The 72,089-nt window shown below is 38.7% G+C and overlaps 2 protein-coding genes across 3 annotated transcripts in view; both read left to right on the forward strand.

Annotated features, from left to right (window-relative positions):
• The first annotated feature begins 301 nt into the window (after positions 1 to 301).
• Positions 302 to 32,141, forward strand: cldn19 (claudin 19). 2 transcript variants are annotated; one of them, XM_028807713.2, is made up of 5 exons: positions 302 to 1,095; positions 22,739 to 22,903; positions 25,740 to 25,824; positions 26,100 to 26,246; positions 31,970 to 32,141. In XM_028807713.2, exons 1-5 carry the CDS (start codon positions 873 to 875, stop codon positions 32,016 to 32,018), a joined length of 669 nt encoding a protein of 222 aa, XP_028663546.1. In that variant the 5' UTR covers positions 302 to 872; the 3' UTR covers positions 32,019 to 32,141. The 2 variants fall into 2 exon arrangements, with proteins under 2 accessions (XP_028663546.1, XP_028663547.1); XM_028807714.2 differs by having other exon boundaries at positions 307 to 1,095; positions 31,167 to 32,141.
• Positions 32,142 to 44,145: 12,004 nt separating this feature from the next.
• Positions 44,146 to 72,089, forward strand: part of LOC114656640 (claudin-16-like) — a 30,017-nt gene continuing 2,073 nt past the window's right edge. The window contains exons 1-5 of the mRNA XM_028808272.2: positions 44,146 to 44,412; positions 50,427 to 50,556; positions 51,253 to 51,355; positions 67,022 to 67,186; positions 71,274 to 71,465. Of these exons, the coding sequence (XP_028664105.2) occupies positions 44,387 to 44,412; positions 50,427 to 50,556; positions 51,253 to 51,355; positions 67,022 to 67,186; positions 71,274 to 71,465 (616 nt within the window). The 5' untranslated portion in view covers positions 44,146 to 44,386. The remainder of the gene's footprint in view (positions 44,413 to 50,426; positions 50,557 to 51,252; positions 51,356 to 67,021; positions 67,187 to 71,273; positions 71,466 to 72,089) is intronic.

Genomic DNA, 72,089 nt, shown 5'->3' on the forward strand with positions numbered 1-72,089 from the left:
GAAAGAAAGAAAGAAAGAAAGAAAGAAAGAAAGAAAGAAAGAAAGAAAGAAAGAAAGTCCACCTTTCACTTCTGAGCACATCGGCTCCCTCCCACTCCATAACAGTGTCTGCGGCCGTTGTATGGCTCCCAGTTGATTTAATAATTTTGCTGCCTGGAATTTGTAATTCTCTCTGTGGGCACTGCTTATCAGCTTAGGCAGCCAATCAGAAAGCTGCCCTTCAGCCCTCTTACACGGTGCAGCTGGGGAGCATGTCAAGGCTTTTTTTGTTTCCAGTCACTTTTTTTTTTTATTACTGTTCAACCCCACTCCTTCCCACCTCCCCCTGCTGCTTGCCCGGCAGGCTCAGTGAAGTGTAACTGGGAAGCTATGCAGTCACTACGCTGCCTCCAGCCAGGCCAGCACTGCTATACACATTAGCCATCAAGAGAAGCTAGCAGCGAGCAGGTACTGGGCTTCTTAAAGGGACACAGCAGCAACTTTCCAGTGGCTTGGATCTCAATGCCGACAGCAAGTCTTTTCTGTGAACTTTTGAGTCGTCTCACCAGATGACACGCTGGAGTATGCCGAGTTCTATCAGAAAGGGACTGGTCGTTTCTGTGGACTATAAGCATCACCTCTTGTAATATATACATATTTTATTCTTTCTTATCCCGTTGTAGCAAAAGTGAGTTAAGACCTGTTACTCTCATTAAACTGTACGTGAAGAAACAGAGATACAGAGAGAGAGAAAGACAGTCAAGGGCTGTGGAACTGTAACACTGGTCACCCTCAAGGTGGACCTGCCCTTGCAACCACTTGCTTTTCATTAGTGAGTGTACCTTTCTTAGCTGTCTTGTGCAACCAAGTGACGAATCAAGGAAAACACGAAAATGGCCAATTCTGGGTTTCAGCTGCTGGGTTACTTTTTGGCACTGGGTGGCTGGATTGGCATCATCTCAACCACAGCGCTGCCCCAGTGGAAACAGTCCTCTTATGCCGGAGAAGCCATCATCACAGCAGTGGGACTGTACGAGGGGCTTTGGATGTCCTGCGCCTCACAGAGCACGGGACAAGTACAGTGCAAGGTCTTTGATTCTCTGCTCTCTTTGGATGGTAAGTCATTTGAAGAGCTATGTTTGGAAGGATAGTGCTTAAAATGTACTTTAGCTACATAGGAGGCAGCTGAGTGTTACCTCTGGAGTTGCTGACTAACTTGTTTTAGTGGCATCTAAGAACAGAGTAGGGGAAGGTCTCATGCTAGTGGTTAGAAATGTGATGTCCACACCAGTGTCTTCTGCCTCCTCACTTTCCAGAGCAGGTTTACTTATTCACCCCCCCTCCCTCTCACACATGGATACAGTGCATGTATCAAGCTCCTGCTTCTTCCACTCCTCCTGATTAATAATTCCTGGGAATTCATCCATCCATTCAGCCAGAAATCTCTTTGAAACTTTCCCGTGAGACTCACTAAAGCAACACAAATCACAGCAGATCTGAGTAAGCTTTAAAACACCGTAGAGTATAAGCTGTGAATTCTCCATATCTAGTTGTGACAGACTGGCTGAATGGTTTTCAAAAGTCAGTCCGGAGAAACCTAAGAAACACCATCAAAGAATTCCGTACGTAATATAAGTAACTGTCTCTTAGCTGTTCCATTTGTGTAGACCAAAATATAAAGAAAACAGAATATACTTTGAGTAACGTGTCAAAGCGCTTTCGTTGTAGAGCCATGACTTATAATTCATTACGAGGAACTCAGGTGGGTGATGGGACTTTCTCAGAGTCATGCAGGGTCAATCTCTAAGCGGTGTCTGAAACTATTACAGTTAGGGGAGGAGACTCGTTTTTATTTTAAACTCCAGTAGATCTTTTTTACTACCCACAGGAATATTTAAAGCTGTGTTGTTACGTACTGTGTAAGCTATGGAGTGACTCATCTGACAGCAGCTTCCTTACTGAGCAGCGCATTCAGTGCTGTCTTGTTTTATAGCACCCCATTGACCAAACACTGGGGAAGCTTGTGAGAATCTTTTGAAGCCTTTACAACTTTTCTTTTTTTTTTTTTGTTTCAAAGGCTCAGCCCATTGGCATTCAAGTCATCATTTGGCTTCTGTGTAAATTATTTGGTGAGACACCTGCCAGCCTCACCAAAGCAGTTTCCAGAGTGATAACGGTAACTTCTCGTAACTCTGCCTTTATTTTAATTCAGCTGCCACACAAAAGAAGTGAAACTGCTTTCTTGGAAGCTCTTCTAAACAATTTGATATGTACATAACCACAAGAAGTTAGGCCATAACAGAAAAAAGTGTGCATAAAGTGAATATTGAGGAAGAGAGATACTATAGGAGGCAAATGCTTGAGCAGCTTAGACCAATCTGTCTGATAAAGATGAGAGGCCAATTAATGAATGTTGTACCTAGTGCATGTTCACCCCATAAAATGAAAAGCACACTATGGAGCTTGATTTATAGGGCAACAGAGAGGCTACACTTCTCAGGGTTTTCCCCCGTGGGTGTGGAGTCTTTAAGGTCTTGGCGTTAGTGTGGAGTATGCTGTACCAGTGTAGAACATTCTAAATGTCTGACTCGATGGGTGATTACTGTATGTCAGATTAATGAACGTACTGTAAGAATAAAAAGGAAAGCCTTTCTAGTACAGTATATAAGTAGCTACACTAGATAAGTAGAAGGAGTGCTCTATGTACAGTAAATGAAAATAAATATGTTGTAAGTAATACAAGTAAATTAATTTTGTCTATCCCTAACAAGAACACAAAAAAGACATCGAAGCATATATATGTTAAGTGGAGATTATGCACTGCCTGCATGTAGTGTCTCTGCAGATAAGCAGGGGCTTCATCACTGAGCGCTTGTCAGCTGAGTAATAATCAGCCATTTTCTAACCCACTTATTCCTGAACAGGGTCACAGTGGGGCACTGGAGCAGTTAGCACTGGGGGTAAGGCAGGAACAAATCCTAGACAGGGCGCCAGTCCATCGCAGAACAAATACACACATACACTAGGGCCAGTTTAGTAACGTCAATCAACTTAACCTACATGACTGTGCCGGAGCACCAGGAGGAAAACCACACAGACACAGGGAGAACATGCAGACTCCAAGGAAGAATGAATCGGGACACAAACCCCAGTCTCCTTACTACCACTGCGCCACCATGCCACCCAGATGAGTCCACATAATAAAAGAATTGAAAACTGGGATACCAGGCTTTAGTGACATCCCTTCTACCGTGCTTCTGAGATCAGAGAAAATCAAGAAAATCATCCTGAGATTTAAATGAAAAAATAAACCCCTAAGGTTAATTTTTACATTTTTGCACTAGCTGGAATCAAATAACTTTTATTTATTTTTTTGCTGGTAATGCAATATGGATGAAGGAAATTGCGTCTTTATGGAGAAGACAAGAGTTTAGTTGTACAAAGGGTTAATGTGTTATTCACACAAACCCACCGCTGTGTCATTGACGGCTGGTCAAACAAAATGTATTCACATATCTTGGCCAAGCCTTTCAAAGCTGATGGGTTTCATTTTTGATATTGTCAGTTCTAGAAGTGTCTGGCTTAGTTCTGTGGTACAGAAAAGTCAACAAAGCAACTTAACTTTATATTAACATCATAAAAACAAAAATAAAAAAATAAAATCCTGATTTTAATTTTTCAGGCCAAATGGATTAAACAAATATTTAGCTGATAATTCAGTTTTCTCCCAAATTTTTTTTCGTATTAGTAAATAGGAGGTGCTTCTTTATTATTAAGAATATGTGCCATATTCACTAAATTAATCTTCAAATTAGTGTTACTCTAATAAAGAATTGTGGTGGGGCTATCAAAGATGTGTTGAGGACAAAGTGGGAACTGCCCCATGATGGAGTGTCAGTCAGCCCTTCAAAGAGACCCACTCCGTCCCCCAATTTAGGGAAACCTGCATGTGAACCTTTGATGCAAAGAATTTTTGAATCACAATTAAATGGGCCCTAATATGGATCCTCTATGTATTTTTGGTTACTAGATAGACAGATAAAGAGTATTTCATGCTTATTTAGTGGACAACAGTATACATTTGCTCTGGACTCAGTAAAAAGTGCTATTTGAAAAATAAGTTGTATTGTATTGTATTGACTGATTTAATGCTTACTCTAAGCCCCATTAAGTCAAGTTTGTTGTCATGTATACTCAATACAAAGAAATTCTTAACTTGCACATCTCCTCAGAAGAGTTGACAAAGATACAAAACCAAAAACAAACACAATAATAATTAATTAAATAAAAGGTACATAATTGAATGCAACATTACTGGAATTCAATACATATCTGCAAGCATAAATATAAATATATATAAATGATGGCACAACTGATGTTGTGTCTTTTACCTTCCTTTCTACACACATATCTAAAACCATTGTTTGCTATGTTAAAATATTTGAATGCTTTTGATTGACTGATCAGCAAGCATCAAGAAATGTGAGTAAACATCGTTCCTGAATCTACTGGTGAGAGTGCCAGTGGCACCGTGCCATCTGCCAGAAGTTAGAAATGAGAAAAGAGGCTGGGCAGTATGGCTGAGGTCTTTAATTATCCTGTTTGCCTTTCCAAGGCAGGGAGTGTTGTATGTGTACTGAATAGCAGGCAGCTGGGTGCCAGTCATTTTAACAAAAGTCAGTTAAAGCAAAAGCAAAGAATAAAAGCTTTTCATTTGTGTGCCTGGAGTGACCGAATGTTCACTGCAGAAATATACTCAAGCCCTTAAGGCCTGAACACACTTTACACAATACTTGGGAATACACAAGCTGCTGCAAATTAAATGAGATACAGTAACTCTGATTAAAATGAGCCAGCACATTAGTGAATCATGGAACGCTGTTTGGGTCATAACTACCCCCAGCACACATGTGTAAATGTGTTGTATACATGCATTAAAAATACATTCTTACTTATCATGTGATAGATAGATAGATAGATAGATAGATAGATAGATAGATAGATAGATAGATAGATAGATAGATAGATAGATAGATAGATAGATAGATAGATAGATAGAACTTTATTTGTCAGAAAATTAAGGAGACTCATCCATCCATTATCCAACCCGCTATATCCTAACTACAGGGTCACGGGGGTCTGCTGGAGCCAATCCCAGTCAACACAGGGCACAAGGCAGGAAACAAACTCCTGGAAGGGCGCCAGCCCACCACAGGTCGCACACACACACCAAGCACACACTAGGGACAATTTAGAATCACCAATGCACCTAACCTGCATGTCTTTGGACTGTGGGAGGAAACCAGAGTACCCGAAGGAAATCCACGCAGACACAGGGAGAACATGCAAACTCCTCACAGGGAGGACCCAGGAAGCGAACTCGGGTCTCCTAACTGCAAGGCAGCAGTGCTACCCACTGTGCCACCGTGTCGATTAAGGAGAATCACAGCAAATAAATTATTCAGTCATCAGCTAACAAACTTCAGCATCACAAGAATGACATGTGATTCCAGAGGTGACTGGCAGACCTGCTTATGTGTGAACTTATTAAGTAAATGGAATGTAATTTGGTTCAAAACATTTCTGGGCACAGACATTAAAATACGTGTTTAATGCATCATGTTACATTCATTACATATTTTTTTTCTACTCATACATTGTCACATATGGTAATGTGAGTAAAACAAACAAATCCATACTGATGTGGTATCTATACTACTGAGAGAGCACAGTTTAACTTCACGCCAGTAGGTGGGGCCAGACGTCATACTGATTGACCCGATACAAATAAATAAGCTGATGTGAAATTCAAGAACAGCAGATATAAACATAATAATAATAATAACAATAATAATAATAATAATAACTAACCCCCTGCTCGTTTCACTCACCAACCCTCCGACATGTGCTAAGCGCCAGGCACTTTGTGTCTGTGCCACTCGCGTATGTGCATTTCACTTTCACCAAACAACAAATCTTTTAATTCTCTCAGATAGGCCTCTTCATTGGGAAGAAACACTACTTTTACCTGATGGAAACACGAATTAGACGATCTACAAGTCTCTGACTTAAAGTTTAAAGCCAAACAATATCTACATACTTCTGTCATATCACCTATGTCCATATAGTTGATCTCTTTTTGCTGTTCTGTTAATAATTTCCGCTTGTTAGCACTGATGCGATCTTTACTATCAGTTTTTTGAGAATCTCTAATCTGCTCTGCATGTGTATCGCACCAATGTTTCTGAACCTCTTTACAACGTTCTACTTTGTCTTCTACTCTTTGTCTTTAATTTCCGCCCCCTCTTGGAGCTAAGAGCGCAGGAACTGTGTCTGACAATAGCATTCCTACAAGTGTGAAGTGATTGGACTGTGGACGTGGTTGTAAATGTTTGAGAGGAAGGCGGGACTTGTCAAAATCTCTTGGCAAAGTCTCATCTCACAGGAACTGAAATGATCTCTCGCAGGAGTTGAAATTATCTCAGAGAAAGTCTCATCCCAGGATTTCCTTTTATAATATAGATATAATAATAAAATAACCATAAAGCAATATTAAATACATTATGTAAGAACTATATTAGCTAACTGTGTCATGGATGCAAAATGGGCCTTATCTTTCCAGCTAAGGTTATACTTTTGGAAATTTTGGATGGAAATGAAAAGTCTGAAATTTAAGTTATAGAATATTTTACAGAAGGTGAACAGTTAGAAATTAGCAAATTTCTTTTAATGGTCCTAATTGTCAGGGGTAGGAATGGCTAATGCAAATGTTTAGATCATTAGCTGCCTGGCTCTAGATACTAATATTTGGTTATACAAAATGATGCCTAGTCAAGGACAGAATACCCAACCACTTATTTCCTGATCTGCCTATTTCAATTCAAGGTCGCAGGAGGCTGCATTATCTGCTAATCTGTGCAGGCTTTTATTCCAACCTTAGCCTAACTGGTGACTCTCAGATGGCCCAGTATGAGTAAATGTGGGCGTGTGTCCTGTGATCAGTTCATGTTCACTTTAGGAGAAAGGCTTCGACTCCAGCTGCTCTGATTTGGTGTAAAAACTGATACATGGATGAGCTCAAGAATGAATAGAAAATATATCAGACTCTTAAATTTTCTTTAAAATTAAAAATTTTCTTCAAAACACAGCTTGACACACATAGCCTATAATATATTAACTCAGATGTTAATAACACCTTTGGAAAGGAAAAATACAAACCACTAGCATCATTCAAAAGACCAATATAACGTTAGGAATGCAGACTAGCAAATCTGAAATTTACATACTGTGCAATAGAGAGCACAGAAATGGATCAGCATCTTTTCCAAGGCAGATTCCTTCCTTGTGCCCAGCATTGCTGGGATAGGCTAGAGCCCCAATGACAATGGGCTTGAGAATGTTATGTTAATTGAAGGGCACAAGCTCAGCTACAATATGCAAGCAATGACTTGCATGACATATAGTTGGCTGTTTTTAGTCTTCTGTTTGTACTGCAGATAAGCTGAAAAAACCTCAAAACTTCTTCTTCTTCTTTCGGCTGTTCCCATTAGTGGTCGCCACAGCGGATTATCTTCTTCCATATCTTCCTGTCCTCTACATCTTGCTCTGTCACACCCACCACCTGAATGTCCTCTCTCACCACATCCATAAACCTTCTCTTAGGCCTTCCTCTTTTCCTCTTTCCTAGCAGCTTTAACTTTAACATCCTTTTCTCAAATTTCCCCAGCATCTCTCCTCTACACATGTCCAAACCAAAGCAATCTCGCCTCTCTGACTTTGTCTCCCAACCGTCCAACCTGAGCTGACCCTCTAATGTACTCATTTCTAATCCTGTCCATCCTCGTCACACCCAATGCAAATCTTAGCATCTTTAACTCTACTACCTCCAGCTCTGTCTTCTGCTTTCTGGTCAGTGCCACCGTCTCCAGCCCATATAACATAGCTGGTCTCACTACCGTCCTGTAGACCTTCCCTTTCACTCTTACTGATAACCGTCTGTCACAAATTACTCCTGACACTCTTCTCCACCTATTCCACCCTGCCTGCACTCTCTTTTTCACCTCTCTTCCACAATCCCCGTTACTCTGTACTGTTGATCCCAAGTATTTAAACTCATCCACCTTCGCCAGCTCTACTCCTTGCATCCTCACCATTCCACTGACCTCCCTCTCATTTACACACATGTATTCTGTCTTGTTCCTACTGACATTCATTCCTCTTCTCTCTAGAGCATAACTGCACCTCTTCAGGATCTCCTCAACCTGCTCTCTACTCTTGCTACAGATCACAATGTCATCAGCAAACATCATAGTCCACGGGGCCTCCTGTCTAATCCCGTCTGTCAACCTATATAACTCTTATGTACTTCTCTGCCACTCCCGACTTCCTCATACAACACCAGAACTCCTCTTGAGGCACCCTGTCATATGCTTTCTCCAGATCCACAAAGACGCAATGTAACTCCTTCTGGCCTTCCCTATACTTCTCCATCAACACCCTCAAAGCAAAACATTGCATATGTGGTGCTCTTTCTTGGAATGAAACCATACTGACGGTCACTAATTATCACCTCCCATCTTACCCTACCTTCCACTACTCTTTCCCATAACTTTATGCTATGGCTCATCAATTTTATCGGCACCAATACACTTCTTCTCCACTCCTCAGGCATCCTCTCACTTTCCAAGATTCCATTAAACAATCTGGTTAAAAACTCCACTGCCATCTCTCCTAAACACCTCCATGCTTCCACAGGTATGTCATCTGGACCAACGGCACTTCCATTCTTCATTCTCTTCATAGCTGTCCTTACTTCCTCCTTGCTAATCCTTTGCACTTCCTGATTCACTATTTCCACATCATCCAACCTTCTCTCTCTCTCATTCTCTTCATTCACCAGCCTCTCAAAGTACTCTTTCCATCTTCTCAACACACCCTCCTCGCTTGTGAGTATGTTTCCATCTTTATCCTTTATCACCCTAACCTGCTGTACCTAAACCTAACCTAAACCTCAAAACTGAAGGAACTTTTTCTGCCCTAACTCTTACAAAACTAACAGATAAGATGGCAGTTGATTAAATGTCAGCCCATTGTGTGTTCTCAGTTCTCTGAGACATGCTTTACACTTTGACATTCCCAGTGAACTCAAACATCACAGCTTGATCTCTTCTGATTATTAAACAAAGCTGTCAGCTTAGGGGAGTTTGACTTCAGCCAGGTGATGTCATGCCATCTTGTCTTTTGATTCTGAATCACAGTGACGACAGGATCACACTAACACCTAACATCTTCATATTGAGAATTCTGATTGGCACACATCTTTATATGTAATAATAATCATTACAGACCTAATGGGTTTGCCTTGATGCACATTGCAAAATCAACTTTGCATTAATATAGTAATTTTACTATGAGATGTGTATGTCATAAACACTACTCTACAGTGAAATGGCACTTCATTACATTGCTTATGGATCTCCATAAATTTTATGAATTCGTTTTAAAGAACTGTTAGACAAGAAAGCCTGAGACGATAGAAAGGATTGTTTATATTTTTACAAGCCGAGACTATGCGTAGCATTGCGATGATTTGTACCCAGTGGGGAATACGTCATTTTTTACATGAAAGATCATTTTGTTAACAAATTAGCAAGAAATGTACAGAATGAATGAAAAACAATGTTTATCTGTTATTTGTTACACAAATGGCATCCCACAGCCGAAGAGCAGGACAAATGACTTGTTTATTGTTGCTGTGAGCAAAAAGTGCTGGTTTCAATTTGAGTGTCTCTGCAAAAGAAATTCTGATGCATTCAGAGTGTGAGGATTAAAAGAAGGTTACATCAATAAGCCTAAAATGAACAAAAACCCCTAATGTTAAAGTCATTGTACACAAGGATTTTACCAACCTCACTTTTTCTAGTGCAGGGTGATGGGGCACTGGAGACGATCAAGTTAAGGTGCGTGCAACACATGAAGCAGCCCAGGTCGGAGTGGCCGATCACCACAGCACACACTCATACACTAATGAGGCCATGTTAGAGGTACCAATAAAATAAACAACACTTGTTTGTATTATAAGAGAAGAAAAAGAGCCCTGTTTCATATAAAACTAAAGATGGCTACCCTACCAGTCTAAGCTTGCTCACTTCTGTCATCAACAGGAATAAGTTTATGCTGCGGGAATCTACAACCAAACAGCATCTGTACTCCAGAAGCGGTGTTTCCATGCTTTCATTGCCACTATTTATGATGGCGTGCCTGCGTCTGCTTATCTACAATGCTGAGCCCCAACATAAACACTAACTAACCAAAATGCAGTAAAGGAAGCGTGTAGTTTTGTTTCTACAGAGCGTCTACAGAGCTAAAAATGAGGGGATCCCTAAGAGACGCATGCCTGTGGGAGAAAGAGGACAAAATTGACACAGATAGTGACAGGGCCAGGATTGGAACCAATTCTCTTGCAGCTATCCACAGTACTAGGGTGTTGTACCATGTTAGCCATTATGGATACAACAAGAATTCAAGAGAAATGACACCTTTTATTGGCTAACTAAAAAGATTATAATATGCAAGCTTTCGAGGCAACTCAGGCCCCTTGTTCAAGTAACATGTAATCCAAAGAAAAACACACACACATACAAATACAATTACTACAAAGTGACCTGAAAATAAAAACCACAGCATTACAACACCTTCAGCTCCTACATTATTCTGACCTGTCTACTGGGAGGAAATGAACCCCTTCAATCATTGATCAAGCGTGATGCCATCAACTTGAAACAGTTACTTATTACATTAGGATGTGGGAAGCCATAATGTGTGGAAGCATAATTTGGCCAGATACTGTTTAATTCATAGGCAGGTGCTTTGTTAAATTTAATGTAACAGGGAGACTAAATGCCACAGAAACAAGAGGCAAAGTGAAACAAACACACACACACATACATACATATTGCTTTCTGCCCTCCCTGCTACAAAGATGACCAACTCACTTCCCTAAAAACAGTTTCACTGAAACCTTACACTCCGAAAAACACCTGCCTGTTAGAACCTCTCAGTCATCGATCAAGAATGAGTCTGAGAGCTGACTGGAATTCTGTGAGAGATACGCAGGTATAAGGGAAGCTGTGAGAAATATGAGGGGTGATCAAAATGAGAAACACTAGTAAACCAAGTAAGTTTTGGATTTTAACATAAATTCCTGTGTACTCAAATATAGTTCATACACCCCATAGGAAAATTTTATTGCTTAAATGTTGATCTTTGATAGGTCATCAGACTTAATAGAGATTCTCATTTATGTTTCATTTAAGAATCAACTTTGTCAGAGATGTTTCTCCTAAAATTCCTTTGGGCAAAAATGAGACATGAGATACAGTAAAACTGAGGTAAAAGGAGTCAAAATTGAGAATTTGGTTCAAAAAGCAGGGTTGTTGAACTCTGGGCCTGGAGGGCTGCAGTGGTTGCAGGTTTTCATTCTAACCCTTTTCCTAATCAGCGAGCAGTTTTCACTGCTAATTAACTCCTTTTCCCTTCATTTTAATAGCCCTGATTTTAAGGATTCAGTCCACTGAATTGATTCGTTTTTTCATTAAATGGCAGCCAAACCGAAATGAGACATGAAACGAGTCAACAGATGACCAGCTAAACTGGGATTTCAAACCAATTTCATACGAGAAGCCAAATCTTGCTGTTACTTAAACCGGTTATTTAATTCCATGGCTTGTTGCTTCTCTCATTCCGCCACAGCAGACATTTCCAAAACTTCTTCTAAGAACACTGTCAAGATGTTTTAGTGACCTGAAAGATTAGCCTTACCGAGACCTTCATCCTTCTTTAGTTTCAGATATTGCTTGATGGGCACAGGTGAGCTGGTCATGTGGTGGCTTGTTTTGTGTCTCATTATTGTTTGGCTTCTAATTAAGAAAAAAGAAACATCAAAGGCACCTGAGTCAAGTTAATTAAAACTAAGGCAAAACTAGTTAATTAGCAGCAAAGACAGGTCACTAATGAAGAAGATGGTTAGAATGAAAACCTGCAGCCACTGCAGCCCTCCAGGACTGGAATTCGACACCCGTGGTATATTTTGTGAGATCTCTTTCTAGTCTTGTTTTAATCTCATTCAGTGATTCACATTTTCTACTTATTATTGGACAGATCATCTTTATCCATGGTGACTTACAACTTTTGAGATACAGTGGTGACATTTCTTTTGATTTTGCCAGTTGGGTCACAGGCAGGTGAAGTGACTTGCTCAGGGTCTCACAGCATTAGTAGCAGGATTTGAACCCACAACCTCAGGGTTTGAAGTCCAAAATCTTTGCCACACTTCTTTTCTAGAATGTGTGATCTAATTGCAGTACATCAATATAAATTAGATCAACTAATAGTATTATTCAGAAGCAAAGTTTTGTAATCATAATAAAGTGTTTTATCACCACAAACAACTAACCATACATTTCACAATACAGTATATAACTGAGCACACAATGCAAATAGATTCCAATTGCAAAAGAAAAAAATGTCAAGACACTATTTAGAAAATCTGAGCCCATTGTGTAACTTTGAGATCTCTTCTGAAACCCAAGAGGAGACACTTTTGAGAAAACCAGTGTATGTTTTCTCAGGAGAAAAATATGAAAAGCGGAAGACAAACGAAAACGTCTTCATTTTATGTCGTTCTGATTTCATTGCTGTCTAGGAGAAACCACAAAGATAATAAGGGGATCTCTTCTTTGGTTTTTAATTTCTATGGGACAGTTCCCAAAGGTTTCTGTGCCAATCAAAGGATTGTGTCTGGTTTAAACCACCACTGTTTTGAAGCTGGTATAACGTATCTCATAGAGTCAGCCCTTCATAGTGTGGAGCACGGAGTGGTCTCATGGGGCCAGGACTGCAGAACAGATTGGCTCTGACATATGTTTGAATCCAGAGACTTTGGTGAGCAACTCATGCAGTTTGAGGTTTAAGAGGGATGGTCCACAACTTTTGACATAAAGTAAGGAGCAAACAAAATGTGGGTCAGTAACTGGACAACTGGGAGGTGATCAGCTTTATGACAGTGATGAGAAGGTGTGGGAGCATAAGATTATGGTGACAATGAAAATGAACATCTGAGCCATAGTGGTGAGCAGACATGCATGGTCCACAGCAAATAAAGGATTTTGAGGTGATGTGATAGTAAACCTTGAGTTTGTAGGTTCAGGTCTTGCTACTGTCACTGTGTCAGAAAAAAAACAAAAGAAATGCAGCCAATTGTATATTAAATGTCGCAAGTCACCTTAAATGATGGCGTCAGCAAAATAAGTAAATAAAATAAACAAACAAACAAATAAATAAAACAACCTAAAGCAGTAAATATCATTAACTCTGAGAACACTGACCATTTTGACTGTTAGGTGGTTTCGTCTCTCCATTGAACCCAGGTGCCTGGAGAGGTGAGGCCGCCAGTAGCTTCTTTGTAAAACCAAACTTTTCTCATATAGCACCTTTTTGTAGTGACTTCCTTCTTAGTCTTTTGTGAGGATCCAATCAATAACCCTGACATTCTTTAACCCGTAGGCCTCTATGAATTGTACTAAATCGTCCAGAAGTAGATGGTGCAGAATTTTGTTATTTTGTCTTTTTTTTTTGTCTGATATTTTGCTCTCTTTCAGTATGATTTCATGCTAATAATATCTGCAAGAAGTTTTTTTCCTTTGAATGTATGGTGGGAGTTGTGCCAGGGTGCTGTGAGTTGTATATATAAAGTAATAGACTTATGAACTGGTATGAAATTAGGGCAAAATGAAAAAATGATTAAGTAAATATAGAAAATAACAGCAATCCACGTTCTACTTCAGGAACTCCAACTGATGAGTGCGACTTTTCCAAAGCTCCCCACATGACCTGGCTCAGACGGGATTAGACTCAGCTGCAGATAGAATAGAACCTCCCTCACATTCCCAGTTGCTGCTTGCGATTTTGTCAAGCATTTTTGTACAAGTCTGAGCGAGGAGCGCTGTAAAGGAAATGCAGGGATCTAGAGGTCAAGACTTTCCTCCCATATGCTTTTGTTATTTTTGTCCAAAATAAATAACTGTCCGTGGAAATTTTCTCCAAGAGTTTTCTCTGAGTAAGCCCAAAGACGTGCAGTTCAGATTAACCGGTGATTTTAAATGGACCCCAGTTTCAGCAAAAGTTGGCGTGCATGTGCATTTGCACTGTATTGGTATCCAGGACTGGTTACTGCCAAGGGCAAAATAATAAAAGGACAAATGTCTGTGTGTGCTGTAAATGTATGGCAATTCAGATTCTATGTCTCTGTCATATTCAATTGTAAAAGTAGTGCTAATGTTTGTGATGTCTGTTGGAATAAAAAATGCAGTGCCTTTTATTATACAAATGTTTGTGATGCACCATCTGTTCAATATTACTATATCCATTACATTATACATCTCTCTATTATAAAAGGAAATCCTCTGACGAGACTTTCTCTGAGATAATTTCAACTCCCATGAGAAATAATTTCAGGTCCCACAAGACATGACTTTTTGCCAAGAGATTTTGACAAGTCCCGCTCTCCTCTTAAACATTTACAACCAGACCCACAGTCCAATCACTTCTCGATCATATGAATGCTATTGTCAGACACAGTTCCTGCACTCTCAGCTCCAAGCGAGGTCAGAAATAAAAGACAAAGAGTAGAAGACAAAGTAGAATGTTGTAAAGAGGTTCAAAAACGTTGGCGTGATACACATGCAGAGCAGGTTAGAGATTATTGAAAGTACTAAAATTCGAAAGTCTCAAAAAAATGATAGTAAAGATCACATTAGCACTAACAAATGAAAATTATTACTTGGTGAAATAATGGAACAGCGAAAAGAGTTTGAATATATGGACATAGGTGATATGACAGAAGTATGTAGATATTGTTCAGCTCAAACTTTAAGTCAGAGACTTGTAGATCGTCTAATTCATGTTGCCATCAGGGAAAGGTAGTGTTTCTTCCCAATGAAGAGACATATCCGCGAGAATTAAAAGATTTGTTGTTTGGTAAATAAGTGAAATCCACATACGCGAGCGGCTGGTGCATAGCACAGGTCGGGGGTTTGGTGAGCGAGCGAAGTGAGCAGGGGGCAAAATCCCCCTAGTTCCATAGATGGTGAACTGCTAATGTTAATAGTGAATATGCTGAGGTCTACGGTGATTACTTAGACTTTATCTCATGTTACACGGATAGCACAGTTAGTACCTAATAGGTGAAGCATGGCAGAATGGCACTTCAAGTGGCTCACAGCTTCTGATAGTTAGAGTCCCACAGTCCAAAAATATGAAGGTTAAACTAAAGGATGACTGTAAATTGGCCTGGAATGAGCACATCCAGTGATTAACAGCCATTCTGTTTGGGTGTTTTGTTTGAGTGAATGAACAAAGAGAGGTGGAGACTCCAGGGAATCATCTAAATAAAACTGATTGCCTCTTCTTGATTGACTGCACTACTGCTACCAGGTAGTTGTTAGTAGATATCTGTCCTCCATATCTCATTATTGTACTTCTGTGTACTTCATTTAAAAGACAGAACCAGCAGAATGTACTTTGCATGGCACCCAAGGAAACAGTGCAGTTTTTAGTGGCTTTACACTATTAAAGATAGCCTTTTAGAAAACCAACTGATACTAACCATTCTTAAGACAACGAAAATGAGCAGACTAAAACAGGGACGTCAAACTTCGGTCCTGCCACTTCCCCTATTAGTAACCAGTTACTAATGCTAACAGAACACACAAGTTGCCATGATTGTAAATGGTTTGCAATTTAATACTTTCATTTTTTTCTATAATGAGAAAAGCAAGCCAACAGATGACCAGACTAACTTGGATATATTTTCATTCAGTATCTGTCAGAATCAAATATTTGAAAAGTAACAAGTGAGGGTCGGAGAAATGCTTGTCTACTTTGGTTTGAAAAGAAATCAGTTTTGAAATGACTGGTGTGGCAGAATGAGAATACTAAAAAGTCAGAATTAAATAACAAGTTTCATTTTCAGCTGAATAGAACAATGAAAATGTGTCCCTCCGAGTTAACCGGTCATCCAATGGCTTGCTTTGCATCTCTTTATTGGTTGGCTGCCAGTTAAGGAAAAAATAATTAAGCAAGTCAATTAAAATTAAGGCAAAAGAGGTAAATAAAATTAGCAGCAATTAAGAAAGTGGATGGAATGAAAACTTGGAGCCACTGCGGCTCTCTGGGATCTTAGTTGGACACCTCTGGTCTAAAATATAGATTGAAACTATATGAAATAAGAATCACTTTAACATGAATATAACTGAGTCAAAGTCATATTACTAAAGTTGCACAAAACAAATCAACAAAAAGCCAAAACAAACCCTACGTTAAATGCACCAGAGCTCTAAATACTCCTCTAAATGTGGGAGTCATGACACAGCAGATAAAACTTCTTGGCAAAGCAAAGAGAGAGTGAGATAAGTGCTGGGCTGTACCTGTCATATGCTCTTATATTGCCAGCTTTTCCCCCCAGTGACATCACACATGTTCTTTTGGATATAACACAAGTTGACAATGAAAAGATTTAGATTTTACATCTTACCAGTTAGGGTGGCGCAGTGGATTGTGCTTCTGATTTACAGCTTCGCACACTCTTAAAAATACGGGTTTTTATTGGCACTCTATGGTTCTTCACTGGGTTATGTGGTTCCTCATAGAACTATTGCTTGAGAAAGCACCATTTCATTCTGGGAAGGGTTCCTTACAAATGAAGTTGGTTCTTTCTGCTTTGTGCAAACTTCCTAATATGTAGTTAAAAAAAATAATGTTTGAAAGGCTACCTTGCAGGATACTAATAAATTAAAGAAACCTGGAGGTAGTCTGTGTTACTGTAATCATCAAGGGTCCTTCAAAATCATTGATGGGACCCATTGGTATTTCACTAATCTGTTACCATCGATTCATAGTTATTAACTGTATGGAGCAGGTTATGGATCTAAATAAATAAAGTTTTTTTCCTGAACCTTCATATGGATGGATCTTTTGGCAACCAAATATGGTTCTCCTATGGCATTGGTCTGAAGAGCCGCTCTGGCACCTTTATATTTAAGAGTGAGCTTGAATCTCAGTTCAGGCAGTTCTGCCCTGTGTGAGTGCAGGCTTTCAGATGAGTGCACATTTTTTTCTTACATTTTCTGATAAGATGTGTGTTAACTTAATTGATAACTCTTTCTTTCTTAGTTTGCTCTAATATGGGCCTGTGCCATTGCTGTAGGATTATTCACAATCTCTCAGTGACCCTGAATTCAATTAGTCAGTTAAAAAATGGATGGATCTTATTGTTTTTTTTGCAATGACCCCAAGCTGAACATATTGTCTTAACATTTAGGAGATAAGAAAAATTTTCTCACCGCTTATGTATAACTAACAAAGCATTTTTAATTCTGCTTAATCCAATTCAAGACTACAATGGGGCCAGAGCACATCCATTGGATGCAAGGCAAGAACCAACTCTACACAAGTCAAGACTCCATCACAGCTTATGTACAACTAACCTCAGAAAATAAGCTAATGGAAATGTGTGTTTTAATAACTTTTTCAACTCTACATCACATTTGATCTGAAAAACGAGATATTTCATATTTCTAACATAAATTCATACCTACAAAAACTGGTTGATCCTGGTCTGGTGGTGGACTTAGGAGGAATGGGGCCCACCTAAGCTAGAGTTAAGGAACCACACAAAAACTAGTATGTAATTTCGTAGCTTAAGAGTCACCTACACTTGAATAGCCAATGCACAATCACGACAAACAGAGCAAAAGTATGCAAGAGGTGAATGGACAGTTACAAGAATCACAGGACATACATATATACAGTAGACACCAGTATCGGTGCACTGCACAGTAACGTGCAGTGAATCCTATTGACCTGAGCATTCCTAGTTTTCAGACTCTGTACGTTTACCATTCGTTTGCTCAGAGGTTGATGCGCTTTCTGCTTCCTGAGCAGATCTTCTTTTCTCCACCTTAGCGGCCCACTTCTTCTCTTCTTGCGTTGGCATCTTTTCGCGTTAGAACTGATTAAGTCAGTGTTTGTATTGCAATTACTTAGTACGTTTTCCTTAATTTTTCACTTAAGCTGGCACTTAAGTCTTCAATCTGCCTCAAGAATGATTAAAGATATGAAGAGGTAGGGGAAGTGACGACGAAGGTGGTAGGGATGAGAACGGCGCCCCTACGCATGCACCGCACGGCCGTCCTGCCGAGAGTTGATTCTACAAAAAAATAAAATAAAAATAAAAAGAATTATAATTCCAAAACTCTTCACTTTTAATATGAAGCTGTAGTGCAGAGTTTCAGCGTAGTATATGTGTACCAAATTTCAGGATACAGGTTATTCGATTTTTGACCTTGTCTTTCCTTGGTTGACCTTTGACCTTGGAGGTCAATCATCACCCCGAAAGCAGATAGCAGATGTCACGTAGTATATGTGTGCCGAATTTCATGTCAATAGGTCAAATGGTTTGCGAGGTGCAGGTGATTTAAAATCCTGGACAGACAAACGGACAGCCATGGTAGCGTATTATATAATAAGATAGAGAGACAGAGACAGAGACAGAGTGAGCATGCAATGCAAAGCTTACAATAATAATTAATAACTGTCACAGCACAACACAAGGACGGCAACTGACCCTTCAGCAGAGACAGTATGCCATGTCAAATGTTAAGAACAGAGCAAGTGGGTCTTCACCTAATCTACTTTGAGAAAAAGGAAAGGAAAGAGAAGGAGAAAGTGAGAGAAAAGTTTATAAAAACATTATTGTGCCACAAAATTATTGTCACAATGTCTGGTGCTTTTAAGTGTGAAGGTGATCAAAAATGAAAATAAAAATACATTTAAATACTTTATTAGGCTTACTTGTTCACAAATTTGCAGATTCTCAGCACTTGCGTCACACTACTAATAAACCTCATACGTTTTCAGTAGAGATACGGCCAGCTCAGGAGTTATTGTTTCATTGTCCAAATCACTTCTCCAGAGCACAACTTCTTAACAACATTCTCTTTAGGCTTGTAAACTCTACTGTGCCACAAAGATTTCTTATTACTGTGCAAAATTATCAATGAACTTGTTGTCAGTCAAATGCAAACATCTGAGAAGTAAGCTAATACATTTTCCTACTTGTGATCTGCCCACCATAAGACATTTCAAATAAAGGATTTGTTGTTTGAATTTCAGGCTTTGATTTTCAAGTAGTGTAAAGAAGACCAGCAGCTTGTTCTTGTGTAGACTGCTGAATCAATTCCTGTGCACGTCTATTGGGCTCTGTCACTGTAACATCCAACATGTCATCACTCATGAACAGATTAAAATACTATAAGGTATCATCTCTATGGAATGCCTGTGATTTACGCTCTGGAGATCCAGTGAACAGTAATTTTGAAAGTTGCCAAATGTCATATCACAAACATCCAGAAGCAGTCTGGCAAAATCATCACCTCTGTATACTTCACTATCACTGGAACATGAAGCTATCATGCTGTCAATGGCTACTTCTAAAGAATGATCACTTTTACTACATGACAAATTGCTTTCTCCTTGATGAGATACAGCCACCCCCCCCCCCCCCCCCCCACCCCCATCACTCGCTGCTATTCACTGAAGACAAGTAAATTTGGGAATTAAGGGGTGTGTGTGACTAGCGGTGGGTGAGTTATCAGACGTACATAGCAGTAAAAGGGATTAAAGGGGCTCGATTGCACTCGAACAGCAGGAAGATTTCATTGAAAAATAAAGAGGGCATATTTTTTGTATATACTGTATTTGTGTTGCAGTTCTCGGACCCTGCAGTCCATGGGAACCTGAGTTACAGCCCAGGTTACACCATGCATAAATCTGGCTGTGTTATAGTCTGTTAATTTTTCCCTTGAACATTTGCTGCACATCACGATGGACTTCCCCATGATAACAAATGCATGTGGCACTCCTAATAATACTCTTTGTGACAATGCATTTGTTGAAGTCCTACATTCAGATGTCTTCATGTATTCATCATTAATCACTGACCCTAGATGTTCCAGAATGTTCCATGATTTACTTGGAAACTTTAGTTTTATTTTGGAAATCTAATTCCATTATGAAGATTTTTTAAAAAAAGATGAGATAATGAAAAAATTAATGATTTGCAAAAGAAGATGTATGTTTTTGGAATACTTTACAAAGTTTTCAAATCCACTCCTTTGCGCCTTTCCACTCCCACATATGCACAGTTTCAGCTCCGTTTCTGTCTTTCATTCATAACTTCACTTTGGGTTTCTTGACCCCCACCTACTGATTTCATCCCTCTGAGATGAGCTCTGCCTGTTTAAGATGTACAGTTTAAGATTTCAACGTTTATTCTCTCAGCACCACCTGCTGGCTACATAAAGAATCATTCTAAAGAGCTGGTTTGTATGATTTGGCCCCACACTGTCAGTAGTATTGTGTGATTCTGTATACCACGGGTTCCCAGCATCGGTGCTGCAGAGCTGCAATGACCAACATGTCACTTAGATGCTTTTTATATAAAGTATCTATCTATCTATCTATCTATCTATCTATCTATCTATCTATCTATCTATCTATCTATCTATCTATCTATCTATCTATCTATCTATCTATCTATCTATCTATCTATCTATCTATCTATCTATCTATCTATCTATCTATCTACTACTGCTTAAGTAGTTATAGCTTAAGCTATATTTTTGTGCTGCATTTACTCATTAAAGTTCTTAATTTTAATGGGCAGCATTTACAGCTTTTAATCACTTCCTGTTTAAACAACTGAAAATTAACAATGAGATGTAAATCACAAAGGAATCAGCAGTTCACCATCTAACCTGGTCCTATTTACAATTTATGTTCATCATGATATGAGAAATACTAATTTGCTCCAGTCTATAAATCATTTGAATGATAACCTTGAAAAGGAATAAATCCCCTTAATGAAAGAACAAATGTCTGTGTGTTTATGTCTGTATATCTGTGTGTTCATTCCATTACTAGAGTTCGGAAGAAAATTTTAAAAATAAGAAAAATGTGTAGAAGAAGGGTAAAAAAATGATTGTAAAAATAATAAATTATGTCAATAATGAAAAAATTGATCTTATTGGCCCATTCTATTGTCCGATATTATTTGCTGGCAACAATAGTGTAGTAGTGACTTTCTTGCTCCCGCTTGGGCCATGTGAACGAGGTTTATAGCTGGCCATATGAGGCTAATAACTGATAACTTTCTGTGATGTGCAATGGATGAGTGAAAATAAAGATAAATCAACACACACATTGGGAAGCCAAAGTGCCGACACGACTAGGCTAGAGTCAATAAAACAGGCCAATGTTGTAGCGACCACTGCCACATTTTCTCAACAAACACTTCGATTATAAGAGTGGTTAGGTTGATGGTGAGAGGAACTGGAGAAAACGGGCAACTCCATGAGAAGAGGAAGAGGCCGTAGTGAGTGAAAGTGATTGGGTGTGCATTATTATACCAGACCAAATGGGCAAACCATGCATCTAATAAATATCATGAGGTCTACATTGATATCATTCTTATGGGCAACACAGCCACGGAAGTGATGTGGCAGAATAAAAACACTAACAAACTATAAAATTACATATGAGGCTCTTTCATTGAAAAAAAAAACAAAAACTTGTGAGTAATTAAACAACTACTGCAGCACACTGTAGCCCTCCAGGACCAAACTTGAAGACCCCTGCTCTATAAGAATGATGGAGGTGTTAAAATTGTTAAAATAATACACAACATCTTCTTATATAATACGCTACCATGGCTGTCTGTCTGTCCAGGATTTTAAATCACCTTGTAGCTCGTACCTGTTTGACCAATTGACCTGAAATTCAGTACACATGTACCACGTGACCTCTACTGTCTGCTTTCGGGGTGATGATTACTATTACTGTTTTAATTTTTATTTTATTTTATTGAAGAATCCACTCTCGGCAGCAGGCAGCTGGGTGGCCGTGCGGCATATGCGTACAGGCGCCGTTCTCATCCTTACTACCTTGCCCACACTTTCACTACCTCTTCATATCTTAAATCATTCTTGAGGCAGTTTGAAGACTTAAGTGCCAGCTTAAGTGAAAAATTAAAGAAAACGTACTAAGTAATTGCAACACAAACATGGAATAAATCAGTTTTAACGCGAAAAGATGCCGACGGATGAAGAGAAGATGCAGGCCGCTAGGGTAGAGAAAAGAAGAGCTGCTCAGGAAGCAGCAAGTGCATCAACCTCTGAGCAAACGAATGCTAAAAGTACAGAGAAAGAGGATGAAAACTATAAGTCAAGTGTATTCAGTGCAGTGCGCCATTACCGGTACAGTATAATCAACCTGAGACAGCACTTTGTTGTTCAGGGTACCTTTTTGTATCCATAGTGGCTGGATGAGACGACTCCAACTCAATGTTGGGATTTAGTTCAATTTTAATGTCTACTTTATCTACAAGGTAGAAAAAAACTTTGCCATTCAGCTAGTTCTTGTCATGGATGGATATGTTCGAAGATAGAGGATCCTATTTGGGTACCCCTAGTCCTGTCTATCTATGATGCAGTTGTTGAGGGTAGCAGACTCCAAAATAAACAGCAAGTATGTCTTTTCAAGTTGAGAGTGACCTTCCCTCCATGTACACGTAGCATGGTCTGTGTGCTGAAAAGCTGTTGGGTGGTTCTGACTAACTGCATATGTTTGTGCTCTTCCATTTCAGTTCACATCCAGACATGCCGTGCCTTGATGGTGGTGTCCGTACTGATGGGATTCATCTCCATCATCGTCAGTGTAGTGGGCATGAAGTGCACCAAAGTGGGCGATAACAATCCTGTTACAAAGAGCAGGATAGCCATTTCCGGGGGTGTCCTTTTCCTGCTGGCTGGTAAGACTATTGCCATAGTATTTGCTGTTGTCTGCTTCATCTTCATCTGCAACATTGGTGGCTTTAGGGATCTACAGGGTATTTAAACTCATAAAATTAAGAAAGGTTAACTGATCACATTCTACCCTGAACTGGATAAGCAATTTAAAGAGAAAGAAGACTGGAAAGATAATTGCTTAGTAGTGTGTTATGCATTCGATTGAACAACTAAAGGACTAGCGTATTGTTTTGTAAACTGTGATTACAAGTGTTCGTCATCATAAAAATATAGCCTCATCTGTGCCTTTATGCATTGTATGTGAGCCGTCATCACAACAGATACTATGCCAAATAAGGACATATGTATTCTACTAGCGATTTTTTTCAGTTACAAAATGCCCCACTTAATCAAGTTCAGAGTAGCGGGAGGTCCAAAACTTTCAAGTAGCTTCCGTTACAAGGCAGAAAGCAACCACAGGCACTGGAATTTGAAATATGCAAAAATTTGGTGGCATTCTGTTAAAGCATAGTTTAATGGATCAGTCAAACATACCTAAATAACATTCTCAAACCTGCTTAATCTAACTCACCATCACACAGGGACAGCATATTCTGGCAGCTCTGGAAAAAAGCCCTGGACAGGTGACCAGTTCTCCATCCATGTTTCTAGTTTTATAATATCGTTCCTCGAGTAGACAATCACAAAACGTTTTACAAAGCACAAAAGAATGCATTGAAAAGCAACAAGATCACTATAGTTTTATTCCAGTGCATAGCGGATGGTTCAGATACATATAACACAGACAGACTTACATTTGAACAACAGCAACAACAACAACATTTATTTATATAGCTCATTCTCATACAAATGATGTAGCTCAAAGTGCTTTACAGGATGAAGAAAGAGTAGAAAGACAAAATATATAAGAAAATAAAATTAGGCAATACTAATTAACAAATAGGGCAGCACAGTGGCGCAGTGGGTAGTGCTGCTGCCTCGCAGTTGGGAGACCTGGAGACCTGGGTTCGCTTCCCGGGTCCTCCCTGCGTGGAGTTTGCATGTTCTCCCCGTGTCTGCGTGGGTTTCCTCCAGGCGCTCCGGTTTACTCCCACAGTCCAAAGACATGCAGGTTAGGTGGATTGGCGATTCTAAATTGGCCCTAGTGTGTGCTTGGTGTGTGGATGTGTTTGTGTGTGTCCTGTGGTGGGTTAGCATCCTGCCCGGAATTGGTTCCTGCCTTGTGCCCTGTGTTGGCTGGGATTGGCTCCAGCAGACCCCTGTGACCCTGTAGTTGGGATATAGCAGGTTGGATAATGGATGGATGGGATGGATAATTAACAAATAATAAAGTAAGGTCCAATGGACAGGGAGGACAGAAAAAACAACATAAACTCCAGAGGGCTGGAGAAAAAAAATAAAATCTGCAGGGGTTCCCAGTCTCCTCTAAGCATTCTACCTAACATAAATGACCTCAGTCAGCCCTTCACATGGAAGAACTTGATGATGATGGTCATGTGGACCTCTGGCCTTCAGTCCATCAGTGTAGGGACATCACGGTACTTTGATCAGGTGGTGGTGCCTCAGATTGCCACCACAGAAAAAGAACAGAAGAGACAGTAGGGGTTAGTACGGATATTGGAGCCACTATGACTGATAATGATAATTAAATGCATATGTAGAATATCAGGAATAAACCAAAATGAAGCTATCAGAAAGCCATGTTAAAGTAATGTGTTTTTAGCAGTTTTTTAAAGTGCTCCACTGTATTAGCCTGGCGAATTTCTATCGGTAAGCTATTCCAGATTTTAGGTGCCTAGCAGCAGAAGGCCACCTCACCACTTCTTTTAAGTTTAGCTCTTGGAATTCTAAGCAGACACTCATTTGAAAATCTAAGGTTACGATTTGTAGTGTAAGGTGAAAGACATTCTGAAATATAAGATGGAGCAAGATTATTTAAGGCTTTGTAAACCATAAACAGTACTTTAAAGTCAGTTCTAAATGGCACAGGTAACCAATGTAGTGACATCAGAACTGGAGAGATGTGCTCGGATTTTCTTTACTTAGTTAAAGAACCATTGAAGAACATGTTGCTCATACAACAATGGTGAATTTCAAGCAAATGTTGTCTTCATCCTGTGACATATAATTGGCAGCAGAGTTGGTATTCACTGCAGCCATACCAAGCCTTGAGACAATCCATCTCATAGCCTTCCACAAACTGGCAACTGCTCACCTGGTGGAAGAGATGGGGTCAGATTGAGGGACAGCATTTACTCAAAATGTATTCTGTATTGTCACATAAAATATATCAAGGCTGTATTGGGTGCAGACCATGAGAAAAATGGTATTTGAGATGGCTTTAAAGCTCCTTATGTGTCAGAATTATACCCATGATGGCAAACAGAATACTGCTGAGCTCTACGCAAATTGTAACAAAGTTGACTAAGCTTTGGAAACATTTTATGAATTAGGCCTTTATAGGTCACTTAAATTCATCCATAATTTTTTAAAATTAAGTTACTGGTTAGATTAAATGGCCCTGCAGTGCATACGTAGGACTGATGATAGCCTGCCACCCTATCTGGGACTTTTTCCCACCTTACACACTGTGCTGCCCAGAGAGAAAAATCCAAACCCCAAAAGTGACCCTATTTTAGAAAAGTGAATTTCAAAAATAAGTTATGTTGTTTTCTTTGATGAACACTAAGCTGTACGAAATCATAGACCGAGTGCCAGTCTGACTCCTGGCACACAAGTGTGTGTGTATATAACAAATAATTGACAAAATACCAACAATATCAAATGCTTTCCTCAGTGTCCCATATCCGCTTTACTTGGTTTCTTCCTTTCCTCCAGGACTCTGTACACTGGTGGCCGTGTCATGGTATGCAACTCAAGTGTCTCATCAGTTCTTTAATCCAAATACACCTGTAAATGCCAGGTAAGTGACGTCAAACATTTAAAAGGTAAAATATTTTACAATCTTTTTATTCCTTTTTATGTGAGCCTTGTGCCATACTACAGGTGGCTGCAACTGGCTCACTGCTACCTGCACCTCGCTGACTTAGATTGGCAAGTTGCCTCAGTAAATGTTATGCTTCCATGCTGATGGCAGACTGTAGCTTTGGCATACTCATAAGTCTAACAGTAGGTGACTGAATTTGTTCAAGTTCTGCTAACTCACTGATTTCTTCTCCTATGTGTTTTCTAATGCAGGTATGAGTTTGGTTCTGCACTCTTTGTCGGCTGGGCTGCTGCTAGCCTGACCATGCTGGGTGGATCCTTCCTCTGCTGTTCTTGTCCCAATGAGGAAAGGCGAGGACAACAATACTACCGGCAGTCACAGCCTTCCACAGCCAGGGAGTACGTGTAACCAGTAGCTGCACTCCATGAAGGCTGACTTGTTTTAACATGTTGAGGTTTTCCTTTCCTCATGCTGCATCCTTTTTTTAACCTTACTATCACAATTTAGGGTCAAACCAAAGATAAAGAAAATCAATTCCAGATTGGCCAGCATAGGCAGAGCCTTAAGTAATCAATATAAAAGGGTTAAGGGTGGGTCTTCTGAGTTGGATTTGCAAAAAAAAAAAAAAAATAAATAAAAAAATAAATAAAATATCTGCACTTGTTCTTAAGCTGAAACTGCACCACTGGTGCCATATTGCAAACAGGGACTGACAGTTATACTGGGAGCTGTCACTTTCTAGAATCATGTAATTAAGAGCAAGTTCTTTACACTAGGAGAACAGGCCATGGTTCTCAAAGCAAGTGGTGATGTGGTTTAAGGTAGAATAGTCAGTGGTTAGAAAAATAAAAAATAACATCATTTAAAGGAAGAAAGCATAGAAGAACAAGGCAGATAATCAAGTTAACCCTATTAGGCAGCAGTGCAAATAATAATCAGATCTCTTCTGATAAGCGTCATTTGGATTCACTTTGGTGATGAAATTTTATGCACGCTCAGTGATGTTGTGGTGAGTCTCACTTTATGGTTCTTTCTAAATTCATCCTAGAATAAATCCACCACAGGTATACTCTAGAACATGCGTGTCAAACTCCAGTCCTGTAGGGCCACAGTAGCTGCAGGTTTTCTTTCTAACCATCTTCTTAATAAGTGACCAGTTTTTACTGCTAATAGCCTTAATTTTAATTAAATTGATTCAGGCCCCTTAGTCGTTTCTTTTTCCTTAATTAGTAGCTAAACAATAAAGAGAAACAAACCAAGCCGCCGCATGACCAGCTCACCTGTGCCCATCACACAATATCTGAAAACAAAGAAAGGTGAAGATCTCAGTAAGGTTGATCTCTCAGGTCACCAAAACATTTTGACGGTGTTATTAGAAAAAAACAGAAAATCAACAGTTTTGGAAATGTCTGCTGTGGCAAAATGAGAGCGGCAACAAGCCGTGGAATTAAATAACGAGTTTAATTAACAGCAATAAACGGCTTCTCATTAAAAAAGTGGTTGCAGTGAAATTAGTTGGAGTCTGAAGCCCAAATTTAGCTGGTCAACTGTTGACTTGTTTCACATTTGATTTCTGTTTGGCTGTCATTTAATGAAGAAACGAGTCAATTCAGAGCACTGAATCCTTAAAAGCAGGGCTATTAAAATGAAAGGAAAAGAAGTTAATTAGCAGTGAAATCTGCTTGTTGATTAGGAAAAAGGTGAGAATGAAAACCTGCAGCCACTGCGGCCCTCCAGGCCTGGAGTTTGACACCCCTACTCTAGAATGTGCAATGCAGGCTGAAAGTGACACCGGGGCGATGCTACACTGCCACACACATTCATTTTGGTGGTTGAATTTAATTCAGAATTCAAAAGCATAACTACATTTGCTACCTTGCAACCTGTGCTTCCAGAAGAGACTGTAACACCCCAAAATACTCCCCAAAATAGTGACCCTATATTGGTTTAAGTGGATTTTAAAAAATGTAAAGTTTTATGTTGCTGAAAATCTGAAAAAAATATTGATTGATGAAATGAAGTTAAATCATGCCAAAAAATATATTTTTATAATACAGAATTTCTTGCGCATGAAGCTGAATAGTAACAATAATTATTAAAAAGTAAATTTCATTTTCAAAACACAGAATTGCATAAGCCTAAAATATATGTACAAGAAAGGAAAATTGTTGAATTTTTTAGGAAAAGGTTTTGAGCTATAATTTTAATTTAAAAGGAATTTCTGGCTAGTACAGTAAATAGGGATTCCACTTTAAATTAAAGGCTGTGCATGATTTGGCAATAGTCAAGAATGTGAGTTACCTTACCAAAATATGTTTGATTGTAAATGTTGTTCAGGTATTTTTATTTACACTTAAAACATTAGATCATTTCACTAGTCATGTAATTTGCCAGGGAATGATAAACGTTCAAATAAAAAAAGAGACAAAGCTCCTGTTTTGTCTTTCATTGACACAGTCGTCCAGCTGATGTAACTCCGTCCCGGGAAGGAGATTTGCTTCTTACTGTTGTCTTTCTAGCTTTATTCTTTTTCCGAAGTTGCATAGATCCATGTGTCTAAAAGTAACATTTTAGGTAGTAGATGGAATGAGCAAAAAGCTATAAAAAATAAATCTAGTTTTTAATTATCCTTTAGCAACTACACAGAAGCATACATGTACTCTGCCACAGAGCAGTGCATACAATTAGTATTGAAAGGTGCAGTTTAGAAACTGGAAAACCCCTTCAAATACGAGTCATTGAAAATGCAACTTGATGAAGGGTTACAAGGAGAAATCACACAACTTTAGTTCAGTTTTCCGTGGCGATTTCTTTTCCTTCCTTTTTGCAGATTATGATTCTATTTTTAATAGTAAAGCTTTGACTTGCTTTGTAAATGCAAACATACTACACCTTACAGTAAGTGTGCAGTCAGCCTTATTGTAGCTTTCCGCAGACAAACTCAAGTAGAAATAACCAGGATATCGACAAGCATGGAACAATGTGTGCAATCTAATAACAGGTGAAAAGAACTGGTAATATCAACTTCTGTTTGTACTTATCAGCAAAGAATTCAAAACATACAATTGAGAAATGAGAGCACTAAACGCCCAGCTAGTATGGAGTTTGCACATTCCCAGGGTTTTGTTTGACTTCTCTGTATTTGTTTTTGTCTCATCCAAATTTAATTGATGACTCTAAACAGGCTTGTAACTGATGCAGCCAGTGCAGTTTCTCACCCTGCAATGAAACTTTATTTAAAATTCGATAAATGAATTGTGGTTATAAAAGTAATGGGTGTTTAATTCAGACATTGCAGCCTGTTTACCTTGCATATAATAATTTCTTCCCCTATTTGTTATTAAATAGCTAACTCGCCTGTCTTCTGTTAAACCCCTTTTTCTGTTCCATGTCTTTCACCCTCTGTTTGTTGCACAAGCATTCAATCATTAACTGTTAGCCTCTCCGACCTACTGAGGCTGCCTTTACACACTCCACTTATTACTTGCAGTCATGGGAAGAAGACACAACACCCAAGTGCTGTTATTCATTTTTAATGAAGAGGCAGAGGCCTGCTAATTCCCTGATGACCTTGATCCTGGACTATGTGAAACAGAGATCAAAGCAAACTTCAAATGGCAAAATAAAGGACGGAGGGCCTGAGCGCCCATCACATGGTACAAATACAGAGCAATGTATACCACTCTATTGACATTTTTGCCAAGACATATCTGTTCCCTTGGGGCTGTTACTGTTTGCTTTTATATAAACTGAAAGAGACTAATAATTAGGATAATTAAAATTACTGTTTTACATAAGCAGGTTAATATATTTTAAAAAGAAAAAGTGTTAATGTTAAAGGTCTCAATCATGAATTAAAGAGAAAGAAAGTATTCTCTCACCTAACAGGTCCAAAAGCTAAAGTATTATTTTTATAGGAGACCCACTTAGTAAGCAAGGATCAGGTCCAGCTGCGCCAAAAAAGTTAACAGATTCCACAAATTTATATTTTATTAACTACCATTGTCTCATAACATCTATCTATCTATCTATCTATCTATCTATCTATCTATCTATCTATCTATCTATCTATCTATCTATCTATCTATCTATCTATCTATCTATCTATCTATCTATCTATCTATCTATCTATCTATCTATCTATCTATCTATCTATCTATCTATCTATCTATCTATCTATCTATCTATCTATCAATGAGGCATGCAAAATAAGCCCTGGCTCTGTTCATCTTATTTCTTCTAGGTAAATCAAAATTGCTGTTCTAGATGCAATCACATTAACATCAAATATACACAAGATAACAAAAAACAGACAAAATTTTCTTTAGTGCAATAATAACACAGTTTGGCATAAATTATCACCTGAAATCTTTGTATCATTTTTTTTCAGAAAAATACATAGCACCTTGAGACTTTACTCTGTGGGTTGGTATACAGATACACACGTCTCAGGTCTCCTGACAGCTCTTCTCAAAGTACTTCCCCATTGTTTTCTGAAAGCCCACAAACCTAAAAAAAAGAGAAGTCAAGGCTTGGGGTCTTTTAATTGGTTGGTTGCTGCCCATATATAAAAGACTTGGCCTAATAAGTTGTCAGAATGGCTTTGATATCCACAAAGTTGGAAACAACCAAATGGTTTTGAGCAAGTTTGGGGTTTTCTACTTGGTTGGAATGCGGTGCATATACGAAGAACTTGGCCTAATGAGTCAAAAGAATGCCTTTCACATTTACAAAATTGGAAATAACCAAGAGGTTCTGAGGAGGTTTGGGGTTTTCTGCTTGGTTGTAACGCTATCCCTATTTAAAAGACTTGGCCCAATAAGAATGAAGGATCGCTTTCATATCTATAAAGTTGGAAACAACCTAGCAGTTTTGAGGAAGTGCTTTTTCTGGGTAAAACGTTCAAACCTAGAGCTGTGTATCAGCACAATCAAAATAAACATTTGCATTTGTGATGTACGGGATGACAGAGTTGTTAATGCAGGTCAATTTTTGCCTGCCATGTGGCAGTTTAACTCATGATGAGCCTGACATTGACAGAAAGTGAGTTAAAGGCTGGCTGGTGGTGTATGCTGTGAGTTTCACAGGAACCTGGCTTTGCCTTTGCATGCATGCCATGCATGTTTTGAGACACAGGTCACTGTTGGTGAAGCTTTTTGCTGGCCTGCTGGATTTGCTTTACTCATTTCCCAATCATTGAATTTGCTTTACTTACTTCTCCCTCGTGACCTTCCCTTTGACTAACACTATCGTTCCTGCCGTTGCTTCCTTCTAATGTGATTCTCCTTCCTGTTTCTTCTCTTCTCTTTCTAATGTAGAGCTGAGTTACTGAGCGAAAGTAGCTTTCCTGACTGAGCAACACTGCTTAACTGGAAGAATACCCAGGTTCTACTCAATTTTTCCATTTCCTTGTTCCTTCCTAGATTCAAACTTTGGACCATAATTACTGCACTGTAATCTAAGTCAGGCTCTTTCTAAGTAGACATTACTGTCTCTCTCTCTATATATATACTGTATATATATCTGTCTTTTCTCTGTGTGCCTCTGATACTCTAGACTGATGTGAGAAAGTCTAATCCTGGCAACTTCCGCCTGCCTACTGTAATCCTACTACATGGATTCTGAATTAAATGGACAACAAGATCTCTCTGAACTCTTCTCACTATGCATGCTGTGCCACCTGTCTGGAAAGAATTATTTGATTCAATTTAATGAGCACTGTGTGACATGTGTTTTGGCCATGTATTTGACTGCTTGATAGCATGGCTTTGTCTGACAGAAGTGGTGCTGCCTTTCTGACCAATCGATGGAGGGTACCCAGGGTCATAAGCTATCCAGCTTCAAATACTTTTTAGCGTCAAAACAGCCGAATGTGTCACCAGCTGCTGCTAACTCTCCAGTTCTTCACCCTGAAGTGTCACGCAAGGAGAATGAGAGTCCTTGGGTCAACAGAGCACCCGTAACAGACCTGACCATCTAATAAAATCGAAGAATGGATTTGGCATCGACTTGAGTGTATTTACATTGTAATGTCACATTTGTAACACATACTAGTATCATTTGTTTCTCTGTAAAGATGCACATGTATTTATTCCAATGTATTTTTTCTTTTAAATTGCAGACCAAATGTAAAACTTTCTCCACCAGACAAAGGGGAGCAGTACTTATAGTTTGGAAAATGAACAGCCATTGCACACGTACTGTTTAGGGTTTGCAACAGACAAGACTCTCTCTCCTTTAGCCTGCTGCAGTGTTCAATAAATGATGAATGAATAAAGAAATTTGACCAAACAGACACCTGCCTGAGGTTGTTTGTAGAGTACAATGATTTCTTTTTAGCATTAAGTTCATCGCTCACACTTCAATCTAACTGGGTATTCCTATTGCATTTTTTACTGTATTATATCAGTGAGAATGCATGGAGAACAGCTTGAGTTAGTCTGGAAGGCTTTCCATGTAACTGATTCATTTTTAGCTTTTGGGAGAAACTTCTGTAATCTCAGCAGATATGTTATAGTGTATGCAGAGGGAAAAATTTGAGACATCTTAAAATTAATTACAGACTAGAGGGAACCACCCCCTGCTCGCCTCGCTCGCCCACCCGCTGGTTTGCTTAACCGGATGTATAATTTAAAGAGTTTGCTATTTTCATGGGCATCACGGTGGTGCAGTGGATAGCGCTGCTGCCTCGTAGTTAGGAGACGTGGGTTTGCTTCCCGCGTCTTCCCTGCGTGGGTTTTCTCTGGATACTCTGGTTTCCTCCCACAGTCCAAAGACATGCAGGTTAGGTGCATTGGCGATTCTAAATTGTCCCTTGGTGTGTGTGCGTGCCCTGCCTGGGTTTTGTTCCCTACCTTGCACCCTGTGTTGGCTGGAATTGGCTCCAGCAGACCCCTGTGATCCTGTAGTTAGGATATAGCGGGTTGGATAATGGACGGATGTTATTTTCATTTCATTCATTTTCATTCATTTTTTATTTCTTGATATTTGCCAATAATAAAGCTGTAGAGAATGAGTTATTCTCCCCCCGGAGTGTGCTATGACCCAGCCACTTCGCGTCTCTGCCTCTCGTGTTGTGAAGAGGGGGCTGAATGCATACTTAGGAGGTATAGTCGCTCCTCGAAAACACCCTCTTAAACGGTGATACAATGGGAAACAAATAAATTTTTTTACCTCCTCTATGCTCGATCAGCTGGCTTGCTGCTGCTGCTGCTTGTGCCGTACTGCGTGATCTGCATGTCGCGCTGTGGGTCGATCATTTAAAAGCCTGTACAGCAGCTGTTCTTTTGTCTCACTTCCTTGTCTCAAGGGACGTTAAAGTGTCTCCGAGAAAATCTCATCTCGACCCAAGATTTTTTTTATTATAATAGAGAGATATCTGATAATATATTTATTTCAAGATGTTTTTAACAGATACCTCAGATGCATTTAACAAGTTCTCTAATGCATCTGAGACATCTTAAAATAACTTGTGGATGAGGGAAGAATTACAAGTCCCTTTCAAAACATTAAGAGTACAGAGGGAAAAGGATCTCTTACTCAAAATTTCAGAAAAGGAGTGGAAAGTAGCAATGTACAGAATTCACTTGAGCTCCATATGCGCAAAGCATAGAATTATTCAACTTAAAATTATATATCAAGCACATCTCTCTCGTTTAAAATTGTCCAAAATGTTTCCAGGGCCAGATCCAACCTGCGAACGCTGCAATCGAGCTCCAGCCTCATTGGGCCACATGTTTTGGGCCTGCACCAAATTAACATCATTCTTGACCAAAATGTTTAAATGCCTTTCAGACAGCCTTGGTGTCACAATCCCTCCTAACCCATTAATAGCTGTGTTTGGTGGACTTCCAGATGGGCTTAAAGTGGAGAAGAACAAACCAACTGTAATTACCTTTACTACACTATTGGCACGTAGACTTATCTTGCTCAACTGGAAGAATCCTAACCCACCTCTTTTAAGTCAGTAGGTAACTGATGTTATATACTATTTGAAATTGGAAAAAATCAAATTCGTACTTAGAGGATCTGTACAAAACTTTTTCAAAACCTGGCAGGATCTAATCAATAACATTTTAGAATAATCATTTAAATTGAGGAAGGAGGTTCTCTCCCCTCTTTTTCTCCATTTATCTTTATTCATGTATTATTTTATCTATTCATTTGTCTTTGCAAGCATAAAGTTTTACACTGCTGGCCTAGTTCTCTTTCTCAGCGGTGGGGCTGATTTGTTTCGAATCTTTTTCCTTTTTTTCATTTTGTAAAACTTGAGTTATGTGTATGGAATGTTATTTGATTTTAATAAATTCAAGTCTAAGACAAGGAAATGTTGGGGAGCCAACCCGGTCATCCCTGTTCACTTATTTGTGTCTTAACAAATAATATAATCATCCAATTATTATTGGAAGAAATTAAATAAAGCAAAATAGCTCCCGTCGTGTTTTGTATTAGGATTTTGCTGTATCACAGGGGCTCCGTCCATGTCATTTTTTGCTAGCAGAGTGAAACCTCCTTCTGTTGATCCCGTGATATATAGCTGGGAAACCGGAAGGGGCAAAGTCAGGTGCCCTCACTGGGCATTTTTCTAGGTGCTGTGGGAGGAATAATAGAGGATATAATGAACGACAGCACCCCCTGTTGATCCGGGGTGGCACCACTTACTTTAAAGGAGCCCTGAGGGTGACAAACATCTCATGCAAAATAAAATATATACAGTGGATTCAGATAGCATGCAGATCCTTTTAGTTTCTGCACACATTTCTGTGTTGTATATTTAATTTAAAATGGATGAATTTGCCATCAATCTGCACTCAATGACCCATAATGACAAAATGAAAACAGATTTTCGAAAAAGGTTTGCAAATTTATTAAATATGAAAAGTTGAAATCTCTCATTCTGCAAAGGGTGGTGAGGTGCAATCTGTTTGCTTTATTTCTCTTTGAGATGTGACTAGAACTTTATTGACCCTTGGTCTATTAGAGGAGGGAGCTTTAAAAATTTCTAAAAAAGGAAAGAGTAAACATCAGATATTATGGTAGAGATGCATTTAGATGTAAGAATCTGTGTCTGGAATTTTTGATAAGAGAAGTCTCTCCAGAATTAATTATGTTTCTGTTTATTTATAATCAATATAAAATAATCTCTAAAATGTTGCTTTCACTTTGAAATTATAAATTTTTTTGGGGGAGATCAATTGCAAAAAGATTCCATATTTTAACATTTTGCTCAACTCTGGCTGAGAAATATAAATAGATTTACACAACTGAGGTATCCCTTTATTAAATAACTAGTCATTTAGCCCGTTACAATAACAGGCGCTAGAACAGTAGTGCATAAACATTAGTAGAAACAGTCTATATTAAGTGGCAAGGGACTGTGACCTCATTCTTTTTGTTGGTCGTATTTTTCTTTCTTTCAGCCTTTCTTTTGTTGTTTACTTGCTGAGCTGACTGTTCTTCGTGCGCTGCCGCCGTGTATTGTGTGTCTTTAATTTTCTGTGACAGTAATACTGTCTTGTACGTCCATAATATACCTTTAATTTTCTCTGGCGGTAATACAGGCGTGTGCGTCGTTAATACTTTAATCTCCTCTGACAGTAATACTGGCTTGTATGTGGCTGTAATACGAGTCACTGTATTGTGTACCTTTAATTTCCTTTCACAGTAATACTGGTTTGTATTTCCGTAAAACGGCTGTAACTTTCTCTAGCAGTAATATTGTGCATCGCACCATGCCCCGCGCATGCGCACGTCACCAGAAGACACACACACACACGGACACCTGGACGCACACAGGGATTTTATTAAAGAGGATTAGAGAAAACACAATAAAACTAGTATGAGCCCCAGAAGGGCCTATCATATTGAACTGTGGTGGCCCCACCTCTCAGGTTCTTTCCCCTCATTCTCTTTCCTTCTTTCCTTCTGCCTTCGGTATCTGGCAAGGGCTTCTCTTGCCAGAGAGAAGTTATTTACAAAAGTTCAAACTTTAGTTGCATGTCCTTGCCAACAAGCAGAATGGCTCAGGTTGTGGCTGCTATAATCAATCTATTATGGAGAGCCAGGCCTCCCTTTTGGCCCCCAGTGTGCAAAACCCGGGAACTGCACCTTAAGCTTTGGATTCTAGAGCACAAATGACATATGGCAGTCCTGTCGGGCCAGATACAGGAGACATTTCTCATTGACGTGAGACATGTCCGCATCAAAGGGTGGCCCTCTGCTACTCAAGACAGTTACTAGAAACCTCCAAATCCTTTCCTGATCTTCCCCTCTCACCTTTCATGCTCTGATCACATGCACATTTTCCTTGAAATTAACATAACGTTTGTCATTGATAGCACTTTCCTCCATTTTTACCAATGTGGATAATGATGTATACTGAAGAATATTTTTAGTTTTGTCTAAATTAAATTTATGTCTTTTACCTCTCACTGAAACATTTGAATCCTTCTAGAATGCACAGTTAAAAAAAAGTACCTGCTCCATCAAAACACCTGTGCAGATTGGAACATCAAAGGAGGTAACAAAGGAGATTTTCAAACTGAATGCGTTATTATTTCATAAGTTTTACCTTATAACATATTCCTAATTAATTTTTTCCTAACATATTGGTTGCTGTATTTCCATGGTGTGGCTGAGGTATGGCTAGAAGCTTTCTAGGTAATGCCTAAGCTCTTGTGTCACCACTGAATTTGAGGGAGGTGAACCCTAGATACAAGCACTGTATCAACCTGGTAATCTCATACTGCTGCAACTTCTGCATTTTTGAAATTGGAGTTCAATGGCTGGTGGAGGATTATGCAGTGAGCCAGACATATGGGGTGACTGAACTTGTGAATCATTCTGTAACTACACTGACAGCTTGGAGAAACTACACAAACTTGAATGCTGCAAACCAAAACAGGTCCATGCTAACAAATATTTAACGTACATTATTATGACATTGCCAGACAGTTGAACAAGCAAGTTGTATCAACACATTAGTTGACTCCAGAGTTTGTTGTTTAAATTTTATGAAAATCGCAGAACAGGTGTCTAGTTATTAAGAAATGATCCTAAGCCAAAATAAGATGATATTAATTGATTTGAACTGGGCAACACATACAGATCATTAGTATTGAGTAAGACCTCAAAAGGGAGTTATACAAATGGCTGTGTCTAGTGGTATGGAGGCATACAGGTGCCAAATAGCATCCAAACAGTGCATAATTATGCAACCGACAACTCAAAGAAGGCAATAACTCTTGGAAAGTGTGGGATGGACTGTAATTGGTGTCCTAGAATGTCACTGGCAATTTCAGGAGATGCCAGGTGTTTGCCTGACATATGACATTAGGTCATCCTGCTGTGAAAGGTCATGCAATGGGCAGCAGGATCTCCTTCACTTATGACTGTGCTGTCATCATGATCATCAGAGGCTCCCAATCACATAACACTCATTGTTTGGTGTTTAAAACATTTTGTGACTTGTTTGATTGTCTGCATCATCTGAATGTGTAAATCTAGTAGCAAGCTGCACCAAAGGAGATGAATGGCACATATTATACACAAGTTATATTTTATTATATGTATTGTAGTGCCTTACCTAATATGATAACTTGACTATAGTGCTATGGTTCTCAAGTTCAATTAGAACCCATTTGGTCCAACCAGTTTTTACAATCTGAGAGTCATTTTACCTTGTCAATGAGAACCATTCCTATAGTGAAACCATTCCAAGGTGCTTTACAAGTACCAGAGGTATGTTACAAATGTGACCCCAAAATAGTAAAATTCAAAGTTGAAGATTACGCAGGATGTCTTGGGGTTAAGGTCCAATGTTTTAGCCTATAATTTTCACTGGCCATCTCTACAGTTACTAAAGCCATACATAAAACCAGATTCAGTTGGCAACTCTAAGTTGACATACTCTCAACTGCTGTCATAATGAACACTATGAAAGGAGTTCTACCTCTGTGAGGCATTGGCACTTGGCTCCAGAAATAGAGGGCTTGATGTGGATAGATGTGATGATATGGACACTATGACTACTCATCCAAAATTCTTCTGTTCTGCAACAGCACATCACTCATTGCCACTTTAGAAATCGATGGTGTCAAAAAAGGGGCAGCAGGATTTACAGTGAGAATGGAAACTGCTTAGCCAAGAGGCACTATAGGCAAAAATAGTAATATCACACCCTAGCAGGTTCCTATTTTCTCCTGCTACAGGAATCTAGTTCTAAGCCTGTAGACAAATTGTCAAGAGCTTGCTTTACCTAACCAGCCACTTCAGAAGCCAAATTAAGCACATGCCAGTGATATCTGACCTGTGTGAGCAATAGAAAATAATAACACCAAAAACAGATTGAAACCGTTAAAATGAAGACATGAGCGTGCAGAACGCCAATCCACAGCTGCAAACTAAAACAATGGTCCAGTAAAAAGTCACAAGTGCAAAATAATATTTCTTATTACAATAATTGAGCTTATCTTGTGAAAGGATTCTGCTTATTCAAATGACACCCACTAGCAAACACCCTGGCTTCTTCAATATTCAGAGAAAAAAAATTGGAGATTTCCTCAGTGATGGGAGCCCAGGAAATGGTCACCAGCTGTGACCTCACCAATAGCTGCACAGAAGACTCAATTGGAAGACCATCAGGAATGATTAAAGAAGAGGAGCAGCTAACAGAGCCAATTACAAAAAATATGTGGAGCTATTAAAGGTGATGCAGCAGTGTTAGTCTTGACCTCATGGAAAATTATAGACAGGCTATAAAGCCTTCCTGTAACTATTATCTCTAGCAATATCCATCCATCCATTTTCCAACCCGCTGAATCCGAACACAGGGTCACGGGGGTCTGCTGGAGCCAATCCCAGCCAACGCAGGGCACAAGGCAGGAACCAATCCCGGGCAGGGTGCCAACCCACCGCAGGACACACACAAACACACCAAGCACACACTAGGGCCAATTTAGAATCGCCAATCCACCTAACCTGCATGTCTTTGGACTGTGGGAGGAAACCGGAGAGCCCGGAGGAAACTCACGCAGACACGGGGAGAACATGCAAACTCCACGCAGGAAGGACCCGGGAAGCGAACCCAGGTCCCCAGGTCTCCCAACTGCGAGGACCAGCGCTACCCACTGCGCCACCATGCTGCCCCTCTACAATATCCTAAGGACAAATCCATCCTGTCAAACCTGTGTTGTAACTCTTTAGATTGATTAGTCATTCAATAATTATTCTAATACCAAACTCAATTACTTTTTCATATGATTGAAGGGATTCCAGGAGCGTTATAGTGCACCACAGGCTTCCTAAAGCAGAATGATCCAGGCTATCTGGTTTTATCAACAGAGTCTGACTTCCACACACCAAGCAAAAGCTCAACGAAATGAACCAGGCGGTTAGGAGGTTTATTTAACAGTGCTTAATAAGTAAACTACAATGGAATTGTGAGAACTTCTCTGATGTAAATCACGCAGGCAACTGAATGTGAAAGAAATGAACATTGCCTTTTATAAAGCTACATTATCCCCAAAATAATAATGTCTGGATTTCCACAAACAATGAAACACAACTACAATGAAAAGTCACCTCTCAGTGGACGTGTCTTCACAGTGGCCATCTGCAGCCAGACTCATCTCAGGTTTTATTAGAAAATCATTGCATGGTCTTCTAGCAAAGATCACAACCATGGCAGACTCTCAAGCCTGGTCATTTGCATACTTGACCAATGTTGATTTTTCATTTATTTACTGAGTGTTCAACTTCAAGTTCATTGTCATGTTTGAAGAGTACGGTGAAATTCTTATTTTTATGTCTGTTTCTGAGCAACTTGCAACACTTTGCTAGTCATCGTTTATTAAACAATGAGCAAGGATCACGCGGTAAAAATGATGAATGCATGTTCAATACATAGATAATATTAGGAAACCAGTAACAGTACACTGCACGATAGCGTGCAGTGAATCCGCTTGACTTGAGCATTCCTAGTTTTCATGCTCTTTCTCTGTACGTTTACCATTCATTTGCTCAAAGGTTGATGCGCTTGATGCTTCCTGAGCAGCTCTTCTTTTCTCCACCCTAGCTGCCCGCTTCTTCCCTTCTTTCATCAGCATTTTTTCACGTTAAAACTGATTAAGTCAGCATTTGTGTTAATTACTTAGTACGTTTTCTTTAATTTTTCACTTAAGCTGGTACTTAAGTGTTCAATCTGCCTCAAGAATGATTTAAGATATGAAGAGGTAGGGGAAGTGACAGCGAAGGTGGTAGGGAATGAGAACGGCGAGTACACATGTGCTGCACTGCCGCCCTGCTGGTCGCTGCTGAGAGTTGATTCTACAATAAAATAAAATAAAAACAAAAAGAGGAATAACCTTTGAGGTCAATCATCACCCCGAAAGAGTAGTATATGTGTACCAAATTTCAGGTCAATTGGTCAAACGCTTTGCAAGCTGTAGGTGATTTAAAATCCTGGACAGACAAACGGACAGCCATGGTAGCATATTATATATATAGATATAAAGAGATACATTCAAGTGCAAAATCTGAAATTTTCACCTTAAAGAACTCAGATGAGTAAGGCTTCCAATTTTATAAAAAAAGGTGGCATAGATAAAGATTAAATAAATAAATATGCAGTTGAACAATATCAGCAAAATCTCATATACAAGGATTATATTTTAGGTATAGACAGTAAAACACAAGATATTGCAGTTTTGATTAAATTGGCCCTGATATAGTGAGCACACTACCTTCCTCATCACAATATCAACACCAATTTGTCGAAACTAAAGAAAGCCAAAACAAACCCTTGCACCCAATATGAAGAGTTAATAAACTGAGCATAGTCTAGAATGTGACCTTTACTTTATTTTGATGGAAAATAGATTTTTTTAGATTACAAAAGCACAACACTGCTTCAGCTTTAACATTTCCTAGATGACCTTGAAAGGCAGATGTGGGCTGAAAAGTAAGATATGAAAGTTTTTGTGAGCTCTGGATGTGCTGCTTCTAATTAACTCAGGAATGAGGTCCTGCTCAGATCTTCTTACTGGTTTGCTTGAAGACTGTTGCTTCTTTCTCTACTCTGTAAAATATATGCTTTGACATTGATGCAATATTGAATCTATTAAGGCTCATCACAGACCCATTTATTAACAGAACACCACTTACACTCTAAAAAGAGAAAAAAGGGCACTTTTTGATTTAAGGTAATTTTAGTAGTTGTAATGAACTATATTAATATGTTTGTTCACCTAACATAATTATTTGCCTTATTTCAAATTGAAAAACCTTGCTGTTGCTTAATGTAACTTCTTCTATTTAGTCTAAAGCAAAAAATCGCTTTGGAGACCTTGCCGGCTCTGACCCCTGTGATGTCACGTCCAGGCTCGCACCAATGGCAGAAGACCTACATGAGCCCGACCCCTTTGACTTCACTTCCTGTCTCCCCCTTTAAAAGCCTCCGCCTTTTCCCTATTCCCTCAGTTCTGTTTGGACTCGGTTTTGTGCACATCAGTGCTGTATTATTTTGAAAAGCAACTTTGCAGCCAGGAAACCAAATTATACAGGTGGCTGCCCCAAACCTTTATATGACTCTGTCTCGAGTTTGTGACTATATAATGTTATGTAATGTTCAAAATATAAGGTGTATTTAATATATGTATATATAATTATTTCAAATAGATATTTTATGTATAATTTATAAACATTTTTTTTTGAAAAGCTTATAAAATATATTGTGTATTTAATATATATATATATGTATTTTTTGTGAAATGTTTGTTCTGAATATTTACAGAAAAAACATGTTCAAGGAACGACCAAAAAATTGATTTTTGTGTTGCAAATATTCAGTAATAAATCTAAAAGAGTTTTGCTATAGCTGGTTCAGTAACATTCATCACCATTAGATCAGTTTAAAAACATGTTTCATGTCTGAAGGCACTGTACAAAATGTAGCAATAATTTTAAAATAAATTTGCTTCCATTTTTTAAAGCAAAACATTGTTGTGATTTGTTTTATTAAAAACAATTTCACCCTAACAAACAGTGAATTCAACACCATATAAAGAACATATTTAGTTGAGTCCAATTAAGAATTTAAGTTGGCATTACAGTAAATACAATAATGGACAAAATTTTAATTTAGTTCATCCATCCATTATCCAACCCGCTATATCCTAACTACAGGGTGACGGGGGTCTGCTGGAGCCAAACCCAGCCAACACAGGGCGCAGGGCAGGAAACAAACCCCAGGCAGGGCGCCAGCCCACCGCAGTTAATTTGAGTTTTTAAAGAAATTTGGTTTGAGCTAAATAATTTTTTTTTGCTTTTATTCAAGTTTTTGAAAAGGTTAAAACAAACTCAAATGAATTAAGTTTACTCAAATACTTTTTAAAATTTGAAAGAAATCAATTAAATTGCTTGTTACCTTGTGAAGTAATTTATTTAGGTTGATCCAAAAAAACATTTTTTACAGTGTAGGTTCTGCCTGCCCCACCAAGGCCTTCTCTGTTTGGGATTTACACAACAGAAACCAATTGTCCTTTAACCGAAAGGGTCACTTCACCAACTTTTAAGTCTGCTTTAAAAGGAAGTGAGACAGGTGAAGAGTGATTTGTAATCATTCAAAAAAATGACAATTTTAATATATAAATAAACATTTACATTATATTTATTTAAAAATGTTCAACCTTTAACTTTTACAGAGTATGAAATTAGTTCTGATAAATCCAAAGCAAATGTGTGTGCTTTTACCCTTATAAATGTATGAAACCAGTTCACTGCTTTTTTATAAATTCATACTTTTAATTAAGTTATTAACAAAACTAACAATTGTGAACTGTTAAAGGTTCATAAAAACACATCACATTAGGTACCTTTCTTTCTAAGGTTTAATTCTTTAAAAGAGCATTTTTCTTAAAGTTTAGTATCAAAATAATTTCATTTGTATAAGTCAGAGAGGGTAGGCACGGTGGCGCAGTGGGTAGCGCTTGCAGTTAGGAGACCCGGGTTCGCTTCCCGGGTCCTCCCTGCGTGGAGTTTGCATGTTGTCTGCGTGGGTTTCCTCCGGTTTCCTTCCACAATCCAAAGACATGCAGGTTATGTGCATTGGCAAATCGAAAATGTCCCTAGAGTGTGCTTGGTGTGTGTGTGCGCGAGCCCTGCGGTGGGCTGGTACCCTGCTGATGTTTGTTTCCTGCCTTGTGCTCTGTGTTGGTTGGGATTGGCTCTAGCAGACCCCCGTGACAGCGTTTCTCAACCTTTAAGTATTTGCGACCCGAGTTTTCATAACAGTTTTAATCGCGCCCCCCTAACGTTTTTTTTGAAAGGAGCCCACTACCAATTTGTTCTTTTTTAATTAATGATATATCATAGATGCATATTTTATTATACCTTAACTTTGATCGACATTTATTTAACTCTATATTTATTTTTCTAGTATCAGAATGTAGTTTAAGTTAATTTGTTTAGGTTTCAATAGATGTATTTTTCATATTTTCGATTCTTGTTTTCTTTTTGTTACTAGGGGGCCCGTCCCACAGTTTGAGAACCACTGAGTTAGCATATAGCGGGTTAGATAATGGATGGATAATTCAGAGAAAAAAAGATCCTATTTGAAGGTTACTTGATTCAGTCTGATGGGAATTTGTCATACAATTGAAATGTGTAAATCGTAAAATATATTTTTACTGTAAAAGCGTAACTGCTAGCTGTAAAAAATAAATTATGGGTAACTGCAATTTATCAATTGCAAAATGATTCTTTTCAAAAAACAATTTGCTTATATAATCATGAATTCTTCAAAGGTTAAAAAGTGCGCTTCTTCCTCTTCAATAACATTTGTGCGCACCCCTGTATGTTTTGACTACAGCGTTTCATTGTCTGGCTATCCAACTCTACTAATGCTCCCTCTGGTGGCAAAGCGACGCGTGAAGAACCAGTGAATGGGATACATTAAGCATCCTTGGATTACTTCAGAAGAGCCTTGGCGGTTGCCGGCATTGACTGCGTAGACAAGCTGCAGTGAACTCAGCAACACAACTAATTTACGTCTGTGCCATGCCCGGTTCCAGCCATAAATGTCATTTGTTTGCTAATAAGGAAAGCGTTGACGTCATATGCGTTGGTATGTATATCTAAACATGGTGCTGCATAGCATTCAGGTGTGAAAAGGCGTAAAATAAGAAGAATGTACATAAGCCCGCCCCAACCCCCAGCCAACCAAGCAAGGCGCGAGAACGTAACCATCATAACAATTAGGACAATAAAGGGCTGCGCAATAGAAATTCAAAGCACATCTGGCCAGCCTTTTAGAAACCAAAAATAGTCAATGCTTTCTATATTTGGCCTTTTAAGTAGATGTTTAATTTGGGTCCTGCATAATGTACCCCCTCTTTGCCATTCTGGATCAATCCAGTTCGATATTGTTGCTCATTGCGGTTTTTTTCTTCAACTTTGGACAATATCCCTGTATCTTCGCTTATTTGCCACGTGCGGTGAAATTTAGTTTTTCTACGGCTGATCCTTCATGTAGTACCTTACCATGAGTCCTGCCTGCTCAAAGTGGAGGTAAAATTGCTTTTTTTTCCCTTAATTATCTCTGTTGAACAGTTGACATTTACTTTATGGGGAAGACAGCTCGAAAAATGCATGGATTTCTTTCCGACTCAGTTGTTGAATGTCACTCTTAGTTGTCTTTATCTGGTGTACTTTTCAAATTCGAAGCATAGGTTATGATAGGTCTTTGCAAACATCTGTCAGATTAAAAAGCTTCTTTTTTTAATAACTGGTGTAGATCGGAATTTTTTTAGTGTTTTCTTGAAACTGTCCAATTGCTTGTATACCTGATCATGGGGACCTCACGTCTTTATAATTAAAAACGCTTTTAGGAAACAAACTTCAGGAGTCTGGTCTGTAGAGTTGTGCACAGCAAGCTGGAAAAGTGTGCTGCCATCTGTCACATCACTCCACACATAGCAGCCTTGATTGTCCCTTTATTGATTTAGATTTGTCTCTATGAACCTGGCTTACCTGGCTCTTGCACACGAGAAAGCCGTTTTACGCTATAGTGCAATAGATTTTTTTTACCTCAACTTTCCTCTTTTGCACTTTATCTGTATATATGCAGACTCCGAACATATAAGAAATTACTCTTTTAATTGTATTTTGATAAGAATTATCCTTTGAATACAAAGCAGTCAGCTTTACGGCTAAACCGTAGAAGCAAATTTTATTTGGCTCCGGCATTAAGTGATTCTGTGTTCCACGAGGGACCGACGCCCCTTACAAAGTTTGCTGTCTGTGTTGCGCATTTCACGTCGGTTCCCTGAGTCTGTACTTTAGATTAAGATGCACAGGTGTCTAAACTGAAACGGCATGGATTTGTGTGTTTGTGTCACCTATTAAGGAGTGGTGTCTTGCATAATACATGATACTCCCGCAATCGTCTTCAGTTCTCCTCTAACGTGAGTGAATATTAGATGAACGTGTGCAACTTTTTTTTTTACATTCAGTTAAAAGGCTCAGGAATTAATATATTGGAAACAGACAGCGAGATTTATCTTGAGAAGAAATGCGTATTTGGGCCCTGTACGATCCAGAAGCAGGGGCTGACTGGCCATTAGGGCATTTGAGCAATACCCTGTGGGCCGCGGACTCTGGTCTGGTCATCGGCCAGCCGTTTCATGAAATCAATTTTATGTACTGGTTACTGTTTGACATTAAAATTAATTTTGTAAACTACTAAACAATATCTGTCCGGTACTGCGATTTATGTAGTCCTATATTACTAATATACCGTATTACATCATCAAGTTGTTTTAGTTGTCAGCACACAACGTTGCAGCGAAAGATTTGGTCAAAACTGCCTTTTGTCGATTTCTGTTTCAATACCGCTACATTTCGGTTAGCATATACATTATTGCAATTTATTTATCTCATATCTAGTATTTAAATTCTTTGGTACTAATAATTCATTTAGATTATGTATTATGCATTTTATTGTTCTCTGGTTGTCGGAGTGCTAGCCTATTAGGGTACTGGCACTTGGACATGACATTGACATTTGACATGTAATCTAATAACGTGTAAGCTGTATTACTAAATCTTTATTTTTCATTCAATTTTATTTCTAAGCATGTCAAATTTTAAGTTGTGTCTAAACAACAGTGTACAGATTAAGTTTGGCAACAGTTTAGTTAGAGTTCATATCATAGGCTCATAGCAAGTAGCGAGCTGCATACTCATCACAAATTTTAAGAAAATTACAATGAATAATAATGGGCCGAGTGGGACGTCACCTCCTCTCTTGTTGAAGGATGCCCGGGCTGGTTTTGAGACACAGTCTGCTCCTGTCCAGAAGGGTTTCTTTTTTTACGCGTACTGCCATATAGTTCATACATAAACCTGCACATACTTCTGATAGAGTGGCAATTTCTGTTCTTCTCCTTTATAAATCATATATTTGAAGAGTGGTTTATGAAATGAAAATGTTATAAAGGGCTGTACAGATAAAGGTGGTACATTGCAAGAACACAGAAGTGGGTAGTTAGCAAAATCCAGGAAAAAAAAAATCAATACTCTTCACACAATGAACAGACAGTATACCACAGAGGTGGTCTTCAAAATAAATGATAATGCAGGGAGAATGGGTTTTGCCGACACATAGGGAAATGCTGTTGTGTCTTCTTTATGCAAAGAGGAAAAGTGCCAGGCACAATTTTATATTCATAAACATATTTCAGTCCACTATATTTATACAGAACCTTTTCAGTCTGTAAAACAAATTAAATAAAGAGAACATAACATAAATCTAGACACTTTATGTACTTCTGAGATAACTTTGTTTTGACTAAATACTTCACATGTTTAGGTCTCACCTAACAATTTGCTTATTTGCAAGCTGAATGGCTTGTGTTCAGTGCTTCCCAACATCAATGCAGAAGGAGGCCAAACACAGGAAAGTGTAGATTTTTTCCATTCTAGGGAAAGTGAACATAATCTTAGACATTTCTTTGACAGAATGAAAATCCATGATTAATGTTGCCATCTCACAACTTCAAGTTCTATACCGGATCTATGTTGCGTTTTCTCTGCACTTTTGGATGTTTTTGGTGTGTACTCCAGTTCTGGCCCACTTCTAGGTTAAAAGGGCCATTAGCATGAAGAAGTGTGGGTGAATCTGTGCTTGTGCCTCACTGTGAACAGGATCATCTAGTGTTGGTTCCTATAATGTGCCCAAAGCTGCTGGGAGAGATCGACTCTGGCTTCCTACATAAAGCAGGTTCAGCAAATGGATAGACAAATTGGATCAATGAATTGCTACTCTGCGTTGTTATCTGTAAAGCAATTGTTCTCCTTAGGGCCCACTGTGACTGCAAGTTTTTGGTCCAACCAGATTCACAATCAGTAAGCAGTTTTCCTCTAAATTAACCTTTTTGATTAATTAGGGTGTAAATTAAACAACCTTGTAAATGTGAATAGGTGAACATGCCTCAAACGCAGACCTGAAACATCCATATATGGAACATGCTAATCAATCTCATACATATGCAATCACAATGCTTCAGACCTTCATTGGCTGGTAGAGCAGCTTCCTTCAGACACATTGAGACCCCACCACCTGCATTCAAGAGCATCTGACTGTGTTAGTCAACGGGGAGAATACAAGAATGTGTGCAGCATTATAACGCCTGTCCTCTGCATTTTTGGGTCTGGGAAAGGCGTAAGGCACCAGCATCTGACCAGGTAGCCACTATTACCTGGTACAATACATGTAATGACATGATTGCTCATACAAAGAATAGTACAGGTCATGTAAAACAAAGAGGGTTCATCCAGTTACCATAGCAATAAGCCAGTCACCGCATATAGTACAATCATGTCTGCCAAAGCAACATTGACTCAAAATAAATTAATCAGGAGTTGATCCAGGACACTGAGCCACAACATTTGTCATTCTCATCTTGGCATCACAGATGACCTTTGCATTAATGGAATGTTAAAGCTTATGATTTACAAAAGCAGCTTCATTCTCGGTGGGTGACCTTATTGCAATTTGAGCAAATTTTATGTTGACAAGAACATTTTATGTTGTATGTAGGTGCACCCACAACATATGAAAACTGGATGTAGCTCCGTGCCAGTCTATTATCCATCCATCCATTATCCAACCCACTATATCCTAACTACAGGGTCATGGGGTTCTACTGGAGCCAATCCCAGCCAACACAGGGCACAAGGCAGTAAGCAAACCCCGGGCAAGGCACCAGCCCACCACAGGGTACGCACACACACACACACACACACCAAGCACACACTAGGGACAATTTAGAATCGCCAATGCACCTAACCTGCACGTCTTTGGACCATGGGAGGAAACCGGTGTACCTGGAGGAAACCCACGCAGACATGAGGAGAACATGCAAACTCCACGCAGGGAGGACCCAGGAAGCAAACCCGGGTCTCCTAACTGCGAGGCAGCAACGCTACCCACTGCGCCACCGTGCCACCCTGCCAGTCTATTAATGGCCTCCAATTACAGTGGGAATTACACAGTTAAGCTTTGCTTAGATATTCCTGATGTTTCATCTAGTACTCTAAGTAGAGACAACATGGAGCCAGTATAAACTGACGAATACCCAAAAAAGTTCTTCGGTGCAAATACGCAGAATTGGCCCTCTTAAAAGGGAACTAAAATACAGTCTGTACGTCATATTCATCCCATTATGTTTGTCATGTCAATACACATTGACTTGGTGATATCAATTATTATGCATATCAGTCATCATTTAGCTGGTTTGGCTGCATTTCCCTACTTAATCAAGGGTATCATTATTTTGCAGTGTCTTCAAAAGGTTGCGTATGCATGGGTCATAAAATGACGCATGTTCTCCAATCAAGTTTTGTTTTATAAATTCTGATTTTTGTGTGGGAAGTTGTGTATACATATTGTGAGCCTCTTTGTGTGTGTAAGCAAGCTTTATAAATGAGGAAAAAAAATATCTATCCAGTTAAAGATTATGTCACAATAGATGACTTTTCCAGGGATTTCAGTTGTTGCCTTCATTTACACAATCTTAGCCAGTCCGAGGCAGTCAGTTGTAGTCGGCAGCATGCTCCCATGAATTTGATAGTCTAATCTGACATGCTAAATGACAGAGATCAACCAGTCTATGACTGGTTAGGATAAAATCAAAGATGTTTCATTTTCGTGTTAGCTGGTGGGGCAGACTGTGTAGTAGTCAAATGAACCAATGAATGCTCATCTGTAAGGTCAATACATAGAATGTAGCAACAAGGTAAGGAACCTGCATGTTTTTTTTACTTCACAAGCAGAAGGGAAGTTTGTCTTGTCTGATATCTCAAATTTTACATACCATAACCAAACAAGAATTAAAAAACAGGGTTTGCTGCTGAATTGATGCAGCTCTTAACCCTTCGAACATTGCCATGTCTGTCAGGCAGCATGCCATTGGCTGTTAGAAAAAGGGACACACACGACTATGCTGGAAGATCAACGCTCAGTTGTATATGTGACATGGGCTGTGATTTTCATTCATGTAATCTGAAATGGTGCAGTGACAAGATCAGCGACCTTGATCAGCAAATCTGACCTGCCCTACGCCAAAAAGTTGCATAATGTGAGACTGGATTAATGAGAAAATCAAACTTGTTTGACTTTATTCTAGCCAGTCTCAGACTAGTTGGTCTCAGTCATTAGGTATGTCACATACAGTAAAATGATTGGCTTCACAGGAACCCGTCGACAACTGCCTCCAACTGGCTAAGATTATGTAAATGAAGGCTACAGCTGAAAAAGTCATGTGACATGGGACTTAAACATTGTCAATCTCCAGTGTCAGCTTCCCTACAAAATTAAAATAGTCACCTTTTCCTTTGTTTATTCAATGCAAATCAGCTCCACTGCTTAGTGGTCCTAAAATCATGCCAGTACATTCATACTTTAACTTGACCGATATGTGTAACAGTTACAGATAATTGCACAAACTGTGACTGATGGGTATGCTTTCTGTAGAGATGATCACAGTTTTTGGTTAGAGCATGGTTAGCGTTTTCCTTCAGTGCCAGAAAAACTGCACTTCAGTTAAGTATAATTGACAAAGTTGTGTTTCTATTCGTATATCAAGGAAAGCATAAACTTTCCAAAATTTCTAGGTCATCAACCTCAATTTTTAATTCTGCACATATGGAAAATGAACACATCAGTCAGCTATCTGTATAGTAGATAACAGAATGTAATGGACCATGATAAATACTCCTGAGGTCCCAGGAGTGGTAAATCTTGACAGTTATTGGGTGCTACAGTATATTTTCTTAAAAGAGCTGATTATTGAATTCCAGGAGGCTCTAAATCAAATTGAAAACAAGTCTGGTTTAATGTAGCATTTGGTATTATAGAATGAAAAAAATGAGCCTGGAATCTAATCTAAGGTTGAAAGTTTATACTCTCAGGAAACATTTGGGCTCACAAAACCTCTTTTGCATTAAAACAAAACATTCTTGCTTATAGAAAACATGGTCTCTTCTTGGTATGTTTTGTAAATTGTGTTTTCTTCTTGGAGTCCTCCAGAGCTGAGAATGATCGTGGTCCTCCAGTTCATGGCTTTCTGTCTGGCTCTGGTCTCCACCGTCTTCCTCATTGTAGCAACATGGACAGACTGTTGGATGGTTAATGCTGATGACAGCTTAGAGGTGAGATGATATGATCAAAGCTTTTCTTAAACTCATTCCAAAAATGCTGATAGGATAGTAAAGATGAAGTTGCTTGGGGGTTTAGTTGGGTAATGAGATTGTTTGACATTTTTCATTAAAATAAAATTCTGTTAATTTTTCTGGCCCATTTAAATTTAACCTCATGCAGAACAGTTCTTAGCAATGCTGTTTTTTGGAGATTGGCAGCATAGTGGTTAGCACTGCTGCCATGCAGCTTCAGAGACACATTTCTCATACATTTCGCATGTGGCCATTAATATTAGGTTGATTGTTAACTCTAAATTGGCCTTGGTGTGACTGTCCCGTAATGGGCTAAGACTCTTCTGATGTTACCACAGTTAGGTAATCCTGAGGTAGGAGAATCAGGTTAATGGGTGAAAAAATATGCAGAAAGGGAATCCTGATCAGGATGGACTTCTCCTAACCTACAGTCTTTGCTGTCACTACCTGGTGGCCATGTTGGTTTCATATAACATTGTAAGATCATTAATAAAACAAAATAAAAAACAAAAACAAAAACAAATGATATCAAATGCAAAACCAGCATGGCCTGTAAACACTGAAACATTTTCTAATGACAATAAAGTGTATCTAAGATTAAGTTCTTTTTTTTAAGTTTCTTTTGATTTATTACAATCTTATACTGACAAATATTCCTTTTCCTTCTATTCACAGGTCAGTCAGAAATGTAGAGGCCTTTGGTGGGAGTGCGTCACAAATGCAGAAGATGGCATTAGAACTTGTGACCAGTATGATAGCATTTTAGCAGAACATCCTTGTAAGTTTTACTTTTATTCTTTCATAAAAATGGACATCAGTAGAAGAAATAAAAAGTGTCATAATTACTCTACCTAACTGCTAATACAGGAGATCCATGCTTATGATTTGTTGTACTAAGTGGCCATGTATAGGTGATTTTTATTGTCCATTTCTACATCTTTCAACACAAAGTAAAATCTGGTCAGGTGATTAATAATTCAAAGGTAACCCCTGTCTTTCCAAGTGATGATAAATTTCTCCTGCCATCTTCTTTGTCTTTCATTCGTAAAACCTTGGGGACTGGCTTCCTGAAATAAACTCAACACATCTCACTATTAAAAAAAGGTCAAATAGATTTAACGACAACAAGAAAGGTAAACTCATAAAATAAAAGTATTCTCAAAAAATAAGAATAAAAAAATGAAAATGCAATATTGTGGCCATCTTGGGTCCCTGGATAGATTGAGGATTGTTAACCAAAAAGAAAAAGAAAATTAAAAAGCACAGAGTCAGTCAAAACAGTGGCACCATCAGGCATATAGCAGATTGCATATTGAGATACCACAAGCATCAATATCACTCACATTGCTGATCATACATTACAATAAAAATGTTCATAAACAATAATACATCAAAAAAACAGAAACCTCATGTCTTATTCATATGTATGACACTTAATATAATATGTTCTGGAAAGCAGGCTAGTTAATTTTTTAAGGATAAAGTTAGATATTAATAAAAGTTACCTTCGTTTGTCTAAATGTAGCTTATATAGCTTGAACATACAAGTAACATGTATCATGAGCCTTTTGGTAGCTACTGGTCATAATAAATGGATGAAGAAATCACACCAGTTCATTTTGAAACTACAAATTAAACTGACATGCAAATTTTTGGGATGTGAAAGGAAAATCGGAGTATCATGAAGAACATGCAGACATGTGAAGATTGTGCAAACATCCTGGATAGATAGATAGATAGATAGATAGATAGATAGATAGATAGATAGATAGATAGATAGATAGATAGATAGATAGATAGATAGATAGATAGATAGATTTTAACAGAAGCTTATTAGTAAATAGATAAATATACATACACAATCACTATGGTCTGAACTCATACCAGAATGACTAAAAAGAACGAAAGTTAAAAAGAAACAAAAATGACTTGGCAGTTACAGTCTACAGTAAGACACTATGTAGGTGCATTATCATTGATATAAAGGAGCCCCTGTAGTGTTTCTTGACACATGTCTGCTGAATAAATTGTTGCCTGAAAGTGCTCAGTGTTAGTGTGTCAGAGGGAGGATATGCAGTATTGTTCAGTATGGCACTCAGTTTTGTTTTCATTCTCTTTTTTACTACTACTTTCAGGTTGTCCAGAGTGTGTCTTATAACTGAGCATGCCCTTTGAATTAGCTTGTTAACTCCGTGGGCCACTCTTAAAGTGATGTTACCAGCCCTGCACACTACAGCGTTAAAAACAGCATTCATCATCACAGAGTTGTAGAAGATGTGAATGATGTCACTAGCCACATTAAAGAACAAAGTCTCCTAAGAAAAAAAAAGAAAAAAAAGAGTCTGCTCTGCCTTTTCTTATATAGCTCTTCTGTGTTATGAGACCAGTCTAGCCTGTTACTGATGAGGATCCCTAAGTACTTGTAGGAGTGCACCACCTCAACATCAACTCTCTGAACAGTGACCAGACATAGAGGCAATTTGGCGATGAAAGTCAATAACCAATTTCTTGGTTTAGCTAATGTTAAGTTGCAGACATTTATTTTTACACTATTAAACAAAGTTCTCCACCTGAATTCTATACTCTGTCTCATCTCCTTTGTCAATGCATCCATATGTGCAGAATCATCTGAGAATTTCTGCAAGTGACATGACCCTGGTGTAATATTTATAGTTGGAGGTGTACAGAGAGGAGACCATACTGTTCCTTGTGCTGCTCCAGTGTTGTATTAGTATAAAATAAGAAAAACATATGGGTTAATTTTCAGAAAAAAAACTCATTAAAATGTAATAGTAATTATATATAGTGATAAAAGGAGCTATATACAGTATGCACCTGACCCGACACAGATTGGACATGGAGGCACACGTATAAAACAAATAAACGTATATTTTTCTTCAGCTGGAGGGCACATCTTCCCCTTGTCCTCCAGCCACAACACAGTCCCAAAGCACCAACACACAAAAGTAACGCACTCTTCCTCTGCACCACCAGACAGGCAACCTTGTCCTCCTCCACCTGGCTGATGAGTGATGGTTACTGGCTCCTTTTATTGGGCATCCAGAAGTACTCCAGGTACTTGATTGCTGACATCCGGCTGCACTTCCGGGTGTGGTGAAACCAGTGCCCAGAAGGGTCCAGCAGCTCCTGCTGCAGCACCCCCTGGCAGCGCCTACGGAACCCAATAGGGCTGCACAACACTCCAACCCCCATGAAGCCCTGTCCTAGGCACCGCTGCAACCTAGGAAGGCTGCCATCTAGCGTCCAGGGGGAGATATTGTGTTTCCCACGCTTGCCCCCCCTGGAACATATGCTGCAGGGGCGTCCCGGCCAGGCATGGGCCCCGGCCATCCGTCACAATATATATATTATATATATAATATATATGTATATATATATAATATATATATAATATTATATATATATATATATATATATATATATATATATATATATATATATATATATACAGTGTGGGAAATAAGTATTTGATCCCCTGCTGAATTTGTAAGTTTGCTCACTTACAGAGAAATGAACAGTCTCTAATTTTTATGGTAGTTTCATTTTAATGGCGAGAGACAGAATAGCAATCAACCAGAAAACACACATTACATAAAAGTTCTAAATTGATTTGCATGTCATTGAGTCTGCCAGTGAATTTCCAGGCCTGTACATGTCCCTTCTTGAGAAGGGGGGACCTTGCGAGCACTGCTAGATTTAAATCCATTACAGCGGAGTGTGTTACCAATGGTGTTCTTGGTCACTGTGGTCCCAACTGCCTTCAGATTATTAACAAGCTCCTCCTGTGTAGTTTTGGGCTGACCCCTCTCCTTTCTCATGATCATCCACACCCCATGAGGAAAGATCTTGTATGGAGCTCCAGACCAAGGGTGATTGATGGTCATTTTATATTTCTTCCATTTCCGAATAATCGCACCAACAGTTATAACCTCCTCACCAAGCTTCTTGCTGAAGGTTTTGTAGTCCATTCCAGTCTTGTGCAGGTCTACAGTCTTGTCCCTGATGTCCTTTGACAGTTCTTTGGTCTTGCCCATAGTGGTGGAGAGGTTGGAATGGAAGAAATTGTTTCTGTGGACAGGTGTGCTTTATACACATAACGAGATGAGATAAGGAGTACCTGTAATTGATTAATTGTAATCTGTAGGAGTCATAATTCTGACTGGGTTGTAGGAGATCATATACTTATTTCACTCATTGACAAGCAAATCAATTTCTAACTTTTATGCAATGTTTTTTTCTTGATTTTTGGTTGATATTCTGTCTTTCTCCATTAAAATGAAACTACCATAAAATTAGAGACTGTTCATTTGTTTGTAAGTGAGCAAACTTTCAAATTCAGCAGGGGATCAAATACTTTTTACCCCACTGTATGTATGTATATGTCTCTATGATCAAACAGTGAACTTTGTGAGCTGGAATGTCAAAGGTCTCAATCACGCATTAAAGAGAAATAAAATATTCTCTCATCTACCATCTACACCACATACACATCTCGCAGCTGGCATCTTAAGCACCTGTTATTAGCTGATGAGAACATTACAGAATTTATATCCAAGCAAATTGATTTTTTTTGAGACAAATACATCCTCAGAGTTCTCTACAGGAATATTCTGGGAAGCTCTGAAGGTAATTTTAAGAGGACAGATTATTGTATATCTCTCCCACAAAAACTAATTGGAAGCCAAAAAGGCATCAGAGTTAATCAGTGAAATTACCAGAATAGATCAAGAACACGCCAGGTTCCCTAACTAGGCACCTTACAGGAAAAGACAGGCTTTGCAATCAGAACTCAACCTCCTAACAACAAAAGAAATGGAACAACTCATTTTTAAATCATGGCATCAATACTATGAACACAGAAAGAAGGCTAATAAGATCTTATCTCAACAAATCCACAAGCAGGAAGTTTGCAATGAAGTACCAATAATTACTAACACAGGCGGAGACAGAATCATTGATCATAGAAATATAATGCACACATTTAGAGACTACTATAAGTCCTTACATTCTACTCAGTTTAAGGAAGACAAGGCACAACCTAATGTACTACAGATACCACAACTAGATACTCTCAGTGCAGAGGAATTGGATAAATCTCTGACACTCTTAGAATTACTAGACCCTATACACTCACTTCAGAGTAGGAAAGCAGCAGGCCCTGATGGCCACCCTGCCGAATTTTATAAAAAAAAAAATCAGTTAAGTTACTCCCCTTTTATTAGCAAGATTAACAGAAGCCAGAGACAATAAAATTTTACCTCAAAATTTTCACCAAGCATTCAATTACAGTCTTGCCTAAGAAAAGTAAGGACTTATTACAATGCACATCATACAGACCAATCAGTTCTGAATAATGATGTTTAGATACTTTCCAAAGTTCTTGGTAGAAGGACTGAGAAAGTACTTCCTTCAGTAATATCACAGGACCAAACTGGATTTATTAAAGGCAGACATTTAGCTTCCAATCTTCGATGCCTGTTTAATGTAATATATTTACCCATGAAGTCCAATACCCCTGAGATCTTATTATCTCTGGATTCAGAAAAAGCTTTCAATATGGTTGAACTGGACTACCTGTTCACTACATTGCACACATTTGTGTTTGGCCTAAACATATGTTCATGGATCAGATTACTGTATACCAGTCCAGAAGCTTCAGTTTGCATTAACAACACTATTTCTGACTACTTCAAACTAGAACGTGGTACCAGACAAGGATGCCCCCTGTCACCACTGCTATTTGCAATTGCCATTGAGCCATTGGCTGTTTACTTTCGAAATGCTTCTGAGATAAAGGGGATTATCAGAGAAAGACTTATGCAGATGATATGGTACTATATTTATCAGACCCAGAAAATACTGTGCCTGTAGTCCTAATAACACTAGCAGAATTTTAAACGATATCTGGACTCAAATTAATTTCAATAAAAGTGTGCTTTTCCCAGTGAACTCTCTGGCATACAACATTAGATTGGACACCTTCCCTTTTATCATTGCTGCTCAGTTTAAATACCTAGGGGTAAACATCACAAGTAAACATAAAAGCTTTTTTTCAACAAAAGTTTGCTGTCTCCATGAAAAACTTAAACAAGATGTGTAGAGGTGGTCTACTCTCCACCTCACTTTAGCAGCGTGAAGATGAACATCCTTCCTAAGCTTCTTTTTCTATTTCAAAGCATCCCCATATACATTAACAAGTAATTTAAAAAAAAAAATTAGATTCAATCATAACCTAATTTGTTTGGTTTCCAAAACCTCCACACATCGAAAGGGCGACCCTACAACAACCTAAAGCAGAAGGTGGCATGGCTCTACGTAACTTTCAATTTTATTATTGGGCAGCAATATACAAGCTATAAAAACCTGGACATTGACACAAATAGATGAACACCAGACAGGTCACACAGGCTTGGTCTGCAATAAAAATAAAATCCTGCAGTACTTCTTTATATTCCTTGCTTTGTACCCCAGTAAAAACAAGTAATCATCCATCCATCCATTATCCAACCTGCTATATGTGAACTACAGGGTTACAGTGGTCTGCTGGAGCCAATCCCAGCCAACACAGGGTGCAAGGCAGGAAATAAACCCTGGGCAGGGTGCCAGCCCACTGCAGAAGTAATCAAAATGCTAATAATCCAATTGTCTTTCATTAACTCAGAATATGGAACCAATGTAGGAAGCACTTCAAGATAGAGAAGCATTTATCTGTGGCACCTCTACATAATAACCACCATTTTCAGCCCTCTCATACTTACACAGTTTTTAATATTTGGAAAATGTACGGGATTAAATCACTTAGAGATCTGCACATAGATAATGTCTTTGCATCCTACGAACAATTACAATCCAAATTTAGCTTCCTATCAACACAAATTTTCCACTATCTCCAAATCAGAAACTTTAGATAACAAAATCTGTCAAATTTTACTCACCTCCCACCTATTTCTATTCCAGAGAAAATATTGACCATTCTCGAGGACTCCCACAGCATCTTTATATATATATATATATATATATATATATATATATATATATATATATATATATATATATATATATATATATATATATATATATATATATATAAAGGTTCCTTCCTTTCTAAGATCCCAGAGTACAGTGGGCAAAGAATCTCTTACTCAACATTTCAGAAAAAGAATGGAAGGCAGGCATGTACAGAATTCACTTTAGCTCCATATGTCCAAAGCATACAATTATTCAACTTAAAATATTTTATTGAGCATATCTGTCTCATTTAAAATTGTCCAAATGTTTCCAGGGCAAGATTCATCCTGTGAATGTTGCAATTGAGCTCCAGCCTCATTTGGCCACATGTATTGGCCATGCACCAAATTAGCGTCATTTTGGACCAAACTTTTTAAATGCCTATCAGACAGCCTTGGTGTCACAAGCACTTCTAATCCACTAACAACTGTGTTTGGTGGACTTCCAGATGGGCTAAAAGTTTAGAAGGACAAACAAACTGTAATTGCCTTTATTTCACTACTAGCATGTAGACTTATCCTGCTCAGCTGGAAGAATCCTAGCCCACCTCTTTTAAGTCAGTGGGTAACTGATGTTATATACTATTTGAAACGGGAAAAAATCAAATTCTCACTTAGTGGATCTGTTCAAAACCTTTTAAAAACCTGGCAGGATTTAATCAATAACATTTTAGAATAAGCTTTTGTATTGGGGAATAGGATTCTCCTCCTTCTTTTCTACTCTTAAAAGATTTACATTGGCAGTTGACCTTCTTTTCTTTCTCTTGGGTGGGGGTTAAACTGAATTTAGTTTTGTTAAGTTTTACTTGTTTGTATGGAATGTTACTTGCTTTTAATAAACTCAATAAAAATAATAATAATTAAAAAAAAAAAAATCCCCATGCTCTCCTAAGGTAGCAATATGGTCTCAGTTGATTTGCTTTAGAATGATGTGCTGCCATCTAGCTAGCTGGAGGGAAATAACATTTCTCCTGTAACAACATGGCGCCACAAAAACAGGATAAGGTGAGCAACCTGGTTTAGGTAGAAACCTGGTTTCTTAAAAACGCCCATTTACATGCTCAAGTGTACTTCTAGAGTTCTACTTTAGCAAATTTCTGCAAGTTCATTAATCTGCTCAAAAATGAGTTAAATGTCATCAACGGCCACCGTGAATCCAAAAATAACCATGAAGCCTGTGGTAATTTTCTTGTGTTTTTAAAATATGTTTAGTGTTTTGTGTGTTGTGAAGTAAATAACATCCATCCCCTTTTGATGTCCTAGACCTGAGCCTCCTAAAATATGACGTATGGTCACTGGTCACTGTGTAACCCGATCCACTGTTTTAGTATATTTATAGCATATAGCTGGATGAAAACTATAATGACACTTTATTAATATGTTCCTGTTACCAAATTGTACACAGCACACTCTTTCCACGCAATTAAGCCCTGCAAAAGAGTGGAATAACTGTACATTTAGGATAATAATAACAGACGTTTTTACTTCAATAAAATAGGTATTGTTATAGGTTACTCGTTACTTTAAAAAGTAATCAGAGTATGGAACGCACATTAATTTTAATAAGTTACCCTACTGTTCCTGAGACTGTCTCATTGCCTTGTACTACATATTTCTTCTGGGCAATCCCTCACACCAGTAAAAAAGAAAAAACTAAATCCAAAAAATACAGAAGAATAAAAGGCTAAATATCAGTTGAGGTGGACGGCTGGGGGCTGTGCCCAGCCACGATACCTGGGCGGACTAGGAGAGGGACTGTGCCTCCCCCGGACCACGAGAGGGTACCCGCCCTGGTTGGTATGGAGGCCATGGGAATGGAGCATGGAAGCTCAACCCTATAGGGCCCATGGCCAACACCAGGGGGCGCCCGGACAAGTGAGGAGCCCTGGATGTCAGCACTTCTGCCACACCAGGAAGTGCCGCAGGAAGCTCATCAGGGGGCACCTGGAGTACGTCCAGGTGGAAATAAAAGGGGCCGTCTCCCTTCAGTCGTGGGACAGTGTCGGGAGGAAGAAGACAAAGCTCAGAGGAGAGGAGTGGAGGCGGTGAAGGAAGGCGCATTTAAAGGCCCAGACTTGAGGGTGATTGGTACAGGGGCAGTGTGTGCTGTGTGAGACACTTGTAAATAGATGTAAATAAACGTGTGTGTTGGAACCATCAGTGTCTGCCTGTCTGTGTCCGGGGCTGGACTTCCACACAGTACAACACACAAATGTGAGATATTATAACAAGCATCTTACTGGCAAAATAAATCTGCTATTAACAAATGTCTTACTGGGTCTGTGTTAAAAACAGAAGTGTCTTTATAACTGTTATTAAGATACAACAGTCTTTCTTTTTCATGTCTACTTGTGTACAAGCTCTCTATATTAATTTTTGGTTTTACTTGTCCTCCCACATCCCAAAGACATGCAAATGACTCAGACTCAGAAATGGATGAAGAGATATTTTATTCATCCAAAAAGATATGTATCTCTAACCATGTCAAATTGTTATTTTTCTTTCTACTTGATTTATTATTTTTTTAATATTTATCTGTGATTTATGAGGCCCCAAGTCTTATTCCAATGAAACCCCAAGGAATTTGACTTGTTTATTAAGTAGACATGAAACTTTACAAAGCGTATAAACAACACAGCTAGATTAAAATCCTAATTAGTGGAAAGCACAGCAAGCTACCAATTTGTACTCAAGTCTCCCTCATCCACAAGAAAACAGGGATCTTTTTATTGTAATTTATATTTTAATCCGCATTGGTAGAGCACTTTTCCTTTTTAACTACCTTAAAGGTACAGCCAAAAGTTAGTACACGGAATTACTCCAGCAATTAAATAAACAAGTAGAACAATTATGATTATGGAGGCCTTAATAGGTTTGTTTTTCATATTAACTTGGATTAACTTGAATCTGAGTGACAGTCCTAGAACACACAATGACAACTAGTGGAAATTGCTTTTTCTTTTCATTAGCTCTGATTCAAATTACTGACAAAATAATGTGCTTCTTTCCAAGCAATAACAACAGAATGTCAGGTCTCCTTTTGGCAGCTCACTTATTCATTTCCTTAAATGAACCTGAGAGTGAAATCAGTAAAGCTTTAATTCACAATGCCATTTTTTCTTCTGTTGCTAAAGGTATGTATTTGCATCATGGAAGTTAACTTTTGCCCAACAGAAGCATTTAATGAAAGATGAAACTTAGGAGCCTGGTGGGTTCTAGTTTCCATCCTTCCATTATCCAACCTGTTATATCCTAACTACAGGGTCATGGGGGTCCGCTGGAGCCAATCCCAGCCAACACAGGGCACAAGGCAGGAAACAAACCACCGGGCAGGGCGCCAGCCCACTGCAGGGGTTCTAGTTTTCATTTCAAAAACTAACGTAACCATTAGGCCCATTGGTTAATTTCTTACTAATCATTTCCATACTGAATAAATATATAAACTGCCATGTTACAAACATTTATATTGGTGTTTGGATAAACAAAACAAAACATACCATAATACTTTGAGTTACATTAAGAAAAGTAAAGATAATTGAAATTGATGCTGATTTTAAGGTTAGCCCATCCTTGTTCTGCCTTTATTCTTGTCTGTGACATCTGGAAAGTATTCACAGCACATCACTTTTTCCACATTTTGTTATGTTACAGCCTTATTCCAAAATGGATTGAATTCATTTTTTTCCTCAGAATTCTGCACACAACACCCCATAATGACAACGTGAAAAAAGTTTACTTGAGGTTTTTGCAAATTTATTAAAATAAAAAAACTGAGAAATCCCATGTACATAAGTATTCACAGCCTTTGCTCAATACTTTGTCGATGCACCTTTGTCAGCAATTACAGCCTCAAGTCTTTTTGAATATGATGCCACAAGCTTGGCACATCTATCCTTGGCCAGTTTCGCCCATTCCTCTTTACAGCACCTCTCAAGCTCCATCAGGTTGGATGGGAAGCATTGGTGCACAGCCATTTTAAGATCTCTCCAGAGATGTTCAATCAGATTCAAGTCTGGGCTCTGGCTGGGCCACTCAAGGACATTCACAGAGTTGTCCTGAAGCCACTCCTTTGATATCTTGGCTGTGTGCTTAGGGTCGTTGTCCTGCTGAAAGATGAACCGTCGCCCCAGTCTGAGGTCAAGAGTGCTTTGGATCAGGTTTTCATCCAAGATGTCTCTGTACATAGCTGCAGTCATCTTTCCCTTTATCCTGACTAGCCTCCCAGTCCCTGCCGCTGAAAAACATCCCCACAGCATGATGCTGCCACCACCGTGCTTCACTGTAGGGATGGTATTGGCCTGGTGATGAGCAGTGCCTGGTTTCCTCCAAACATGACACCTGGCATTCACACCAAAGAGTTCAATCTTTGTCTCATCAGACCAAAGAATTTTCTTTCTCATGGTCCGAGAGTCCTTCAGGTGACTTTTGGCAAACTCCAGGTGGGCTGCCATGTGACTTTTACCTAGGAGTGGCTTCCGTCTGGCCACTCTACCATACAGGCCTGATTGGTGGATTGCTGCAGAGATGGTTGTCCTTCTGGAAGGTTCTCCTCTCTCCACAGAGGATCTCTGGAGCTCTGACAGAGTGACCATCAGGTTTTCGGTCACCTCCCTGACTAAGGCACTTCTCCCCCGATTGCTCAGTTTAGATGGCCGGCCAGCTCTAGGAAGAGTCCGGGTGGTTTCAAACTTCTTCCACTTACGGATGATGGAGGCCACTGTGCTCATTGGGAACTTCAAAGCAGCAGAAATTTTTCTGTAACCTTCCCCAGATTTGTGCCTCGAGACAATCCTGTCTCGGAGGTCTACAGACAATTCCTTTGACTTCATGCTTGGTTTGTGCTCTGACATGAACTGTCAACTGTGGGACCTTATATAGACAGGTGTGTGCATTTCCAAATCATGTCCAATCAAGTGAATTTACCACAGGTGGACTCCAATTAAGCTGCAGAAACATCTCAAGGACGATCAGGGAAAACAGGATGCACCTGAGCTCAATTTTGAGCTTCATGGCAAAGGCTGTGAATACTTATGTACATGTGCTTTCTCAATTTTTTTTATTTTTAATAAATTTGCAAAAACCTCAAGTAAACTTTTTCACGTTGTCATTATGGGGTGTTGTGTGTAGAATTCTGAGGAAAAAAATGAATTTAATCCATTTTGGAATAAGGCTGTAACATAACAAAATGTGGAAAAAGGTGATGCGCTATGAATACTTTCCGGATGCACTGTATCTACTTTCTTAATAAACTGTGACGAGATAGCTAATGTTGAAGAATAAGCAATAATCAATTACTGCTGTGGTTGCTGAGTCTACTGCTTGAAACATATTGGTGCTGACCCACAACTCACAAGAGATACATATGAATTCCCTGCTCAGTTACTTTCTGTGTGAACTTTGGATGTTCTAAGAATGTATGGAAGATGAATGGAAATATGTACAGCAATATTAGGATGGGCAATAGCAACCTCTGCATCAAGGGTGTCAAAAAATTTTATTGAGAGCCAAAAATAACACCAAATGTACACAATGTGGGCTGAAATTAATGATGTATTTAGAAGTCACAAGGCTCTACGTGTATATATTATTAAGGCCCTTTTATTTGACCAATATAAAAAAAAAGAAAAACTGGTTGTAACAGGTTCAAAAGAGGAGACCGTAACCTAAAGGTTTTTTTCTTTAGATTTCAAATGCACTGAATGATTTATATTACTCTAGCCCAGTGGTTCTCAAACTCCTAGTCAAATGAAGCAAGGTGCTATTGCTCACTTTTTATGTTTTGGGGTCATTGTTGAAATAATTAAACAAAGTTTGATATTTTTTATTAGATTGTACAAAGCATTTACGTATGTCACATGGGAATTATTTAATATTCTTTTTCATAGTTTGCTTTTAAAGTTTTCATTCTCCACCATTGACTAAAGAGCATGAGGTTGTCACTGAACTACTTACAGCCTTTCAGCATTAAGTGTTGTGAATCTGGCAGGAACAAAAACTTGCAGCCACATGGAGTCTCCAGGAGTGACTTTAAGAACTAGTGCTATAGTTAAGAAATTTACTGCATTTAACGGCTAATTGAGTGGAAATCCAATCATACAATCATCAAAAAACAGAATCACAGATCAGTGTACTGCTTACATCTGTAAAGTAAATGCAGTAAATACCTAAAATCCTATCATCATTACAGTATTACAATTAGATTTAGCTATGTCAGCTAAAGACCAGTATTTGGCCTAACTGTGTATACTGCACATATGACAAAAAAACTAAAATAGGTTGTTCAGAACCTTAAGATGACACCTGGATTCTACATTTTGTGTATTTTATACATTATTTTACAGATATTCCAAGTCAGCATCATCATGAATCTATGAAAATGCAACAACTAATCACAAAATATTCTTGTACATTGAAGCAATTAAATGATATTGGCAGATGAAACACTGTCTAAATGTTAATATACATTAATTTAAGTTAAATCATTTTTTATCCATTAATTATACTTAAATATTTACTGTAGTAAGAATTCCATTCCATTGAATGTATTTTACAGTTTTTTATATCATACTACCTAGTCATTTCTAATTCTTGAGGTATAATTTTACTTATGTGGTTCTTCTTTCTTACAAATCTTATCCTGTACAAACAAACACAAAGAAATAATAAACACAGCACAAACCCTTTTTATTTATTTCTGCACACAACAGTTGACTGCTTTGTGAAAATGAGTATTTGCAGAGCAGAGAGTTTAATCATTGGAAATACTAAATTTAATGTTCGTGAGTGTGGAACACAGCCCGGACACAGACAGGCAGACATCTTTTAAGCACCACAACACGTTTATTTACAACACTAATATTTACAAGGTGAAGCACACAACCCAAAACTCCCCCAAAGTCCAGACCTCTCACACAATGCCTCTTCCTTACTTCAGGCTGCCTCCTTTCCTCTCCTCCCGAGCTCCGTCTTTCTCCGCTCCCGACTCAAGCCATCGAATGGAGGGAGGCAGCCCCTTTTATACACACCCGGATGTGCTCCAGGTGCCTCCTGATTAGCTTCCACCGACACTCCCAAGTGTGGCGGAAGTACCAGTTGCGCACCCGGAAGCACTCCGGGTGTCCCTGGCCTTCTTCCCCCCAGCACTTATGGGTGTGGCGGAAGTGCTGAGGGCCAGGGCTCCTCAGGCATTAGGGCGCCCCCTGACAGTGACCACGGGCCTCTATAGGGTTGAGTTTCTAAGCTCTGTTCCTGTGGTTACCAAAGCCACCAGGGCGGTCGCCCCCTCATGGTCAGGAGGTGGCGTAATCCCTCCGCCGGTCCTTCTGGGCATCATGGCTGGGTGCCACCCCCAGCCGCTTGCCACAGTGAGTTATAGTGAAAGATATTAGTTTTTGACTCTTTTACTGTAAGTGTGTTGTACATTCATTTATAAGATGCAACTGATAATGGTAATGGGCTGTCTCGTATCTTTTATATTATCATAAGTAAAAGACTCAACTTTTACTTCTGTATGTACTTTTGACACATCACTCATCAGATGCTCACAGTTGAAAAACAGAAAAAAACACTTATTTTCAATATGTTGCCTTTCTCTTCATATTGCACTTTCTAAGAAATGAATTAAGAACTTTTCTAAACAACTGTGCATTGCAGAGCAAACAATATCTTTGTATTAATGAATCACCACAGGCTGACCAAGACTTTCAGAAATAATTTTAGTAGTGTGAATACATCAGCAAACAAAGGACATGTGAATCTGAATGCCTGAAATCTTTTTTTTTTTTCAAAATCATAGACAATATAGACCTGTCAGTACCGTGGAAGATTGGTGCTTCTCCATTTGAGGTCTTTTCAGACACTGAGCCGATGGTGGTGACATCCAGTTTATATCAGGCTTGGAGGAAGGGGTGGGTTCAAAGACATGGTACTGGAAACGATGTCACAGTTCTTCATACCATGGTCTAAGGGTGAAGTGAAATGAAAGGCATTAGGAGTTGGTTCCAATACTCAACTCGGGTATAATTACAAGACAACAAACCCTGAAGTTGTCTTCCACTCATGAGTGTGTGACTCTATCTTTTTATCTGTTTATACATCTTTGTCATCATGTTAAAACACTTAACGTGCTTTACGTCAGTGTGGCGTGTTAAATTTCACATTTCTTCTGTTGGATCATTAGCAGTTCCTATTCTAGCAGTTTATCATCTGTGATGTGCTGTGTTGTGCAAATAACTGCAATCTAACACTGATGTCGAATTTTCATGACTGGTGTAAATTTAATGTGGCAAAATTATACATAAATATGATCAATATATGAAATGGACATTAAAGGAGGTCTTTTCAGAAAACCAACCTGTCATCAAAGGCCACATGTATAACATGTTTTGAATACATTCGACACAGGCCGCATTAAAAATATCCGGGGATCTTCAGTTGATACCCCTCTGTTCATGATTAGAGCACTTTCAGGTCGTTTATGAATAAGCTAGTGCCATGTTCCCCATAAAACTCTGGTGATGAAAAACAATAGTGTTCATCTGTCTGTCAAGAACACAATTGACATCATCCAGATTTATTTTGTGTTATATTTGGACTAGTTGGTATTATTATTATTTTCATTATTTGTTTTCAGTTATTCATGTGTTGTTATCATTTTTTTTTTTGTTGTTCAAACTTTGGGCCCAAGACCTAAAAATAAAACGAAGTATGATGTGCTAGTGAGGGAAAGGAAAATCATTTAGATTTAAAACTTGACTACACATTGTTTTTGACTTGGTTTTTATTTGTTTTTCTTTTTTCTGATTTATAAGCTTTGACCCTGGTGTGTTTTTGACTACTCTGAATTTCCTGTTTGAAAGCCCTTTATTTCCTAGGTTCTTAAAATTCTTTAAACTTTTCTTGGACCTATCCATTTTCCAACATACTAGCATACTGTTAATCCTCATGGCCACCCAGAAGCTCTGTCATGAATGGTTTTCTATGTACTCCCTAATGCAATGTGTGACCACTGACTATTCTGATAGTTTGATCCAAACTCAGAGCAATCTAACCAAGAGCATACATTTAGCCTGAGACAACCACTGACACTACTTTCAGGTGACTTCGAACTCACACTTACCTTTCAGAAACAAATTCATTCAAGTAACAAGAAACTTTAGTAATGGGATATCAGTTTAAGAAATTAAAAAGATATTTTTTTTTGTGGTTGAATTCAATCATGATTTTTCCTTCGGCTTTTACTGAAGGCTTAAAAAGCCTTAATGGCGCTCCACTTCTGTATCTTTTAAGCAACTCCCATTGCCAATTTCTTTCCATCATATGTTACTTGCTTTACAGGATTTACCCCTCTAAACAGGATATGCCTCTACGTGTGTTCATTTTAAAGCTTTTACCATTCTTTGTTTTGAATTTCACAGTGAAAATTGTGCTGACAAGAGCACTGATGATCACAGCGGACATCTTAGCCAGCTTTGCCCTCATCATCCTGATCTTCGGTTTGGAGTTTGTAAAGTTTCTCAAAGAAGAGCCCCATATTAAATTGAGAATGTGTTACATGGCCGGATTCATATTTGGGGTAGGAGGTAGGATGAAGATTAATTCCAATTAAATCATAGTTTGTAAGCAAGTGGACAAATAGTTCCCAGTAGACTGTTCATGAACTTCCCTTAATTGTAACATTTAGAGTAATTTGTGACTTAAGATTCTCCCCCTCTTTACTGCATCAATTCTACGGAATTAACTTTACCATAACACAGCTTCTCTTTCTACAATTTGCATTTTTCTCTTTTCTTGCTACAGTTTGAATTTTATTTTATAAGTTTAATGCTATAATGTAAATGAGTTTGCTGTGTAAACCACCTTGTGATGGCATATGCTGTTATAACCAAATTAATTATTGATTCACTAGACATTAAGCCCGTTACAATAACGGGCGCTAGAATAGTAGTGCATAAACATTAGTAGGAACAGTCTATATTAAATGGCAAAGGACCGTCTATTTTCTGTTATAGTAATACTGGCTTGTATGTGGCTGTAATATGCATCACTGTATTGTGTGCCTTTAATTTTCTCTCACAGTAATACGTCTCTCCAGCAAGTATTTTAATCTGTGCTGGCGTGCAGCTAATTATTGTATGTATGGCGTCTCCCCAGCAACAGATTTTATGTGCGCGAAAATAAATCTACTTTTAAAAGTCATCCTATTGTAATATCATGAAAATTCGTATATTTAGGAAAACACTTTACACTTTACCGGGCCAAGTTTGTTAATCGCAAATCTGACATCCTCAGAGTGAACACTTGCACAACAACAAACACTAATCCCACCTCTTTGGGGAAACTGGTCTCGGTGTCTCAGTATTTTTCATGCGTTATGTTTTAGGTCTTACCTCATTTACCGAAATCCGATTGGGTAGGCCGCGCGATATTTTATAGGTCCCGCCCTCTCTGTCTTGTGTGACGCGTCAGGTGGCCTTTGAAGCGCATGCGCACTTCACCAGAAGACACACACTCACTGACATATGGATGCACACAGGGATTTTATTAATAAGGATTCCTGTCTAAGTAAGGGTTGCTCATTTACTGTTGACCATTTGACTTACTATGAGGTTACCCTTTCATGATGAATAGACTACACCATTAAACATAACTATGAGGGTAAAAATAAAAAAGTTACATTAAGATATTCATTTTATTAAATTGGGTCACACAGAGTGGGAGTGGACTGCTTAAGACTTTAAGACAAAATAGATAGATAGATAGATAGATAGATAGATAGATAGATAGATAGATAGATAGATAGATAGATAGATAGATAGATAGATAGATAGATAGATAGATAGATAGATAGATAGATAGATAGATAGATAGATAGATAGATAGATAGATAGATAGATAATTATTTGTCCACAGTGAGAAATTTGGCTTTTTTGCAGAAGCTCTTTAAACAAACAAACAAACAGATAAATAAATACACTTTGGTCGGAACACACACCAGAATAACTATAAACCAAGAAAATTAGAAAGAAAAGTTCTGACTTGGCTGTCACAGTCACATGAGCCATTATGCAGACATATTACTGTTGGTCTAAAGGAGCTCCATTGGAGTTTCTTAACACACTTCTGATGAATAATTCATTAGTCAAAACTACTCAGTGATAGTGTGTCAGATACAGACTATAACATAAGAAGCTTACAAAATTTTCATGTTGAAATTTGTTGTTTCAAAACTGTATGTCACAAAACTTTCTGTATAGCAAGGTTACTGTCACCTCCCATGACCTTCTCTCCTGCAGAGATTACAAGCCTAGGAGCCCCAATCAATGTAGGTCTATTTCTTCAGCTGAGGGCTATGCACCTACTGAGAGGGATAAAAGGACAGTGAGCATGTGTGCCAGTCTCAGACATGGCTGGTTGTGACCCCATTTAATAAATGCTATCTAGTGTATCAGGTTTTACTAGACTCATAATCCTCTGCATGACTTATTCTGACTTCACAAGTACACTGTGGCATGCTTCTACTTTGTGATGTTGTTAATGATAAAAGATGCTTTGTAAAATAAAGACTGACAGATAGAAAGATAGTGTTATGTCAATACAGTGATTAGAGTCTTGGGTTTGACCACCTAGAGTAGAAAAATAAGTAATAATAATTGTTTTGGCATATGAGCCTAATTGTTTAATACAAACAGTATATAAGTTCAGCTTAAATACATGTGCTGCCTGCGGCTATTAGTGACAGGGCCGTTGTGTACTGTGCATATCCTCCCAATATCTGTTCCAAGTTTTTCTCTAGGTATTCAATTTTTTTTTCTTTCACACTGCTGTCCTGGTTTGTTTAACTGGCCACTCTAAACTGACCCAGCATGCGGGTGTGTATGGCAGTGTGCAGCAACATGCAATAGCTGTAAATCCTGATGCCCTCAGGATGTGTTTCAGAAACTAATGAAGTAGGTTTAAAAACTGAATAGATGAATCAAGACTTCCGAGATTTTGGAACCTCCTGGCTGGAAGAATCAGTCTTAAAGCCTGACAAGCCCAATGCATGCTGAATGTAGTAAAGGTGTATAGAGTGGGCGTGTGTGGCTACAGCAGTGGGACAATGCCACTTTATATTGACACATACCAGACTGAAAAAGTAGACATATATTTTAATGTCAAAAAATTGTCAGCTTAAAGTAATTATAGTTAATGCAATGAATATTATAATAAAAAATTCTAGGCTTATCATAAAACTTGAAAATGAATATGAAAAAATATTCCCATATATGAGGAACAACCCAAATATTCCCAGAACTGTTAAAAAATCCTATAAAACCTACATCAGTTCAATTTTAGCCACCTACAAAATACTCTCCTAGAGGTGCAATACACTTGTCCTAGCATTTCTGTCACTCCTGGAAACATTTCATGTATCCATCTTTTGTTACCATGCCTAGAGCCTCCTACATTTTTTCCTGGATTTCTTTCAGTGTAACAAATCTACAATTCAGCGTCAGTTTTAATTTTAGGAGTCAAAAGACATCACACAGAGTGAGATCTGTAAATGTAGGGGATGTGAAACAGCCATCACATTGTTTTTGGTCAAAAACTCGTTAACTGAAAATGTGGTGTATGCAGGTACACTGACATGGTGCAAAATCTAGTTTTGGGTGTGCCACTTCTCTGGATGTTTTTGTCTCATGCTGTCTCATAGATACTTTAGCAATTCAGTGTAATGTTGCAGATTAACAGACTGTTCACGGATAACAAACTCTTCATGAGCAAGTCTATTGATGTTGAAAAATGTGACAATTGTCTCTTGAAAATCTGCCATGTTGGCTTGGAGAAATAAAGTCGCAAGCACGATTGTAGAATAAATGGCAGAAATACACACTGCGCACGATGCCATTTGGTGGACAGATTAAACAGATTGCAAGCATATGATATCTAGCAACTGTGGAAAGAGAGCCCCTGGACACAGACAGACAGACAAACACCGAATGTCCAAAACACACGTTTATTATAAACAACAGCACCACAATGCCTTAATCACCAACAGTCTCTCCTTCTCTTTCTCTCACCTCTACTCTTCTCCTTACAAACTCCGTCTCCTTCCTCCCAACTCCGGCTCATCAACAGGAGTGAGGTGGCCCCTTTTATACCACCCCGGATGTGCTCCAGGTGCTTCCTGATAGTCCGCTGACAACACTTCCTGGTGTGGTGGAAGTGCTGTATGAGCACCTGGAAGCACTCCAGGTGTTCCTGGACTTAGTTTCCGGCAGCACTCCTGGTTGTGGCAGAAGTGCTGCATTCCACAGACCCCAACAAGGATGAGCTTCTCAGCTCTGTTTCCGTGGCCCCCCTGCAAACCAGGGCGGCTGCCCTCTCATGGTCCAGGGGAGGTATTGTCCCTCTCGTGGTCCGTCCAGGTGTCCCGGCTGGGTACGGACTCCAGCCGTCCGCCACACAACATAATCAATAATTACATTCTACTCTCATGTTATTGCCTGATTCTGAGAGTTTTTTGTCCCCCCTTGTATGGAATTTAAAATGTTAATTCAACTCTCTCGCTGTTAACTTTATATATTTTGCTGTATAATGAGTTCTATGCAAGTGTAAAGAATTCAGAAGCATTGACATCTAATCTAAGAATTGCCTGTATAATATGCCTATCTCACCACCTTGCAGGAATCCCAGGAATGATTGGCTCCGTGTGGTATGCAGTGGATGTGTACGTGGAGAGGGCAACTCTTGTCCTGCAGAACGTCTTTTTAGGTATCCACTATGAATTTGGCTGGTCCTGCTGGCTGGGGATGGCAGGATCAACAGGCTGCTTTCTAGCTTCAATTGTGCTCACTTGTTGTCTTTATATATTCAGAGGTAAGATTTTAATCTTCAAACAGAACATTGGCTGGGGGAGTGAAGGTTGAGACCACTAAAATTCTTGCGTTCTATAATGTGAGAAGGACTTATGCATACCACATTAACTTACCCCAGAGCTTCACCCCCTAAAGGGATACAAGGGGTCAAAGCTACTATTTTTCACAAAACTTTGAAAAAATAGGGATGGGTATTATATACATATGAAGTGTTATTTTGATGCTGTTTTGAGTTTGCTGATCAATATTGTTGATGTCTGATTCTTTACCGGTGGTTCTAGCTATCTAAACGTCACTACCAGAAGGTTAAAAATGATATTTTTCATACATAAGCACGTGGGGTATCAGTTTAGACTATTTCAAGATCAGTGATTGTGAATACTGTAAAAAGTTAGTTTTGATATTTTTGATCCTTTACTAGGGATCCCAGTATGGACCTCTATCAGAGGGTGGAAAATGACAAATCAAGAATATTTAGACTCTAAACATTTAAATGTGTATTATGTATTTCTACATCATGAAGTAAATCATTAAATTCCTTATGAACATCTCAAATTAGGGTGGCTTATGCTAATTCAGACTTTTTTCTTTTGTAATGGTATGGTATCCATACATTGTTATATAT

This window comes from Erpetoichthys calabaricus, chromosome 8, assembly GCF_900747795.2.
Source record: "Erpetoichthys calabaricus chromosome 8, fErpCal1.3, whole genome shotgun sequence".
Taxonomy (NCBI): Eukaryota; Metazoa; Chordata; class Cladistia; order Polypteriformes; family Polypteridae; genus Erpetoichthys; species Erpetoichthys calabaricus.

Excerpts from the sequence above, each read along its gene's own strand:
- cldn19 (XM_028807713.2), top strand. The coding sequence starts at position 873 with ATGGCCAATTCTGGGTTTCAGCTGCTGGGTTACTTTTTGGCACTGGGT. Across the intron at positions 22,904-25,739 it reads TGTCCTTTTCCTGCTGGCTG|GACTCTGTACACTGGTGGCC; the intron begins GTAAGACTATTG and ends CCTTTCCTCCAG. Across the intron at positions 25,825-26,099 it reads AATACACCTGTAAATGCCAG|GTATGAGTTTGGTTCTGCAC; the intron begins GTAAGTGACGTC and ends TTTCTAATGCAG.